Source organism: Setaria italica, chromosome VIII (assembly GCF_000263155.2).
Source record: "Setaria italica strain Yugu1 chromosome VIII, Setaria_italica_v2.0, whole genome shotgun sequence".
Lineage (NCBI taxonomy): Eukaryota > Viridiplantae > Streptophyta > Magnoliopsida > Poales > Poaceae > Setaria > Setaria italica.
In genome coordinates, this window is record NC_028457.1 from 2,454,404 (window position 1) to 2,522,000 (window position 67,597).

Genomic DNA, 67,597 nt, shown 5'->3' on the forward strand with positions numbered 1-67,597 from the left:
GCAGCTACCGGCGATGGATCGACTCGATCCAGCGCTTTGTTTTGTTTCTTTGCTGCCTGCTCGTATGGAAGCCATGGACAAATCTGGGGCCGGCCCCTGCAAGGTCGTCTCGTTTTCGGATGTTGCTGGATGGCCCAGATGTGTTTTTTCTTTTTGAATTTTGAACTTTTGAAATTGAACAACATTGAGGCCGGATCCATGCATTCATGATGGCGGCCGTGCACATGCATTTGACGACATTGCGATTTCACCGGTAGGACAAACCGACAAAGTACCAACGCCAGTGAATGGATGGATGGTTCCTAGATACGGGCATCGTTCTCAGAAAGGTCAATGTCGTTTTGAATTTTGGGATTTAAAGTTTAAACTAGAACGCCCACGTGCTGGAACAAAATCGCAAGACAGCACTTGTTCCGATCCCCGTGCACAGGGAGAGATCCTCCCATTGAAGACGCATGGGTCGATAACGTTTTCCATTTCACATTTTGCATTTGTGCCTTGCATTGCGCGACGAGGCAGGGCAGCTTAGATCACCGAGAATATTGTTAAGCCCTAATAATACTGGCCAGCTGTGCATCACGTTAGTTTGTTCAGGTTGACTCCGGCGGGGGGCAACTGCACGACTGTGAGAAGACTTTATTACAGTAGCCTGTGTGTTGTGTTTGAGTGAGTGCAGCAGCCTGCCTGCCTGCCTGGGCTGCGTTGCAGCATCGGATTTAGGGCGTTGGGCCTTCCAAGGGCGCGGCGGCTGACACCAAAATTATTGTGGATCACCAACTTGGAAAAAGCATCGGTTCCGGTGGCAGCATTAAAGGCCCTGGAGCCCAAACCGGAACTGAGTGCGCGCAATTCCAAGATTTCAAAACATTTGGGCTGGCTGCTGTGCACGGCCTACGACGACGACGGGCGGTCCGAGGAAACCCGTCACCAGTATGGGCCGACTTTACCGTGAGGCCCGTCATGCATGTTTCGGGGTGCTCGGCGGCCCAGGACGCAAACCTATCACCTATACTACATAAATAATAGCCCATCGAGGCCCAAACCTCCTCCACACGCCGGTCTAAGCCTCCCAGACAACAGGGGAAGGAACATGCACAGCAGTCAGCAGAGGAAGCCTAATCACTCAAAGCTCCACAACAGTTGGAGTAAAACAATTTGGATCAACCGGAAGTTTTTTTTTTTGCGAGGGAAAAGAGATCTTTATAGATTAACTAGTATCAGAGCTACAAGGATCAACTAATAAATGCTCAATACAACTAGGAATACCAGCAAGCCACACAGCCGAGCTACTAACACGCCTAGCATATTGTGCAAGTTCATGAGCTATCTTGTTCTGATCTCTCGTTCCCTTGGGCATCTTTACCTGACCAAGCTCCACCATCAACTCCCTGCAATCCTGAACAATCGCTGCCAGCCTAGATCGATCTGTTCCTGACTCTTTTAGTGCTCCAATGATCAACCGGAAGTTGAGGCCTTTCAATATGCAGGTCGCCTCACCATCGATTTTACCCCTCCCGTGGCAGTTTTGTGCTGCCTGAAACAGTCAAACATGCTTAAACTTTGGCCGCCGTACCCCACCAGTTTCTTATTTGATTGCTTTTATTAATTGATTGAAGCTGAATTGAACTTTTTTCTTCTTCTAAAAAGTGCTATACCTTATAAAATTTAATTTCGATTACTACACCCTCGCTATGTTTCGCGAAATTTTGCATTAGCAGCAACAGTTGCCAGAAAATGATGTCTTTGCCCGTGACCATGGTGCCACATCCGAAACGACACTCTTTCAACCTCAACGAAATAGCAGTTACAAACAAGTCAAAGAAAAAAAACCCACCAGACTGCAGGCTTGTAATACGATGACGTGGCGTGATAACGAAGCCATGCAGTACATGCCCCTAGTGACTAGGCATTGTGTAGTATGAAAGCACCCCCCTCACCAGCATCCGCCACACATGTGCGTCAGGCGGCAAAGACGGACGCCACATAGCATTTCATTTCAACTACGCCATCCATGTGTTCCGTAGAAGAGAAGAATTGCCATGTAAAATAATCAATTAGTAGTAGTAGAACGCTACTGCAGCTAATCTCATTGACTAGCATCATATATCAAAACCAGGTCCAGTTTTGAACACGTACAGATTCAGCAAGTCACACGCGCACACACATACGTGTACACAGTACAGCTACAGATCGGTAGACTCGACGAATAATCCTACCACTTCCACACCAATGGTCTATGATGGATGGATGGATGACCTTCGTGCAAAACCAAAGGCCATGCACAAACACAAGCAACCACATGTACAGCTAGCAGCCTCACTAGATTCTAACTGTAAAAATGTAAACTTTGGGAGCACTAGTGCAAAGACTAGAGTTACGTACTAAAAACTACGGTAGGAAATAAACCAAAAGCAGCATCAACTCAACTACATACTCAAAACAAACGACATGGTAGTCTGATTGATCTAGCACACCACTTTATTAATTACGATATGTGCTTAGCTTAATTTTTTTTGATTAACCAGTTAATTTGTACTTGCAGCTAGCTGCTGCCTGTGCTGCTGATCCTTTTCCTCGGAGATGAGATCCTGTCACCAGCTAGGTCCATTACAGCAGCAGCAGGATCTCAAGGGGGGCAGCATACAGGGAGGTCGACGCTGTGGTCACAGCCGGTACTGGTGGTACGCCGGCGGCGAGTGCTGGTGGGAAGGAGGAGGGGCCGCGGCGGCAGCGGCGGCGCCGGCGAGCTGCGTGCAGACCTCGGCGAAGGCGGTGAGGATGGCGGCGTGGTGGCGCGGCGCGTTGAGGGCGAGGAGGCGGCGGAGCATGCCGCGGAGGCCGTCCCAGTCGCACAGCCCCATCTCCACCACCATCTGCACCATGCTGTCGCGGAAGTCCGCGCGCGGGTCCGACGACTCCTTCTCCACCGCCACGCCCACGCCGTCCCCCTCCGGCCCCGCCGTCTTCTCGTACCTCTTCTTCTTCGTCTTAGCCGCCTTCAGCTGCCTCTTGCCCGCCGGCGCCGGCGCCGCCTTGGTCGCCTGCTGCTGCTTGGGGCGCGGAGACGGCGGCGCCTCCTGTTGTTGCTTGGCGGCGGCCGCGGCGTCTCCGTAGAGGACGTGCGAGGAGGGGTGGTGGTGGTAGTAGTAGTCGGAGGAGTTGGCCGACGAGTAGCCGGTGCTGCGCGTGGCGGCCGACGAGGACGAGAAGGAGGCCGCCGTCGATGTGGACGCGCACGACGAGTACTGCTCGCCGCCGGAGCCGCCCCTCCGCGCCGCCGCCTTGTTATTATTGTTACCTCCCAGCTGGCACGGCTTGAGGAAGGACGGCAGGCTGAGCAGCCTCGGCCGGCGCGGGCGGCACCCGCACCCGGCGTCCACCACCGGCACGTACCGGCGCCGCCCCACCGGGAACTGCCTCCCGCCGCCACCGCCTCCTCCGCGCGCCCTGGTTGACATCGCCGGCCGGCCGGTAAACGCTGGGAGCGGATGGTGTGTGTGCTCTAGCTGTGTAGCTGCTGTTGGGCCTGGTACTCTTGGAGTAGTTGCTTGCACGGTGTGTGTGTGTGCGTGGAGGTGGAGCTGCAACTTGAAATGTGGCTGCTGCCTGCCTTGCATGCAACTATGCAAGTGTGCGATGGCGATAAGGCAAGAGGGAGCGTCTGTGGTTTATATATATATATGTGTATACTTGATGATTTGACGAGGTGGCGGATTACCCCTGCTGCCCCAATGGATTGACTTTGACCGTCCTATCTGCTGGTCTTACTGTAGCCCTCTAGCAATTTCTTGCTCTTGGCAATGCATACGGAGTTGTAAAACCTAGAAAGGACAAGAATTAGCTTGCAGGTACGCTGCTAGTAGGATCGGTGCAGTTGTTTCAAGTCATGGGAAACAAATTACGGCTCGATCATTTCCCAACGATTGACGAACCTCCTTTTTAATTTACCTCGCAAGTGAGCCGGCTATTTCTTGTGGAATTCTTGTGTTCCCAACCAGTAGAACCCTGCGCTACTTGCAATGGAAGTTGGAACACAGAAAACATTACTCGAGTTACATATATAGTTTAAAAAAATGGTAAAGGTAATTTTTCGGGCCGCATCTATCAACTAGGAACGCATACAAATTTCATTTTGTTTAAAAAAAGGCACTAGCTGTCTCAAACTCCAAAAAAAAAAAGAAAGGAAAATTACTTGATACTGGACGTCATGTATGTATATTATCATTACCATCTCATGTTGAGGGATCACTTACTTCACATACACGTTCCCAATGAATCGCATGTATAGGAGTACAATCTCATATCGTGCAACCAATTATGCTTCGTGTCATCATCAGTTATCACATCGATCGATTAGCACATGGATGGCTAACCCATTTTATTTCTTATATTTTATGTATTTAGTGCGATACGGGGCGGTGGTCAGTGATCTTCGTAACGTATTTCCTTCGTCGAACATGTTTCACATGTATTACAAAATAGTATTCTCGTCAACGCTTGAGAAAACCTCTTTCGTATTCCCGTTTAAAATTTCCAAGGTGACACAACTAACGCGGTCGGCGATTAATTGCCACATCGGTGATGAATCGATAAGGCCGCGTATATAAACTAGTCGAAAGGGGAGCATGAACTAGACAGATCGGCTGTGATGGGGATCACATCAAGCGCGCGTACGTGGCTGTGATGGGGAACAGGGGCGCGGCAGCTAGCGACAGGGGCAATTAGCGACTTCTTCTCTGATGGCCGTCGAGGTCTACACGCTACGGCCCCGAAACCCGCAAGCCAAGGATCGGCTGGTACGCAAGGGAGTTTTATTTATTGCACTTACCGTGCGATAAACGTACGTACTCGCTGGATTTATGGTTCTTTTACCGTGAGGTCGATGATCATGAATGGTTTGTTACGATGTTTCTACGCAAAGTGAGGCAGTAGCTACGTACGTACCTCTGTGACGAGACGACAGACGAGAGAGAGATTAGGCCTGTTAATGGGTTGAAATCCGTCCTAACCCGCAATAAATTAACTCATTCACCCACCCCGTCCCGCTCCATAATAGAAGTGTAAACCCAATCCAATCCGCCCCACAAATTGATATAACCCGTGGATTTGGTACATGAACCTATAAGTTTATACAAACCTCGTGTTCATACCTTAAAAGTTTAGAGAAATTGTCTGAAATTTGTTGCAGATAAATTAATTTGACAGTCCACTACTTTGTGAGAAGTAATGCGGCTAGACTTATATCTGGGCCCCGCATCAAGAGTCAGACCCTAAAACTAAAACTCGTGTTCACACCTTATAATTTTAGAGAAATCCACCGAAATTTGTTACAATTGAATTAGTTTGATAGTTCGCTACTTTGTACAAAGTACTGTGGCTGAACTTATAAGTGGGCTCCGCGTCAAGAGTCCGACCCTAAAACTAAAACTTTGCATTCACACTTTAAAATTTTGGAGAAATTGATCGAAATTTGTTGCACTTGAATTGACAGCCCACTACCTTGTGCAAAGTAGTGCGGCTGGACTTATATGTGAGCCCCGCGTCAAGAGTCAGACCATAAAACTAAAACATCGCGTTCACACCTTAAAATTTTAGAGAAATTGACCGAAATTTATTGCAGTTGAATTAGTTTGCAGTCCGCTACTTTGTGCAAAGTAGTGCGGCTGGACTTATATCGTGGCCCCACGTCAAGAGCCGAACCCTAGAACTAAACCTCGCGTTCACACTTTAAAATTTTAGAAATTGATCAAAATTTGCTGGAGATGAATTAATTTGATAGTCCACTACCTTGTGCAAAGTATTGTGACTAAATCTACATATAGGCCCCACGTCAAGAGCCGAAATCTGAAAGTTAAACCTATGAGTTAAACCCATACAAACTCAAATAAAAAACCACTTCCAACCCGCTCCAACCCGTATTTGTGATATACCCAACCCGTCCCAACCCGTTAGATACTAAAATCCATTTTAATCCATTCAAAAATACATCCCGCATCACAACCCACCCCATAAAACCCATTTCATCCCGCCCCACTAGCGGCCCTAAGAGAGATCGACCGATCAGAGGAGGAGGGGCTCGGGAGATCAGAGGGCCATTATAATTAATTATATTTACTGCAAGTAGTTCGTTAAAAAAAATTCTACTATTAATGAGAATGAACCTCTCACCAAGAATAATGGATTAAGGCTAGCCTCAATGGATTTTCATAGAGAATTTCATAGGCATTAAATGATAATGGAACTCATCTACTCCCTCTCTTTCCATAACTTCCTTGTCATGCCACTGGTTTCGCTTATGTGTTATCTCATTTAATGAGAATGAAGCTCTCACCAAGAATGGACTAAGGCTAGTTTCAATGGATTTTCATAAAGAGTTTCATAAGCATTAAATTCTATACCACGTCAGCAAAAAAATTTGCTAACTTGATATATGGTCATTCTAAAGGACACATGAGATTTAAATTTCATCTTCATAACACCAACCAGACTTAGTTACCAACATGACTATTTTAGCAACAGTGCAATGAAATTGTGCATAAGACTGACCAGCTTCCAAGACTATGCAAGCTAGTTATTGACAGCTGAAAAACATAGTTTTGTTGTGTGCTCTTTTCTAATAGTTACGTTTCAAGTAAGTCAATTCATTACATTAAGCATTTGAACTTACAAGGAAAACACTTACTGCGTATGATTTGGAAAATATTCCGAACATATTTCATAAGTTTACGATACTGAGCTGAGGGGGGAAAGTCTTTGCAGCTCTCAACGAAAAATCTTCCCACGAAGTTTGGTTACCATACATGTTCTTTTTAATTATTTTTTTCTCCTGATTTACAAGATGACGTACAATCTTTTATTCTTTTTTCCTTTCGTCTTTATTGATAATGATATCCACTCCACTTGGTTAGTGGGAGGCTGCGAGCTTTCCTTTTCTTTGTAGCATTTTTATTTAATTTTTGTGATGGTAGCTCACTTCATGGTACAACTGGATACTGGATACTCTACTGACCAATCGTTTGTTGGCTTCTTTCATAAACAAAGGAGCGTGATTCGTCCACACATCACGACCTGGGTACACGTCTTCAGAAAAAAATGTTGCTGGATGCAGCATCTGGTAATTTTTCAACCACACGTCTACTATGTTGGATTTGCAGAGAAAATAATTTATTAGGTGTCTTTTGAGTGTGCCCACTATACATGGTTGTTATTTACTTCGGTCTTTATGCGTTCGACATGACATGACGGTTTGTTCATCTCAGCATGTATTATGTAGCCAATGATTAGTACATGCTAGACTTAAACCTAATTTGACGCTAGTACATAGGAGAGCTTTCCATTAACATGCATACTAATATAGATTGACAATACATGTAAACTGCAACAATAATGACATGATAGTTATCAGGCGATGCGCGCCTATACGAAAGATGTTAACCTCAAATAATAATGAAATATTATCTTACTATGCTCAGTTTGCGAGTTTATGTAGTGGAAGCAAAGCCCAAAATTAATGTACAAAGTTTAGTTATTATTTTTATATATAGGAAAATAATGATATTTTATATTTTTCATGCTAAATAAGTAGATATTTTTTTATAAAAGGTTATGGAACCCACTCAAATGTACGGTGGATCCCACCTAATAATATGCGGGTCCTATATAAACAATGTGTGAGTTCCATATGAAGCTAGGTCGGAACCCTATAAACTTGTATCCATGCATCTACCAGTCCACCGATCGAAAATCTTACACGGATCACCGGCCCGTCGAGATTGATGCCGCTGTGGATAGATATAGATCATGCCGTCAGCCGCACCTGGCGTACGTACCAGGTAGTGATAGGTAGGCCAGAGCAGGAGACACTACTGTGCACCACCAGCGAGAGATGCTGTACGCCCTGGTCCGTAGGCGTACGAACGCATACCGGCCGGGATAGGATCGGACCCGGACGGCGGCGGGCCCGGATCGGACTTCCACTCCAGCAGTCGAGAGCGGCAGAGCGCGGCGAGGAAGAAGGCCGGCCGGCCAGCTGGCGAGAGTTTAACCCCCCCGCATCGGGATCCGAGGTCGAATGCAATCCGGCCGGTCCCCTCCCCTCCATATCGGGGTCGGCGTCGCGATCATGATCGATCGCTGCTCGTCCTCCGATACTAGGCTCACCAGCTGCGCAGCTACGTAGTTTATCCAACGGAAAAACGTGGAAACATTTGCACGCAAGTCCGTTAGTTAGGATACTAGCTAGAGCTTGCAATATTTCTACGCTAAGATTTGTAATTGTGCCACAGTCTGAGGATCTGATCGAGCATAACTCCCAATAAGCTGTAGCTAGCTGTACATCTTACGGAGTTACGGTCACGGTGAGCAGCACACGCGTACGGCGTGACGCGCGTAGTCCAGGATCGTACGTGCACGGTGGCATAGAGCATCCACTGTGCAGTAGTATTCATGCGTCAGCAGCAGGGGCGAGGATTTGGACCAGTAGTCAAAGCGTGTCAGGCGGTGGGGCCGGCCCTGGGTGGCTGCTCTCTCCCCTGCTAGGCTGCTACGGTGGCAGTGGGGCAGTGGCTGCTGGGGCCTGCGGCATTCATCATCGGATTCAGATTCAGGCAGCAGCACAGGGTTTTGGCAGCGGCTCCATCCACCATCACTGTCACTGCAACAGCAGCACTCGCCGCCGCGGATGGATAGCTACGGTACGAGCTGGGCCAGGCTGCCAGGCATCGTCGTCCGGCACCGGCCCAGCCGCCCAGGCCCATCCATCCTCCCGTTCTCCCTCACGCGGTGAAACTCTTGTTTTCACCACAAACTCATCTAAGCAATGGAATCATGGTTGTGTTGTGAGCAGCTGATCCCTGTAGTTTTGCTCAGTGCATACGTACGAGTTTACGTTAACCTTGGTCGACTGTAATCATGGCGGTTTTGCTCGCTGATCCTCCTCCAATTTGGTAGCAAGCCCGTGCATCATTGCTGTCCGAGAACAAGATCACCGTACGGCAGCTCGCATCGACCGGCCGACCATCACATGTGCGCAGGGCGCTCGACCGACGGCCGGCGTCGTCGTTTATCCCGGCCGGCCGCCTGCATGCACGGACGCACGCAGCGCGCAACCCGCTGAACATTCTCCGTGAGAATTGCGCAACCAGGCGCGGCTTCTTGTAGCACGTTTTTTGTGCTCCGACACTCTCTCGTCACTGAGAGTCGATCAGGCCGGCAGCATCATTGGCCTTTCCGAACATAGATCTAAAAAGGTTGTCAATGAATGCGTTTTGATTATGCTCCGTTTGATTTTAATTTGATACTACTCAAAGTTTCAGCTTCCATTCGATGTATTTTAAATTCTATGGAAACGGATCAAAGCCTTTTTTTCCCGTCTACTGAACTTTTACGGAAGGAATATTGCTCGTTCGACGGGGACAGCTCTAGCGGTGGGGCAAGCGGGGCTCAAATTCTTTGTACCGCCACTCGAACAATGGAGCTCCCTTAGCTCCTTCTTGATTTTTCTAGAAAGAAGGAAGAAGGAGGTAAGGGATGGGAAGGAAGGAGAAGAAGAGAGAACTTCTCCTAACCTCACGGGCTGGATCCGCAGGATGTCCCCTGCTCTGCCCGGGCCAAAGCTTGGTGGCGGTAATAATAATGGATAAGCACGGCGAGATCAGATCTGCCCGCGCGTGACCGTGCGCCTGATGCGCCTGGAAAATAACCATGACGTTTCCCGATCAGAAAGCCCATGCATGCATGAGACACCCAGGTGACCCTGCCTGCATTTGCCAACGTTTCACCTAAAAACCAGGGCATGGGATAGATCTACCTATATTCGATGGGAGAGTGACAGCTCTATGCTGTGGGGGTCATTAGTTTTGTCTTTCTGTGACACGGTGCACGACGTCGTATAATACGATGCCATCGCCATCGCCATCGCCATCGCCAATTTGCCATGCAGCCGAGAACGGAAGATCAAGTGTTCCCCACGCACGCTTGTACTCTTACACTACAGACATTGTAAATTTCCCGCGACTGAAGTTATACGGCCGTTCGTCTGCGCCTGAAATCATAAGGTCTCCTTAGCAGCGCCATGAGTGATGATGGCTCAGGTGAGCCTGCATGCTAATGTTGCTGGAAAAAAAAAAGAGGAAGAAATCTACCACACAGAAATCAGCACGGAAATATACTAAGCAGAGGGACGTCAGTCGTCATTCAGATTCAGGGCTCGCAGTCGCAGAGCGAGCAGCAGGGCCAGCAGGGTGTAAAATTTGTCCGAAGATCCCGGGCCTGGTGCAACTTGGAAAGCATCTTCAGGCAGCCTCCGCATTTACCCCCTAGTACGGCACTGTTGCGTCGATCCTTTGCTGCTATACTCTTGAATGCCTTTGCAGATGGTATTGGTAACTCTCCATCGCCCCAACCACCACTGTGTGCAGCAATTTGATGCGTCGTCGAGCTGTGGATGTGAGCCTTGCATTGTTTTCCTGCCATCTTCGTTTACACTACAGAAGCACTGCTTGATATTATTTTCTGAATCCTGACAATCTTTCAGAATACAAAGCACTGTATTTTTTTTTTCTGAATCTAGTAGGCTAAGTCTAGTGTTTATGTGACCAGATATGTTGAATTCTGCACCAGTCATCATTGGGGGTAAAGAATTGTAGATTTCTGCGCCTGGCATCCTCGCTGCACCTATGGTCTATGGCTCATCTTCGTTCAGATCGATTCCTGGTGCAACGTTTGCAGTGCAGGAACATGGGTCGAATAAAAGTTCTTATTCAGCAAACAGACGATGACTTTGTACTAGCGCATCGGCCAGGTGACTTAGCGCACCGAATGCCACTTACTGAATGAGAATGAGAATTACTGCGCCGCTGCCTTAGTTTTACTGGAGCACACGGCCTATATACGCTTCGCTAAACTGATAAATGCTGAGCAGTTTACCATCCGTTTTAACTGACAAAGGCGTGACCTAGGAGCAGAAGTGATCAATATGTAGCAGGAGTAAGGAGAGGAAGTAAATGAAATCTCATTGGCGGGTGATCATTCATGGTGACTGAATGTGGCCTCTGACAGGTTTACCACTTGCTTGGGCAAGTGTAACTGGAGGCAGGCGGCAGGCCTGGATGACTGGATCATCCTGATTCCTGATGCACACAGGGCACACACAGCAGCAGGTAGATGCATGCCAGAAGACAGAAAAAGGCTTTGAATCTTTGATTGTTTCTGGCTCCACCTCAAAAATTAGCACCCAAGTGCATAGACAATGATTCCAACCTATGTAATTTTCAGCCCATGCTGGTTAGCTGGAATCGGCGGGATAGAGGTCGAATCTCCTCCCCCATAACCGAACCCGCACCGCCGGCCCCCCAGTGCGAGGATTTCAAACACGTAACGGCCCATGCCAGTTTCCAGTAGCGCGTTCTCTCTCACAAGTCACAACAGCAGCCGTCGGTAACAGTTACGGGATACAACATGCATCCAGAATCATTTACAGACTCTGCTAAATTATTCAGTATAAACCATGAAAGACACATCATATACCGAATGATCTAAACTAGTAACACTAACGGGATCCATACGCAGTCTCACGTGTACATAAATTGATTGGTGATCTAGTATGTTTGAGACCTCTGCGTTGCCCGCACTGACGCAAAATAATCCTTCTTGATGTCCTGGAGCTTCGCGACTACATCATTCATGGCCATCCTCTGCCCAATTGACTCGCTCGAACACGTAAGGCCCATCTCAAATACCGATGCGAGAATGCTGTTACTAGAGCTAGTCGACGAAGATCCATAGCACTGTCGGTCTGGTGATCAAAGCAAATGCGTCGGATTTCTTCATCTTGCCATAGCCTGGCATCTGCAATGTCTATGGGCCTTGCTGGAAACGCTTGAGAGATCCACCGTCTCAAGCTCAATCCTTCCACAAACATGAGATCCGTAGGCCTCTTCCCGGTAAAGACCTCGAGCAGCATGATTCCGAAGCTGAACACATCGCTCTTCCGTGACGCCTTTCCCATGAACGCAAATTCTGTCATAGAAAGCTTTGAATAACTTAAGGGTAATGTGATATGAGAAAGAAGGACCGCATATGTATTGCAAAAGAAAAAAGTGGCTCCAAAATGATGCGATCAACTATACCTGGCGCCATGTTTCCAATTGTCCCTGGCATACTTACTGAAATCATGGAAGTGTTGTCTCCTAAGAGTAACTTGGCGATGCCGAAGTCCGCCACATGAGCAGTCATCTCTTCATAGCAAATTGCTAGGTTTTAAGTCGCAGCGCAGGACAACCTCATGGTGGCCATGGTGCAGATACTCCATCGCCATCGACACGCCTAGCATGACGCCCAGCCTCGTGAGGAATCCCATGCAAGGCCTGCTTTCATTCTGCAGGTGTTCCTCCAGGCTACCGTTAGGCATATACTGTAGCACAAGTGCTCTGAAATCCATGTTGGAACAAGTGCTAAGTATTCTTATGAGGTTGTGATGCCTGGCCATCCGCAGCGCCTTACATTCAGCATCGAAACTTTGCATGGCCTGCTCGACTTGCATGCTGAACACTTTTATCGCGAAAATCTTACCATCATCTAGTTGGCCCTTGAAAACTTTACCAAAGCTTCCAACCCCAAGTAGATTTTCCTCGCTGAATGTATCCGTGGCACGGACGATTTCGTAGTAGGAAACTGGCCTATGGCTAATCATACCAGCCATATCAATAGAAGCTTTAACATCTGGCTTCTTTATTCTCTTTCTTCTCAATAGGTATAAGCAAATAGTGATGGCACAAAATGCTATTGTGACAGCAGCAAGTACAAACTTCAGGAAGTTTTGGCAAAAGGTTCGACGAGACTTGTGTGGACACGGTGAAAATCCTAGTTTTGGAGGACCTCCGCATAGCCGAACATTCCCCATCAAGGACTTCAAGGTCAGGTTTGAGAAAAAACCACCATTTGGTACCTGACCTTCTAGTTCATTAAAGGAGAGGTTCAGATTAGAAAGGCAGGTGAGGTTTATGAGGTAATTAGGTATAGGACCTGAAAGATTGTTCGAAGAAAGGTCCAATGTTTCTAAATTGTTCAAACTGCGAAATGAATCCAGGATTGAATCCTCCAAGGAGTTGTGCGAAAAATTCAAGTAGGTTAACATCTGAAGGTTCGCAAATGAATTCGGGAGACGACCAACCAATTGTTCAAACTGCGAAATAAAGATCAATCATATTTATTGTTGGCAAGTATCTGGAGCTGCCGACAGTTGCCAAGGCTGGCCAAAAAATCAAGGTTTCCTTCGAGATGATTGTACATAATAGAAAAATACCAAATTTAAAGGGACCTATGGTTTCCAAGTGTAGATGGTACTGGTCCAGTCAGCTGGTTTTTGAATAAATCCAGATACTCCAAATTAGATAGGTTTCCAATGAAGGCTGGAAAGGAACCTGTCACAGCTGACTAGACATAAGATGTAGATGGGTGAGTTGTCTCAAATTTCCCAGTTCCAACGGAATCTGTCCACTTAGGTTGCAGCTTCCGAGATCAAGATGTCGGAGCACGGTGAGGTTGCCGAATTCACTGGGGATGCGCCCAACAAGGTTGTTGTTGCCTAAAAGAAGAAAAGTGAGCTCTGATAGCTGAGCCAACCATGCCGGCACAACATCGACGAAGAGATTTATATATAACGAAAGTATTTGGAGGTGCTTGCATGAGGCCAGTCCCAATGGAATCTGACCCATGAATTTGTTCCTAGACAATCTTATCTCTTGCAACATTGGGAGCTTGAAGCTTTCGTTGCCGGGTAAAGGTCCGTACAGATTGTTCTCTCGAAGATTCATCCTCTCAAGGTTAGACATGTTGAAGATGGCAGGAGGTGCTGGGCCGGTGAGTTGATTATAGTTCAAGTTCAAATGTCGAAGCGTGGACAAGGAACCAATACTATGCGGTATGTGCCCAGAGAGACTATTGTTATTACACAACAAGAAGATCAATGAAGGCATGCTTGTGGATGAGAAGTTCGGTAGCTGGCCGCTGAGGTAATTTGCTTCCAGAGAGAGGTTTCTAAGATTCTGTAGGCTTAGCAGCTCATTTGGAATTGATCCACGCAGTTGGTTCAGACCTAGATCAAGAGTTTGGAGCCTCGTGAGATTACCTATAGCGGCTGGGATTGTACCTGACAAACTATTGTTCCGAAGATCAAGAGCTATAAGGCGAGGCAGTCTTCCAAGATCATTCGGGACGGAGCCTGCAAGGCCTGTGCCCGTAAGGTTAAGCACATGTAAGAAAGGTTACCAAGGAGCGGTGTGATCTCTCCTTGGAGAGGCACACCCGGCAGCTCGAGCTTGGTGACCCGCTGTGGCCATCGCCGGCTGCAGAACACGCCGGTCCAGTGGCAGAAGGACGTCTGGTTCGTCCAGTTGTTGGCAAGGAGGCGAAGGGGATCGGATAGCTGGGATTTGAAGGCCAGCAGCGCGGTGAGGTCGGTGTTTAGGGAGTTTACTGAATCAATAGCCAAAAAATATATTCTATGCACTAATTTGGCTTTCTCAGTTCTCACTGATTTTGTGCCCTTATTTGGCTTCTCAGTTCTCACTGATTAGTGATTAGTTGTAGGAACACTAATTTAGTCATGGTGTTTGATTTAGACCCTTTCCGATTTACAAAGTGTGGCATTGTAGCTTCATCCCTCTTCTTAATTACTTTAAAACTAGCAAGATTCTGGATTTGACCTTGTAAGCTCCAATGCTCCAGTTATGCTTCTCTGAAAAAACGGACAGAATGCAGCAAAACCATTGGGACCCTTGGCTGTATTATTCCAATTCATTAATTGTTTCTATACTGCAGGTACGGCAGGCACATCTATAAGCGAGAATCTTAATTGATTTTCCTTTGTGATGCATTGATCAACGCAAGAAAGCAGGAGGATAACTCTGGAACAATTTCCCCGTTGATTTCAAATAAACTCTGAACTGGTAGCTCATGTTCTTTGCTAAACTCTGAAATGTTTCATGCTCTCATAATTTTATCGATGAAAAAGTAAAGTCATTGCGTTTTGTTACAGATCCATGTAGCCGATGAGTTTTACCAGTTTTAGACCTTGGTTATGAAACTTTTCTTTTCAGACCACGAGTGCACTCATGCCTGATAGCCATGATATGAGTAGCCATTACAGCCTCATATTAGGATCAGCTCCCTATAATTTATTTTCATTCCTAACAATTCCAAGTGCATGTTTATATAGTATAATAATGCATGTGCTTCAGTATGTAATTTCAATTCCAAATACATGTTTATGTATAATTTCAGCTTATTTTCTCCTCATCTGTCTACCAGGTTTTGGTGGTGCCTTTAAAAAGAGAACATATAGCACGTCACTGAAGAATATCATCATAATCGGGTGCATAGATAATTCATGAAGTTCTGAAAGTCATTCTAGGTACTGAAATTCTTGCAATTACAATGTGCATAATTGTTGGCAAGTTGTGTTGTGGCAGTCCAGAGATACCTATGAATGATATTGTCCCGATTTGTTATTTAATACACGTGGCCAATTATAATATGTTGGGGGATCCTTCCCTTGGTAATGTTGCAAGGTTTATTTGAGATGACCAATTGTCAACTGAGATGATGTCGCTACGTGTCTTCGGATGTGATGCTAGCTCTGAGAGAGGCCTTGTTCTTAATGAATTATTGCTCTTTATTTGCAACTTTCATGTAATATATATTGTCATATGCATATACAACTAACAAATAATTTTGTTGGACGTGGCTGGGGTAGTGCAGCCCTTGCAGCCGCCGGCGGACTCGGCGCGGAGCAAGCGGAAGCGGCGGTGGCAGGAGCAGGCGAGCGGCTGATCGAGAACCAGGAGAGCCTCCATCGCAGGCGAGCGGCGCTCTCAGAACATCGCAGTTTGGAGAGCATATTTTCAAACAGCCTCTTGTTGGCAGGTACAGATATACAGCAAATAGACTCTATAATTGATTAGTTCGCTCGATCCGTTGCCTGCCAGTCTGCCTCAGGTCTCTTTGGTCCAACTGATAATGATCACCATAACACTGGTATGAGTGCGGGTGTTGTGCGTGTGCAAGTAAATCTGGAAGAAAACCCAGTAGAAAATGATGACAACGATGTCTTAGACAATGCTGATATGATGTACACTGTAGCATATCAAGATTTTGATTCTGATCTAAAATATTTTTGTTATGTTCTTCCTGATTCTTGCCGGAAGTTTACTCACTTTTTGTACTGCACAGATTTTATTTAGGGAGATCATGGCCGCCGGGTGCATTTTATTTTCTTTTTTACAACCTTTCAAACTCATAGAATCTCGCTTTCAAACTTATTGAAGGTGATGTTTATATGTTCCTTAGAGCAACTCCAAGAGACTGCTAATCTTATCCCCAATACCTTTTTTAGAAAAAAAAAAGAGAAAAAACGAACTCCAACAGTCCACCCAAAACTCCCCTAAAAAATTAGCGACGCGAAAAAACACCCCCTCACCCCGCATATTTTCGTAACGCGCGGCCTTCCCCGATCCCCCCGACCTCCGTTCCCGCACCCCCTTTGCGCGCTCCTCTCCCGGCAGCGCCCTCCTCTCCGGACGGCGCCCTCCTCTCCCAACAGCAGCGCTCCTCTCCCGATGGTGTCCCGGCGGTGGCCCACCTCTCCTGGCGGCCCTCCTCTCCCGGAGTATATGAATAAATAAGGTCTGAGACTCCGGCCGATGTTCCGCAGCAGGTCTGAGGCGCCGTCTCCCACGCACGCGCGCACGGCAACTCCACGCACGCACGCATGGTGTCGGCGGCCTATGCGCCTGGGTGCTGTCGACCAGAGCCACACCACATGCCATGCTATGGCCGTGCATCAAAAGGCTAGCAGCTGATAGATTAATTGATGCTTTTTTGCCCAGAGAACCAAGCGGAGCATAAATTGGACGCCTCAAGGTCTGATTGATTGAGCCGTGGATGCGGAATCATTGCATTGCATGCTATGGAAGGAAAATTGCAGGCAAGGTAGCGGCGGTGAGCTTGTAGGCAAGAAGAGGATTCGCGTCGACCTGGAGCTCGAAGTGGAGGAATTGCTATGCACAGTGGAGGAATTTCTGTGCACATCGATGGAGATGCTTCGGTGGACAAGAAGCAGAGGAAGAGAAAGGGGAAGATAGATGAACTTGTCCTCGATCGAGTCCAAGAACACAAGGTAGATCCGGAACTCGACGATGGCGAGGGGCTTCTGGTCATGGTGGTGGGGAAAAAAAAGCACGGATCCTGATGGGTCCAATACGATGACGTGGCATGTTTTGAATTATTGGGGGTAGTTTTTAGCGATCTGCTGTGGGCTGATACGTTTTTAGTGGAAAATTGTTTAGCATAGCCCCCCAATACCTCGTTTTGGGGGAGGATTTTTTAACATACTCTTGGAGTTGCTCTTAACTGAGTAGGCCAACGCAGGAGATTCCTTAAGATACGATAAAATCCATTACACATGAGATAATATTTACGTATAAACCTAACTTATATACATGTTTCGTATAAACCTAACTTATATACATGTTTCGTCTGCGCACAAAGCAAAAGGATATTGGAGACATTCCTCTCGATTTTATCTTAGCCGCATCACAAGCAAAAATATAAAAAAGATTTGATTGGCCTTGGATACCATGCATGGTATATCTAGCTTTGTTTAAATATTTTTTAATATTCATGCTTATTTTCACCCTATTACCATATATTGCAATATAAATATTTCCTAGTAAACATATAATTACTTAAAATAAACTCATGAAAAAAAATTAGGTTATATAGCTACTAATCGAGATTTTTTTTACTTGCCACCTCTCTCATTTGTTAAATGTTCTAATATAATCCTCAAATAGATATGTATTTACCTTTATTTGGTTGTGATAGAATTTAGTTAGCAATTACTCTATATACATTTTCAACCATATTTATATGTTCCTTTTCACTTTGCATCGGACATTTATACGTGTTTGACATCTTTGTAATTAAATATTTGGTTTGAGCTATGTGTTTAACAAAAAAATTAAAATCCCCATCACTTCGTCAATACATGTCTATACATGGCTTATATGGTGACATGCAAATCATGGATGTATACATTAATTAGTATTTTTTTTATATTAACAATGGTAGGAATAGATAATTTAGAATGTACTTTGTGATATTTTTTAATAAATTTTGATGCAGATTTAGAGATCACCTAATGTTATTTTAATGAATAATTTTGATGCAAATTCAAGCGGTTGCTTTATATTATTTTGTATAATTAAGAGGTTATAGTAGATTATTTTTTATAATGGTAAAGGTGGGTAATTTAAATATAAATTTATAGGTTACTTTAGATTATATTTAAATATAAATTTATAGGTTACTTTAGATTATATTTCCATAATGGAAGGGATGTGTAACTTCTTATAGAAAACATAAAATATCGAATGGCTATGAAGATTTGATCGATTCCTGGTGCAACATTTCCAGTGCAGGAACATGGGTCGAATCAAAGTTCTTATCATCGCACCTGTGCTAGGCACGGAGAAATAGTAATTCAGGAAAGAGATGACAACTTTGTAATACCAGTGCATCGGTCAAGTGACTTCGTTTGGCGGATTGAATGCCACTTACCGAATTAGAATTAAACTTACTGCGCACGCTAGTTTTACCGTGGCGCAGCACACTGGCTGACGGCCTACGCTTCGCTAAACTGATAAATGCTGACCAGTTTAGCAGGAGAAGGACTCACAAATTCATGGTCACTGAATGTGGCCTCTGACAGATGTATCACTTGCTTGGTCGAGTGTAGTTGGAGGCAGGCGGCAGGCCTGGATCATCCTGATTTCTGAAGATGCCAGAAGTCAGAAAAAGGCTTTGGCTCTTGTTTAGTCACTCACAACTTCCAACTTTGGCACTATGCAAAAAGAAGATTTCCCATCACATCAAACTTGCGGTACATGCATGGAGTACTAAATGTAGACGAAATTAAAAACTAATTGCACAGTTTTGTTGTACTTTGCGAGATGAATCTTTTGAGCCTAAGTAGTCAATGTTTGGACAATAATTCACAAATACAAACGAAATGTGCTACAATGCTGTAACAGTAATTTGGCACCTCCAAACTTTGGCAACTAAACAAGACCTTAATTGTTTTTGACTACTACTACTCAAAATTGGTATCAATCCACCATAGACAGAATGGGCAGGGATGATCCAGCCTATGTCAATTTTCAGCCCATGGTTGCTGGCTGGACTCTCGGCGGCTTTTGCCCAGCCTACAAACACAGGCCCACCAAAAGCCGACAGTGAGGAGGAGCCCATGTCGTCCACTTGCAAGATTTCAAACACGTAGCAGCCCATGGCCACTTGCCACGAGAGGAAAAGAAGGCGAGGAAAAAGCGGATGCCTACTCTACTCCAGTCTTAAAATTCTGGTTGAGGAACTTGAAGCCAAAGATATCCGGATCACTGACTGCTTCGTGACAGTACCTACCAATTGCTGCTGATGCCAACGGGTTCCCGTGACCCTCACGACCCGAAGAAAGGAAGTAAACTGTCTCCAGCTGCTAAATGTCCCAACAGGCAACAGCCATGGGAGACTACACGAGGTCCGCCTCCCGCCAGGTCGCTGCCCCCGCTGGGACAGACAAGGTCCGCCGTCCGTGCCCGTGACATCTGCCAAAGTCAAAAAGGGAGGTCCGGAGGCGATCCTATCCCAAATCCGAGCAGAGTTTTCTCCGGTTTCCTTTCCGCGCGGCTGCCACTGTCCGTTCTCACTGCTTTCGATCGGCGTCCGGCCCCGACCCTGGCCCACCCGACGGCGACAGCTGCAGTTGACGACGTCGCCGTGCGCACGACGCGACGTGCCTGCCCTGCCTCATGTTCCGGTGAGGAGGTCGGAGCGCCGAAGCGCACACACGCAGACAGCCTTGAGCCAACCGAAGCTGTGCCCGCGCTGGACGACGCGCCGCGCCTTCTCCGCGAGCTCAGCCACCGGTGTCGCCCACGCCCAGGCCCAGTGTCACAGAATCGCAGGCTCGCATCTGCAGATCTGCTCCGCCCTCCCCTGTCTTTCCCGGCCGGGCGCCGTCGGACACCACCCCACCAGGCCACCAAACCCAACGCCGGCGGGCATGTGCACCGCTCCGCTCCCCCATCACGCGCACGAATACAGGCGACGCGCTACGGACACCGCGGCCAATGATTGGGCATTCTTTGCGCTTCCCCCGCGCATGTGCGCCAGGGGGGGACACAACAATGCAACAGTTAATCAGGGTAGGTGCGCCACCAGACGCCGCAGCTACGCGCCGTCCATCTTTGACCGCCGCAGCCTCGCCGCCGGCGACGTGTGTGCCACCGTCGTTGAGCAGGCTGCAGGCATTCAGGGGGAACGATTCGCGAAGGAGAATGTCTCTATCTGACAACCGCGAACGTGTAAAGAGAGGACTAGAGAAAGCTGTGGGGGAGAAAACAGAGTGGAGTGCATGGCATAACCAAGCAACCGAATGTGGACATGTATGTATGGAGCATGTTGGGATGATCAAAAGAAAGCTGCTTTTCTTTCTTTTTCCACCTTGTGTTAGTTTCCTTCCTGTACAAGATCATTTCATTTGCCAATTTTTCATTATCATGAGTTCATGATTCCTGGTATCATCTGTTTCTCCTGTGTTTAATCCCTACTGAAATATTTACAAAAAGAAAAGCAAAAACTCGAGAAGTCAATTCTGTTCTAAATACACCAAAAAAGGAGCGAAGAAAGTAACAGCGAACTATGGAGGGGGAAAAAAGAGCTGAGAAAAAGAGAAACAAATGTGACCCAAAACTGTCCGGTTCTCGCCGGCGGACAAGACGTCACCGCCCGAAGAGCGCCCCGACGAAGCCGAGGCACCCCTCGAGGAGGCGGCAGAGCGGGCCGCGCCTCCGCCGCAGCCTGGCCTTCTCCTCCCGCGCAGCCGGCGTCAGCTGGAGGTACGCGTACGCCGCGTGCTTCACCAGCGGGTGCCGGATCATGTGCACGTCCCCGCAGCTGCCCGTGGCCTCGTCGGGGGAGCTCGCCGCCTGCTGCTTCGCGTACTCGGGCGACGACATGATGTCCCGCAGGCTCGTGTACGACCCCCGCGGACCGCCGCCGCCGGCGCCGCCGTTGACGCCGTGGCCGTTCGGTATCTCGATCTCCGGAGGCGCCCACCGGCGACGCATACCGGTGACGCGCTTCACGGGGCGCCAGTGCCGGAACTCGAAGTCGCCGCCGCCGCCGCTGGTGCCGAGCGGCGACCGGAGCCTCTGCCGCTGCCGCAGCGGCGACTCCACCACCGCCGTCACCATGGATGGCGCGATCGCCAGGACGAGATGGATGAATCGGATTGAGCAGCTCAACGGAGCCGGGGGAGCTCGTCGAGGTGGAGGGGAGAAGACTTCTGATTGGGGGAGAGAGAAAGAGTCCACCACGAACTTAAACGTGCAGTTTGAAACATGGCGAAATGTTCGCGGGGTGGGCCCACAAGGCAGTTGGAGGCATTTTTTAGAGAGAGAGAAAAAAACAGAGAGAAATCCGGGGAAACAGGAATGGAATTTTCCGACGCGCCGCTCGACGTGAGCGGCGATGCTGGGTGGTGGGACCCACAATAATTGTTGGGTGCCACGTCAGCACGGCCACGGCTAGTTGTGTTTCTCCTCTGGTTGTTTTTTGCCTCTTCCTTTTTTACAATCCTTGGTTGATCAAGTAAAATGGATTTTTTTTGGAAGGGGTAAAAGGGATTCCAAATAAATAAAAGGAGTTTGTCATTCTAAATATTGGAGCATTTGGAGATGTATTGCTGCAACCATAAAAACTGAGTTGCAAAACAAATTTACCTACCCTCTAATATTATTTGTGGCGTACGTCAGAGGGTCAACACTATTGCTGATGATGCTATTTCAGAAAACTTTCTGTAAATGTCCATCGAAAGCACGGTGACTTCTTAGAGGAATGTACAATATTGATTTGCTAACAATGGCGTTAGCTGTACTTGTAAAACCCACGTCATATCTCCTGATTTGATCAGCTTAACTTTGAGCAAGCCGGCGTCATATATAAACGACGTTGGTCAGCTTAATTTTGAGCAAGCCGGCGTCATATATAAACGAACGGAGGTAGTGTGTTTTAGTTAGAAAAATATTTGTGGACAATATCCACAAAAGCAATATAGACATTTTCTTTTTTTTAGGGTCAACGGGGGAGCAGCCCCACTTGAATTTCATTTCCGGGACCTGTTGGAGGCCAAAACCTTGTACATCTTTTGCAGTTCAGAAATAGAAATAAAATGGGTGCAGCAGTTTCTACCTATGTTGTTTACATTGAAGAAAACACAGTACCCAGGATTCAGCAACTACTTGGTCTGTCGGTGGGAACCTATGACTCCAGAAGCGTGAAAACAGTCATAATGCTTCGCGGGATTGTTGTCGGACGAGGAATAGTCCATAGAGTTTGGACGGCAGAGCCTGAAGTGTCGATGCCTCGGATCTGAGATGCAAAAGGGCAGCGGAAGATGATATGGTTGCACTCTTCTATTACTTGGTCGCACATGACGGGTCGTCAAAAACATGTTTCTTCACTAGGTTGGCACGGCACTGGATGCGCTCTTGGACCAGCAGCCAGGCGAAGAATTGGATGCGGGGTGGAGAACGCTTACCCTAGACGAATTTGGCGAAAGCACAGAGAGGGGCGCTGGTGGACGACATAAGCTTGTTGTAGACTGCTTCGGAGCGCAGCACATCCCTTTTATCAGCTAGAGGGGAACTGCGATGGTCTGCCCCCTCTCTGAGCGAAACTTGTGCAAGCAGGCTGCTAACCTTCTCCAATTCTGTGATTTGTGATGGCCGCGCGTGAGATCCGGGGAATGAGGTGCTGGTCAATCCCCTCTTGAACTACCTGGGCCACTGAGACATCCACATTGGTGGCGTGCGTGTGGAGCAGAGTGAATAGCTTGCATAGCCTGCTAGAAGAGAGTCACCGATCCATCCAGAAGCTTGTTGATTTCCCATCAAAGACTTCGCAGACGGTGATGGCGTGGTAAATCGGTAACAGTTCCTCCAGGTCTTGCTAGTGGGCGCCCACAATGTTGCCGTGCAGGGTCACTAGGTTGATTTGGCTTCTGACCTAGGCTGCCCACACCGAGTCCCCTGGATGGTTGAGCCGATGAAGAAGCTAGAGGAGGCTTTTGTTTTGGGTTGCCAGGTCCTTAGATCCCTAGGCCGACCTGATCTTTTGATTGGCATGCAAGTTCCCACGCGATGAGGCATTGAGCACCACTGACAGTTTCGTTGCCAGACCACAGGAAGCTCCAACTCGACGGTTAAGAGCATCCAGCGTCCCTTGCGGCAGTAGGAGGATGGACATCGCGTAGGTCAACTGGCTGTCCATGATACTGTTCACTAGCACCGTGCGCCCCATTTGATTGAGTCCATCATGTAGGTCAACTGGCTGTCCATGATGCTGTTCACTAGCACCGTGCACCCCATTCGATTGAGCAGAGAGGCGCGCCATCCGCTGAGGTACTTGTCTGACTTGACGATCAGTGGGGTGAATGCGGAGAGGCGGAGCTTCTCGCTGCGGGAGCCCCCAAATACGTTTGGGGGAAGCCGCCTATTTGGCACCCAAGGATTTCTTGTAGTGCCGTCACCGTTGCGCTTGGCTGTGCATCGGCACCATGGTGCTTTTGTTGTAGTTGATATGGAGCCCTGCGGTTGCAGAGAAGCGATCCAGCACTTCCTTCAATGCTCGTAGCCCTGCCTGGCGAATAGTCCTTCTCTATCCTTGAGTTAACTGAAAAGGAAAAGGAAATGGTTAATTGTTTAGTTCGTAATGAAAAGAAAATGGTTAATTGTTTAGTTCGTAATGCGACGGTGACTTGGCGAAGAGTCCTTCTCTATCCTTGAGTTGTCCTTGATCGAGTAAAATATTTTTTTTTAAAAAAAAAACTAAACGGAGATATGTGTTTCGATCCATTCTTCAATGTCAATTGCAATTGTTTAATATTGAGACCATCGGGGTGTAAGTAAAATAGCCAGCGTTATCGAACACTCAAAACACAAAAAGTTTTTTTTTGTCAATTGTAATATAATTTTCTGCATTCTATACTGGAGGATAAGCAACAATTGTTGATGTACTTATGAAACTTCCCGTAAAACTTCATTGAGTCTAATACAATGTTGCTGAGCTGTTTGGTGTGTCAACTGTACTTGCAAAAACCACAAAACATTTCCTCTTCTGAAGTATCATAATGGTGGAAAATGGCGCTGGTCGGTATTCACGCAAGCGGCATATATTTTCCTCAAAAGAAAGCGATGCCCACATGGACAAGAAAAAAAAAAGAAAGAAAGATCAGAACTGTTGGCTGCACGGACACAGTACTCCCTCTATGAAGACAATGAATGGCTACATTGTACAACAAGGCAACAAGCAACTTCAAACGGCTTCCGTAGGATCAAACACAAATGATTTAATTTGTTTGCAGTTGGTGATGACTAACCATGTGGTTCAGGGTTTTCGGAAAAAAAAACCATGTGATTCGGGAAAAAAACACAATACTACACATGTATCCAACTCGGCATTTTTTTTTTTGGAAACTTTGATACACTGCCACTTCATGTGGATAGATGAAGTATGCATAATCAATCATTTAAGGCTATTGCCAAATTTGATGCTGGAGACAAGCCAAACTAGCTTATAGTTGCACATAAGATTTCAAAATATCGGAGTAGTGGACAATGTATGTGGTCGATATATGTTAACAGGCTACACATTTTTCCCTTGGAAGAAAGCGATAGCCATGACCACGATGTAGCAGTAGCACTTAACTAAATGCACTCCCGTTTGGAGGCTTAATTGAGAAGCCAAACTTGGTGTGCTTATCTTTCAGAATTGGTATTTATTAATGGATCTTAAGGATGAAAGGCAAGTGATTTATTAGCTTGTTATTCGTACTATGTGGACCAGCTTTGATTGGTGATATTTGCACCAAACCAAAGGTTCTCCTTTTTTTTAGATCAGTGTCTTGGATGATCAGGTGCATGGAAATATTAAATAAAATAATTGCAGCTTACTCCAATCTTTACGTATGCGGTTTGAGGGAGGCTGCACATGAGGATGAGTGTTAGAGTATAAGTGAATTGACCACTTCTCTCCATCAGCTTAAGTTGAACTGATTGGTGCGTACAATCAGTTCACGTACTTACAACAGTGGATACACACGTCGGCATCGTTATATTGGTCGGCCATTCGGGGGGAATTCAGACGGTTTCTTCGTAAAAAAGCGACCAACATTTTTGCAGTAGAAGCGGATCTTTCCAAAAGAAAGAGCTGCCCGCACTGACATCTTTTGAATATGCGGCGAGAGCGGGAGGCACCGATATGGGAGGGAAGCCTTGTCTGTAGCTAGCACAAGCGGGCAAGGAGACGACAAACCCTATCTTTTCCTTGCTCTCTATCCACGGCCTGGCCTCCACCTCATTGTGAAGATGAGCAGAGGCGGCAGCTGAGACGACGGACACAACAGTCAGAGGCCACAGTTACAGTCACGGTCACTCGGTGACTCACTTGGATAGCAGTGAAGAGTCACAGTCTCACAACGTTGAGACAGCGCGTGAAGGATAGGAGGTCACGGAGCAAGCGACGAAGCTGGAGCCTGGAGACACTGCGCCGCCATGGCCGTCGTCATCGGCTCCGGGAGCCCCAGTCGCCGGTCGGGAGAGGTGGGCCGTGGCAGGCTCGTGCGCATGGGCCTGACGGGTAGGCCGTTCTGTCTGCCCAGCAATTCCCTCTCAAAAGTATCGTGTGCCGGCCCACCTGTAGCCCATGGTCGTTGCTACCCCGTTTCCACTGGACCGTTGCCAGTGGGCCCGGGAAGTTCTCTGATAAATACTCCCGGGCCCACTGGCAAACTCTGAATGAAAAGAAATTGAGAATGTCCTAGTCAATGGATAAGATTTCAAACTCTGAAGAGTTTTTGTGATAATTTGGTGCAGTAGCTTACGTAGTTGACGAAATTTACTGGAAAAATAAATCTATCCAGACCACAGGTCATTTTTAACCAGAAAAGGGAGAAAACTGTACAAAGGAATTGAAATTCAGCTAGTTTAGCTCCTTGACATCTCCGAAACGAGTAACGAACAAAAGACACCATCTTGACGCGGATCCAGGGGCAAAACTGGAAAACGCAACAACCTGAGTCCTGAGCGCTGAGGTCCTCGTCCTCTCCCCCCACCAATCAACCGCCACCGCAATTGGTTGCGCCGCCTCACCATCACCGGCGACCTCACCGGAGTCACCGCTGCTGGGCGAGCCGGAGCTACCCGAGCCTCATCCCATTGAGTCCTATCCCGTCGAGAGCCCCGTCCCTTCCCTCCTCTTCCTCATCGTCCGGGCTTCGATCGATTTCTTCTGTTGCCGGTAGGTAACCCGAGCTTTGCTTGCACGGATTGTCCTATGATTTCGATTCGTTCCTGGGAATCTTTTGGTTTCTATTTGCTAGTTCGATTCGTGAGCAATCGAACCCGAATATTCCTTTCTCTCCATGCGGTTAGCTGTGGGTTCGCTGGCTGCTAATCCCAAATCCAACCATCCATGATTGGGTTAGGTTCTTCTTCAGCGCGCAAGAATCAATCTTGGAGGTGTATGCTCCCATGAAATCCAATAGGAGCAGCGGCGGTGTGTGCCCCGCGAAATCTGACAAGAACATCAGCGGCGTATGCCCTGTCACCGGGAAGAATCACGGTGCTGAGGAGCAGGGCAGCACGGGCAATGCTGAAGGGAAGAGCTCCGATCCCCGATTGGTGCCGGCGAAGTGCCCGTTCGGCTACGACTCCGGCACTTTTAAGTTGGGTCCGCTCAGCTGCATGATCTGCCAGGCACTGCTCCACGAATGCAGCAGATGCAAGCCCTGCTCCCATAAGTTCTGCAAGTGCGTCTTGTGCTTTTCATCCATATAATTAAACACATATTGTATTCCTTTCCTTATCTGAAACTAGTCTTTCACTGGATTTCGTTGCAGGGCTTGTGTATCGCGTTTTAAGGACTGCCCGTTGTGTGGTGCTGATATAGAGGGCATTGAACCTGATTCTGAACTTCAGGCCCTTGTCAATCGCTTCATTGATGGACATGCCCGAATCAAAAGATCACATGCCTCAGGGGATGTGGAAGTATTGGGTGGCAAGAACAAGGTCATTTATGAGGATGTTTCAATGGAGAGAGGAGCCTTTCTGGTGCAGCAAGCTATGAGGGTCAGTGATTAAATTAATTGCATTTACATCTTAATATGAGCTCTTAACCTGCCAAATTCTAGTAGCTAATTATTCTTCGGTCTGTACTCTGTACTACTGTCTTTTGATGATTGTGATGTTTCAACATGCATGTAACTTCTACATTTCCAGGCCTTCCGTGCTCAGAACATTGGAAGTGCAAAGTCAAGGCTTAGTATGTGTGCAGAAGACATCAGGGAGGAGTTGAAATCTTCAGAAGATAATCTAGACCTGCGTTCTCAGCTTGGAGCTGTTTTAGGAATGCTTGGGGATTGCTGGTATAGCCCAGTCTCGACTATGTTACTCCTAAATTCCCACTTTGGCAAACTAAGCATACTACTGGCAGGAACCCAGCGAAATATGAATGCATTGTTTGTTCAACCCAGTAAATCTTTACCAATTGTTAGCTTTATGTGTATATAAATGTGCGATTATATTTTCGGATATCGAACACTCTAAAAGAGGCAACTTTGACTACTAAATTTCTTGGAAAATATGTTCGGACAAATTGTGAAATATTGTACAGTGAAAGTATTTTGGTCACTGAACCAAGTGCCCCCTGTCACTTGGTTAATCTAAATATATTTGCTCATGTTACCACTAAGTTTGTGCACCATGTCCAAAAGGATATAATTTGTATACAATAAATAATGTTCTGGAATTTGGAGGTCCAGTGCTTTCACTCCCAAGAGTAAAGGCCCATTCTAGTCCTGCAGGCTCATTCCAGTCTTAGACAGTAATGAGACACTGCAAGGTTTGTTAACTTTCCACTGATTTTGGGCAAAAATCTAGTTTAGATAACAGTCCTTATGAACGTACTGGAATGTGAACTTTCTTTTTTCTGAGGTCCATCATTATAAGGCAGCATCCGCAAATCAACAGGAGCTTTCCTGTGGCATTAATATTGATACTATAAATGTATCAAGCTAGGTTCTCGCAAATAAATACTCCCTCCGTTCTTAAATATATGACGTTTGGGACAAGCAAATTAGTTCATTTTTGAACTAACTAGCTTGTCCTAAACATCATATATTTAAGGATGGAGGTAGTAATAGCTTGTGGAATTAATACTGATACTGTAGTAAAGAAATGAACAGTCTCATAAGGCTTTTGTTGTTCCCTCCAGGCTTTCACTAAATGCTGCATCTTTCACTAGGCTTTCACTAAATACTGCATCTTTCACTAAATACTGATACTGTCTGCTTTTGGATATTTTTTCTTATCAATCTGTTATAACAGTCAACCACAAATTCATCTGAATGGGGTTGTACTTGTTTTAGTATGTTTATTACACATCCACCCTCTTTATAACTGTTTTCCAATTGTTTCTTTTACTTAGTTTGTTGATCGCTGAACTCACTGCACACTGTATCCTTACAACTGTACCATGTTTTCAGTCGGACCTTGGGAGATTCTCCTTCAGCAATCACTTACTATGAAGAAAGTGCTGAGTTCCTCTCGAAATTGCCCGTAAAGGACCTTGAGGTTGTATTCATTTTTACTATGAGCGTGATAGCATGGAAAATTCATTTTGTTAATTTTGGTTATACATCCATCTACAGTTGGTGCATACTCTCTCAGTTTCACTAAATAAAATTGGCGACCTTCGGTACTATGATGGGAACCTGCAATCTGCACGAAGTTATTATGCCCGTTCATTGGATGTTCGCAGAAATTCAGTGAAAGAGCACTCAGCAGTGGCCTCCCAGGTAATTTCTATGCTATCAGTTATGATTAAGCATAAATTTATAAAGATAATTATTTCTTGATCTTAAACAGAAATGGAAGGAACATTATGCATACTTCCCTTTTGTCCCTTCTCGTGGGAAAAGGTATAACTGGGGTTTTAAAATCTTCTGGGAAAAATAAAAATACAGTGCCAGCCATTTCTTGGTGAAACTGTTTTTTGTTTTAGTGTTTGGTACAGCTTCATTAAAAGCTGCTGCAGAAGCCGGTGAATAAGTTGTACCAAACGGCCCCTTCATTTGTTTTTAAAATCAGTGATTGGTACCCCACATATTAGTGCTTGTATGGTATAACTGGGGTATACATGAGGCAATTATGTGGCCTAACTGCTTATTACACGGTAAAAGGTAGGGGCATCCATAGATTATGTGGCCTAGTCATCCCTCATTCCCTTTTGTGCTTGACCTTTTGGTGTTGAACACTTGAACTACACTAAGTGGAGGCAGAGGCAGCTCTTGTCATATTGGGCAAGTACACCCTCTTGTCAGAATGGCATGATGGTCCACACCATGTGCACCAGCATGGATAACCTCTTAAAAGATGATATGAAGAGATGGGGTTGCATCTTCGTACCATGTTCCATGCATCTGTCCAAGGTGATTATATTGATAATTGACTATTACCATCACCTGAACCCTGGCAAATGCTTTGCTCCATGTTGAGGAGCATTTACATATGGAAGTCTGGAACCTGGCAACCTCATGAGTCATGAACACCAATGTTTCAACTGAAACCAGCTGCTAAAAGTGGGCCAAAGTGCCATCCAGGGTTGTTAGGAGATGTCAATAGTGGGTGATTGACATAATAATTGAGCAAGCGAAATTCCACTTGAAGGTGGAGTGCCCGGTTCTTGTTATTATCTTGGAGGAGATTCTTGATGTTGATTGGTCTTTGGCTATTGCGCTTTCTGCATCACGATATCAAGGATTTCAGATGAGATGGAGCTGTACAACCAGTTGAGGGTGACATAGTCAAGTTGCTACCAATGGCTAATGGGTGTGATCAGGATGAGAAATATGCACTGATCTCTAGTTAATTTGTACTATGCTACAAAATAATTGATCGCAAAGAGAAACGGAATAATGATCTGGAAACGTGGGAAAGATAGACTTCTATCTGTACTTCTAAGAGAGTGCAAGCTTCTGTTAGATTACCGCAAACTTTTGTATTTTCTTTAACATATTCTCTTGAGCATATAACTTTTAAATCATTTAAATTCAAGTTGATGAAAGATATGCTTCACTGCAGACATGTTATGAAACTCAGCCTTCCTAGGATCCAAACGTGTCTCCTTATTGTACAAACTGCTGCCCTAGAATGACTATAGTAGATTCCTTTGTGTGCTTGCTTTTGGTATTTTATAGAATGCACACTGCTCTTGTCCAAATTGACCTTTTGGAGTTTTGTTTGAGCAGTCAAGCTTGATTTAGTCCGCTTGGTTTCAATTGTTTCTCTTTGAGCTAAGCTGTTCCATAGAACAGATAGATGATTCATACTGTGGTTTACTTAAGATGCACATGCGATCATTTGATAATTTGACAACTGTTGGATATAGGTAATTGATTTAGCAACTTCTCTTGCAAAAGTTGCGGATGTTGATAGAAACCTTGGGAATGAAAGCACTGCAGTCAAGGGTTTCAAAGAAGCAATTGAATGCCTTGAGAAACTGAAGCTTGGTTCTGAGCAAGCTAGTCTTGAGCAAAGGGTAACTATTTTTTTTATCCCCCATCATGTGTCCTCTCATCCTTGCGCTCTCCCTATGTGTTGCTGTGAGCTAAGCTTGATTCTGTATTTTGCAGCGCCTCTCTGTTTTAGACTTCCTACACAACCAATTAGCAGATAAGTAATGTACAGTGGCATCCTAAAATCATACCCATAAGAAACATATTCAGCATGATGGTGTTGAAGAACTTCAGTATTCATGTATGCATACAGAAGGAATTTCTCTATGGTAATTAGAGGGTATACTTGAAGGCTGGCGACCCAGAATAAGAGCTCTGGCTTGTAAATATATCTTCCATGTGCTGAACATGGAGAGAACTCTTGATGGCTGCCCATATGCGCTGCTGTCCAACCCTCTAGTTTGTTTCCGCAGTTGGGCACTAACCTGAAATGGTGCGGTGCTGAAGATTAAACTTCTCAGAAGTTCCTTGTTCCTAACTCATGTGTGAATGTAATCCCTTTGTATATTGACAATAAGATGAGGGAATACTAATGCATGACCGTTGACCGTTGTGCTTCTTTAGATTCTCCCATATCAAGCTGTTTGCATGTTAGTGGATCAGGAATCTACAAGTTGAGAAACGATCGATGTCTTATAACATTAGTACATTTGGAACAAATGGGTATTTGACCAAAGTCTTGCTTTGCAAAGATCTACAGCTAATGCAAATTTCATTTGTGCGGAACATAAATGGTCTTGTCACTTGCAAGGATATGCTTACAATTTGTTTTTTTTTGTCAGCGGTCAGTGACTTGACTAGTTACCAGCATATCCATTAGATATGCTGCAGGTTCTATTGAACCTGTTGGAACTGAATGATTTTCGTGCTTACTGATGCATCTGTATATCTTCATCTTTTGGGCTTTTGATTCTTCAAAAAAAAAAAACTTTTGAGCTTTTGGTCTGATCAGATAAATCGAAGTGGACAGTAGGAACTGTATTACCAAATGGTGAATAATTTTACTACTGTACTATATATATAACATAAAAAGGGTGTGCCTAAAACAAGCAACATACTTTTTCTTCACAGAAAAAAGAAAAGAAAAGAAAACAAGCAGCAATGCACAGTTTGATTCGGGCTGTTTTCTTTTCCAGTTTGATCAGGAAAATGCCACATTAGTGCTTTCCATGACTATATTCCTCCACTTTATGAAAAGATGGATATATCACACCTAATTAAAGCCTTCCATTCATCATGAAAGGGGAAAACAACTAAAAGAGACAGCCTTTTCTCCTCTAAACCTGCCATGGCCGATCAATGCGCCCAAAACTTGTCATGAGGATATACACACACCATATATAAATGTGACTCCGATTTCTTTAGCTAGTAGTATATATCTTCCTCCCTTTTTTTCTGCTTTTCTGATGCTTTTCCCACATCTCTCCTCTTTTCCTCTTTCTCCTCCAGGCACTTCTTTTGTAGCGTTTGCTTGGCGTTTTTTAATTGCTTTGTGTTCTAATCATGAACACCGTCTTTTGTGTAGCTTTTGGACCAAATATAGGGCGAAGAGACAGGCCAAGGCGGCTTTTGACTGCAAATGCTTCAGGACCAGCAATTTTGACCAAAAGATTTTACCGCCATGGTGGCCATATGCATCTGTTGAAAACTTGAAATGTTTCTCTCCTTAATTCATTTTTTTCATGGATAACTTTTCGTCTCATTGAACATGTTTTAAAATAAAAAAAAAGAAGAACCATTATATTGAATCAAACCGGTGACTAATTATTTCAATTTGGCATGTACATATATATGAAACGATAGCTGAATGAACTGAGAAAATAGAGAGAGGGAGGGAGAGGGAGAGGGGGAGAGAGAGAGATTGATGCATCGGGTAGAGATGGATCGATATGATGACAGCCTACTACTTTGGATCCAGAGTACGTAGCGATCGAGAGAGCAGACAAAGATCGATGGATCACGTACGCAGTTCCCGATGCATCCTGCATCTCGTGGCCGTGCCATGACCCATGCATGACCAGGGGGCCGGAGATCAAGCTAGAGCTAGCTAATATAAACCGCATACATACGTGCATATGAATGTCACTGGTTCGATATCAACAGTTGCATGCGTACTACAAGTGGACCTCCAAAAATACGCGCATGCAGGCGTGCATGATGCACAGCGTAGATCGATGCTGATGAGGTCCACACGACACAAGAGTATGCGCATAGATCAAATGAAACAAGCTGCATGCCACACATATCAATATGCTTCTGATGATGGAGTAAGGGCTAAACCCATAGGGTAATAGATTCTTGGCACACGCCATTGTAAATTTCCTTATACCTTATCTACCATCGATGTGTCTGACATGTGGGCCGTATACTGGTGGTAAATAAGGAATTTTATGGATTGCGTAGTTACCTATCATAAAATCTAAAAAAACACAAAATCGCTTTTTGAACCATTGGATTAAAATCTAAAAAGAACCAAATCCATGGGCGCCTCTCCTTATAAATCTGCACGGTTCTCCATTCCGTACCTCCAATGCAGTATTGCTGCCACTAACTACCCTTTCCCCACCTCGCATCGTTACGTCGCTACCTATTTGGCCTCCCTTCGCCCCCATAGATCTTCCCCACCATCGACTAAAAGGCTTCTTACCCATCTCTGACGAGAAAGCCGTGCCCTACCACCCCTCCTCTGTTTTCGCGATTTCCGCCATCAAATCTGTGGCTGAAGACCACCACAACCCATATATCTTTGACAGCTTGTTTGTCTTTTATCCTCGCCACCATCACCGCCGCCACCCCTTGTGTCATCCGCTTCTTTGACAAGGCCACCTCTACCCCTGGCGTTCCCAAAGCTCCGAACATTCCACCTTGAATCCTTACCAGAGAAGATGACAACTTCGCTGGAGAAGCTTTTCAATTGGTAAGCAAAATCTCTACACATATCTCGCGGCTAGAAATCCAATTGATATTCCCTAGATAGATGAATTTCAAAGTCTATAATGTATTGTGGCTGAATTTCTCCAAATCATCAACAAGCAACTTGCTATGTAAGAGATCAAGAAAACACTTTTTTTTTCTCACTCCATATATAGAAAGTGCCTCCTATGCTCTAGTTTTTTCGAGATATATTTTTTAATGTATGTGTCCATATGCTCATCCTGGTCTGTCATAGAGTCTCAATATTTATTTACATCCAATGGTGTCGACCATACAGGAGATTAGTTTCAATTATATCAATGGAGTAGGGTTTACTATATTGTAAATTCTTATAAAGGATATATAGAATGTACTCTACATCCTTCTAAGTAATAAGCTATAGTCCTAAAAAATGGAAATGCAAATGCCCCAAAATGTGCTTGTAAAAAGAACCTTTGCTATGTGCATACACATGGAAATGATGTTTTCTTTATACATGTGGCGCCACATCATCTTTTCCATGTATATCTAGTTCCTGAGGTTGAGTGCAAGGGAGGGAGAGGAATATGAGTGCGTGTGCATGGCTTTTCCCTCCACATGCACTGCACGCTTCACAAACACAAGCGCGAGACACACCACCAGCCAGCTAGTTTGTCTTGCCTTTCTTGGGCCCTAACCTACACAAAAGCAAGAGAACATCACCAAATAAAACTAGGTCACCCAACTCACATAATTCTTATATATAAGTTTTTATATATGGGTCGCCAATATGCCACCGATATCTCAATGACATGTGGGCCAGGGATCGGATCCGCACTTTAGCCTTGTGTAGTAGTGACGTGCTCCATATCATAGAACATGCTCTTTCTCAGTTTCATCCTGTTGGTTTTTCTTATAGAAGAGATGTAACTGGAGTAGTATAATATGCAGGTGTGTGTAACCAAGAGACACCTTCACTGATCCACTTGACTACTAAAAGGGGTCGTCAGAGGTCGCAAGAGGATCCAGCCTTGCCACTGCCAGGCACTTGTGTTGCGCCCGCACGTTGCTTGCAAATTGCAGAGGAGATCTCGGCAAGCAAGCGCAGGATGCGCGCCGGCGGCTGCGCGGTGCAGCAGGCGCTGGCCGCGGAGGCGGCGGCGGTGGTGAGACAGGCCGTGGCCCTGGCCGGGCGGCGCGGCCACGCGCAGGTGACCCCGCTGCACGTCGCCAGCGCCATGCTCTCGGCGGCGGGGCTCCTCCGCGCCGCCTGCCTCCGCTCCCATTCCCACCCGCTCCAGTGCAAGGCCCTCGAGCTCTGCTTCAACGTCGCGCTCAACCGCCTCCCCACCGCCGGCCCCGCCACCGCCGTCATGTTCCACCACCGCCACCACCAGGGTGGGCACCACCACTCGCCCGTGCTGTCCAACGCGCTCGTCGCCGCGTTCAAGCGCGCGCAGGCTCACCAGCGCCGGGGCACCGTGGAGGGCGGCCAGCCGCCGCCGCAGCCGCAGCCGGCGCTCGCCGCCGGCTCCAAGGTTGAGATCGAGCAGCTCATCATCTCCATCCTCGACGACCCCAGCGTCAGCCGCGTCATGCGCGAGGCCGGCTTCTCCAGCTCCCAGGTCAAGGCCAACGTCGAGAAGGCCGTCTCGTCGCCGGAACGTCACCCGAACACGACGACCAGCCACGCGGCGACGGGCTCTCCGCCAGGTTCCGGCCACGCGAGGCGCCCCAACGCCGACGACGACGCCATGCGCGTGCTCGACTGCATGGCGAGCGGGAGCAAGCGGTGCGTGGTCGTCGTCGGCGAGAGCGCGGCCACCGCGGAGGTGGTGGTGAAGGCGGTGATGGACAGGGTGAGCAAAGGCGAGCTGCAGCAGCGGCACGAGCGGCTCAAGAACCTCCAGTTCGTGCCCCTCCCGGCGGCGTCGTTCCAGAGGATGACGAGGGAGGAGGTGGAGGCCATGGCCGGCGACCTCCGTGCGCTCGTGCGGCAGGGCTGCGCCGCCGGGAAGGGAGTCGTTCTCGTCCTCGAGGACCTCGCGTACGCCGCTGAGGCGTGGGCCGCCGCGTCGGAGCGGAGAAGGTGTGGCGGCCGTGAGCCTGGCCAGTGCTACTGCCCCGTCGAGCACGCCGTCATGGAAGTGAGCAGCTTGGTGTCCGCCGCCGGCGGTGGCAGTGGCAGAGGCCTCGACAGGTTCTGGCTTCTAGGGTCCGGGAACAGCCATGCTTACATGAAGTGCAGGGCAGGACAGCCATCTCTCGAGGCCGTCTGGGAGCTACACCCAGTCGTCGTGCCAGACGGCAGCCTCGCGCTGAGCCTCAGCTGTGACAGGTGATTAAAATCAATTGATACTAATTGTCACCTGCTAGTTTGATCATCATGATATAAAATTGCATCAGGTTGTCGAATGCAGCTATTTGTTTACTTTTTTAGAAAATAGATTTGTCTCCTACCTCTGCAACCGCACACAATCAAGTTCTTACAGCAAATTCAGCTTAAAAGCTTGTCACTAAATGAAAATAAAAGTAGCTATTTGTTTACTAGATGATTAACGTGTGTCAATGCTGGATTTGTTTATCTTTTTTGTTCTTCCAGTGATGCTGAACAACTGGCAAGTCAAGAAAGATCAAGGAGGCCATGGCCCTTTGTTAACAATGGCGCTGCAGCCGGTGAGAGCGAGCCAACTTCCTCCTGTGCCGCGACGATGACAACGCCTAGCGTACCGCCATGGCTTCACCGCTACCAAGAACCAGATATGAACAGACTAGGCAACCGCAGCACCAGTTTGCAGGTACATTTGCGAGCTGAAGAAAGTTTAGTTTGAGGGGGCCAATCCAACAAAAAACATGTTTAAGCAACTTATTAGTAGGAGGGGGCTATGTTAGTATCTAATTGGAATTTAGGTAGCAAAATCAAGCATTTTAGAGTGTTTGCCATCTTTGTTTTGATAATTTGATTAGTGTGTTTATAAAGTTTAGAAATTTAGAACTTAACAACTTCGTTTCTAAAAATGAAATACCAGCTTTCTTCTGTGCAGCTGCCAGATTGGAACCCCAACTATGGATTAGCAGCACACCACACCTCGGAGCTCACACTGAGCTTTTCCTCACCGGCTACTAACTCTCCAGACACTTCTTCCATTTCTGGCTTTGCCCCAAGCTTCATCAATGCGAACCTGATGATGAGCTCCAAGCCATGGCAATTCAAGCTGATGCAACCTTGGCCAAACCATCAACATGATGATCCATTGGCCAAGTCGTATGACCATCAACCATTGCATGCAAACCCTAGTCCAGAATCTTACTCAGTGTCCAACTCATCAGTAAGTGGCTCAGCGGAGTCGCCAAAATTCATGGAGCTCACCGCTGAGAATCTAAAAATCCTTTGCAACACGCTCGAGAATCGGGTCCCACGTCACAAGGATGTGGTTGCAGACATTGCCAGTGTTGTGCTCCAATGTCGCTCCGGAATGACAAGGAGGATGAGATGGTGCCAAGAGAAGCCAAGTGCAGTGACATGGTTGATCTTCCAAGGAGGGGACAATGATGGCAAGGAAGTAGTGTCTCAGGAGCTTGCAAGGCTTGTCTTTGGATCCTACAGCAAGTTCACCTCCATCTCACTACCCGAGTTCACCCAGGTTCACACTGATTCCAGCTCTAGCCTGCTCACCCTGAAGAGGCAAAGATCACCGGACACTGGGCATGGCTACCAAAGATTGTATGAAGCGATACTTGAAAACCCTCATCGGGTGATAATGATTGATGGTATCGAGAAACTGGATTATGACTCAGAAATCAGTATAAGAAATGCGATCGCAAATGGAAGAATTAAGGGTTGCAATGGTGATGAGATCAGTTTGGAGGATGCCATTGTAGTACTGAGTTGTGAAGCACTCGATTCAAGGTCTAATGCTTCCTCCCCTCGGCTCAAGCAAAGGGTCATTGATAATGGCGGCAAGGAAGAAAATGGCATGAACATAGAGAATGGGATGGAGTCATCTGGTTTTACCTTGGATTTGAATGCATGTGCTGAGGATGGAGAAGAGGACGGAGTGAGTGTTTCTGATAATATGAGGATCCTCAATATTGTGGATGGTGTGTTCTTCTTCCAATTAGCAGAGGATTTGTGACATTATCTTTCCTTCACTTTATCAAAAAATTAGACTAGAGATCTTAGTTAATTACTTATTTTTCTTTGTATTTTTTCCTTTTCCCCTAGTTTTCTAGCTAATGCTGACTTTAATGGCCTTTTGTAATATATATGTTAATTCTGTGACGAAGCGCCAGACTTATGTGTAGAATTCAGGAGCTAGTTAAGAAATAAAGGAAAAATATGGTTGTCAATGGAAATTACCTTAATTTTATTTTATTTCTGTCAAATTTATTATGTATTACTATTACTAGACCAGCATGTTGGGATTAATTGACTACAATAATGTAGCAATAAGAACACTTAATCATGTAGTAGAGACATTGATTTAGTTGTTAGGTCACTAGTGCGTGGGACACTGATGCCTTGTATATAGACAGAGAGAATAGTTTAATGTTGATGTGGTTTGTGGAAACATGCATTGCAATCACCAGCCACAAATGCTGCAATGTGCTGCTCCCCACAAGGTGGAACGAAACAGATCTTTATATTAGTGTTGCCATGGCATTATTACTACATTCTTATTACTGAAGCTACTAGCTGCCTTTTCAGAGAGAACAGAACCCAAAACACCTTTATTTCAGATAACCATGTAGGATGGAATTGAAGTGCTTACCACGACATCACCCATTTTGACTATTATTCTACCATAGTACATAAATCATTAGAACTTGGGAACAAACTACTAGAACTTAGGTTGGAACTTGGAAACAAACTACTCCCAAGGTAATAACTTGTCCCTGTTAGTAGAGTTACCACTACATCAAACTGGATTTACCTTGGCGGCTAGCAATTATCTTGGCCGGCAAGGCAATTCCGGATTCTGGTAATTTACAACATCTAAAGACCAAAGAGCTAGATCATCCTGACAGAGCGTGGCCAGTGACTTGAGAGTTTGCTTCATCTTCATGTCTGAATATTTTTGGCATTTGTACACTTCCATATGTTAACGTTCCAGAGGATACAAATCAGCACAGTGCTTCTTATTTTCTTGTTTGCTTCTTGGAGAGGGTTCACGTTGATCATGGAGTAGTCACAAAGTTTCTTAATGCTGACAACTGATTGAAGAGAGTTTGAATCAAATTTAATTAATGACGGACCAAAAATCAGAAACCCTTGGACATCCAAGAGGTGATAAATAAAGCAATCTTCAGTTTGCGAGAAAAATGGGTTTGTACGTGCAAACGGTTTTATATTACAGTAGTTGAGGTGGCAGTTTTGCTAGTGTTCAAAACTACAAAAGAGATAAATTAATGATTCGAGAGTTAGTGAGAAGCTACATAAGCTAACCGTGGCCCGTAAAGAGAGACGGAGTTCTGGGCATGAGATAGAGCACCCAACAAACCACCACATGCTTGTCTCTATGTACGTTGACGCAAAAGTTACAGCCATAAAACTTACGGTGAACAAAACAATTCAAACAGTATAGTACTAATTATGTTATCAATATGAATAAAGACTTTGGGGTTGTAGAAAGGAGAAGACACTTTAGAAGGCAAGAGGAGCAATCTTTACTACGCGTATGATCAAAAGGCATATGCTTTTAGTGTATGGTGATGCCATTTGAGAAAAAGAGAGGAGCTCCTTTCTGAGCTTTAGATTTCCAAATCCACATTCCCATCTTAAAGTAGTGGGTGTGAAAAGCTAGCTTAACATGAGGGATAAAGAAAGGTTTACTAGCTAGAGCTAGAGAGATAAGCCGCATCCTTTGGTCATTAGACCCTAAAGCATGCTGCTTTAGAATCTTGGAAAGATAACATATCTCCTGCTAGCAACCCTCAGCGTCTCACTAAAATAGACGGAACAAGTGTAAGTTGGGAATTTGTCGTGTACGACTTTTCTTTGATAAAAAATGACGACACATCTGTTGAAACCTGAGAGAGAGATATTGTGGTGCACAACTGCATGTGTATGCATATGTTGTCTCTCTAATCTTTATCACTACATGCTGATCTCTATTCTTTTCACAAGCATTTGTACACTTAAATTACATCGTACGTGTATGTATCCCATAATGCTCATGTGATTTTTATCTCCCTCCCCGTCTCACTCCTTTCGTCTTAAAAGGGGAGAAGTGCCATACTACTTTCTTCTCAAAAGCATAACTTACTAATTATGTGTATGCCATGCTTCTGCAGATATCTTTAATTTGCACCCTACATACTTTCTAAACAGTACAGTGATGTACAATAATTTAGTGTTATGCATAATTACTATTTAGCTAGCATGAAAACAATTCTTGTAAAAAAAAAGAAACACAGAGAACAATAAGAAAATGGTATCTATATCATGTGTACAGGTGTACGTACTAGGGTTTGTCCAGGGGCAAAAGGGATGTATGCGTGATGCGCGTCTGGTCCAAAAAGGTAACCACGCATGCATGTCATCCTCCGTCTACCATACGTACGCTGTCACAGCTGATAGGACCTTTTAGATCGATGGCAATATGTTTGGGTCCTGGGATATGCGGCATGCATGGCCTAGAACTTCGTGGGCACGTACAGTGGCAAATCCAAAGTTTGCCATACCGCCGTATCTTGTGGTATTGGTACCACATGCTGCCAAGAAAACGGCATGGGCCAGTGCTACCATGCTGGGATGAGATGCCGGTGGTGATGAGCGATTGACAACACAGTGTGCGTGTGACGTGTCTCTTGGCAGGTGTGGTTGCAGGTGACAGGTGGAGACGAGGTACATGCAGCGACGAGTGAAGAACGGGGATAGGATGCCATGCCGACGAACCGTGGGATGGTGAAGGGTGGATCAAGGCTCGCGTTCGAGAGACAGGCGATCGTGCGGTGTACGTCTACTGTACCTGGCTACACGGCGAGAGGACGTCAAGGGAGGTTTTCGGATTACACCACAAAATCTGGGGTTCGCTGGTTGAGCCATAAAGCCATGCATCGTACCGGGACGCTCGTGCGGCGAGCGTTGGCCGAAGATGGAAATTCCGGCGATCGCGATACGATTTCGGATGGTCGTGCGGTGACATCGCGAGGATCACATCACGGAGATGGAGGAATCGCGAACATCGCCGAATTTGTCATGGAGGACGTAACTGGAATTTACGCACCTACGTTAAATTTATTTAGCGTAGGGGGTTATGTGTAAATAGGCCGTGCCACCCTAAGGATATAAATACGTGGCACCTAGGGTTGAGAGAGTTTGAGCTCTTTTTGCTACAGGCGGCGCTACAGTACTCGGCGTTACAGTAGCTCGCGATTACTGTTCATCGCGGTTACTGTTCACGCGCGGTACTGTTCATCGTCGCAGGTACTGTTCATCTCTCTCTAGTCTAGCCTAGGGTTTCAATCTAAGTGAGGGATTTTTATTGATCTCTCCAATTAAGAGAGGGAGGATGTTTGGGCGGAGGCTAGATGCACTTTTGTAAGCACATTGCTTGTCTCAATTTTTCATATTAGTGAATTAATCTATGTGCTTGTGCGTCATGTTGTGCTGAGGTTAAGATTGATTTGATCCATCTAAAATCATGCTAGGGCATCTTATTAGAGCTTAATCTATTCTCGTCATTGTCTGATACAGTCTGCTTGTTCCTTTAATATCTCAAGATCCGAAAGTCCAATTGACATGATTCCAGTTGGGTTAGTTGCATAATTTTGTATGGATTTTTCTGTCAAATTTTTAGGTTGATCGGTTTTACGGATTTTCGTCCATATTTTTTTTATTAAGGAAACAGTATTCTGTCCAGATTTGAAAAACGTGATTTAATTAGGTTTTGAGAGGAAGGGGAAGTGTTAAACTTTATTTTTTGAACTTGCGCCCATTCACCCCCCCTCTGGTCGCCGTTTCGGTCCTTCATGGGACTTGCTCTTAGAGAGGAGGATTGCACGTACCTGCTCTGGAATAATCGGGGCCAACTCTATAATTTTAAGGTCCTTGCCAAGCAAAAAGCCAAGCAAAAAGATAAAGGTCCGTTGAACTATTTTTTAATATTAAAATTAAAGTATATAGTGCGAATAATAAAATTTACTTTGCAATATATGTATAGCTCATAAACATAACAATAGTGTAAAAAAAACTAAAAACAATAACCATTATGACTACCTCAAAAAAAAATAAATGCTTTAGTGCTTGATAAAAAAACCGTCTTCGAGCATCTCTTGATGCAAAATCTTCAAGAACAGTATCAACATTAATGTCGTCCAAAACATCCTTCTCAATGCTGCACATAGCCAAGCCATTCAATATTTCTTGTAACATAGTTAATCTCAAACAAATTTTAGTAGTTTCAATTTGCAGAAACTTCTTTCGACTGATGCTACTGTCACTGGAATAGTTAAGAGAATCCGATATGCAATGGAGATATTCGGGTAGCAATCTGCAGCTTTAACAAACTGAAGAATCTCAGGTGCTGACATCAATTCTTCTGATAAAGATACTTGGAACACTTTTAATTCAGAGAAAAAAATCATCCAACTCAACATCAAACTATCAAACTTCTTGTCATGAGAAAAAGATTTTTCAAAAGTAGTGTAGCACTTTCGTAGATCATTATCATCCAAGAACTTCAGATTTTCTAAGTTGAATAAGAAACCAAATATTTTTTCAAATTTCTTTAGATGTTCAAATCGACTAGTCAATGAAGCAATTGCAGCATCAACAATAACTAGGAAGTACCTAACTTTGAACTCATCTATAGCTAAAAGTTGTAATTCTTCAGTTTCATCATTTTGTTCATCAAAATGCTTCTTTCATTTACCTTAACGTTTTGTAGGAAATTTTGGCTCTATGTCCATACTAGATGCAATGGATTTTGCAGTCTCAATACTAGCATTGAAGCCTTCTTCTCTGTGCTTCTAGAAATATGAGATGACCCCTTCAATTTGTTTGAGAGTAGCATCTAAGCACACAGTCTTAGATTGTAACTTTTTGCTCATCATGTTGATAGTAGATAAAATATCATCCCAGATAACCATACCAACTATAAATTCAAATTTCTCAAGTGCAGTTACCAATGATTGAGCATCACTTACTGTTTTTGGGTCATCAGTAGATGTTCTTTCCACTTCCTTCAATGCTGATATTATTTGTGGGGCTTGATACCTGATAGGTTGCACACTGTTTATTCGACTCTCCCAACGAGTATCAGACAAGGGTTTGACAGTAAATGTCTTAACATTATCAGTTAAAATTTTTCACCTTTTAGTAGAGCATGCAAACAAACAATATATCCTTTGTATAACACGGAAGAATGAAATAGTTATCTTGCAAGATTTTGCCATATCACAAAGAGTGAGATTCAGACTTTGACATGCACATGGCATATTTAATGCTCTTGGATTAATTTCAAGCAAATGTGTCTGCACACCTTGATGTTTTCCCTTCATATTGAAACCATTGTCATAACCTTGACCTCTCACATCATCAATGTTCAAATCAAGAGACCGAAGTGCATCCAACAAAACATTAAAAAGCCCCAATCCGAAGGTGTCATCAACCTGTAAGAACTCCAAGAAAAATTCCTCTACTCTTGGAATGGTACTTGACATATTAACACAACGCACAATTAATGTCATTTGTTCTTCATGGCTCACATCTGGGGTACAATCCAAGATAACAGAGAAATACTTGGCATCTTTAGCATCTTTGATAATCTTTAAGATCTGATTTTTCACAGCATCAACAAGAATAGTAATTAACTCATTTTGAATATTATGGCCAAGATAATGATGATGAATTTCATTACTTTGAATGCGCCTAATATGCCTAATATGTTCTTGCATTATTGGATCAAATTCAGCAATCATTTGAAATTTTAACCCTAGCACAATCGGTATAAGCATAGCGCATACAAAAAAACAAATAAGAAAAAAATTGGAAATACTAATCAATCGGTGTGTTGCTTACTGTGACGAGCGAATCGGATCGATGTCCTTGCCATTGCCGGTCGCCGCCTTGCCGGGTGAGGAGCCAATCGGATCAGCGCGGGCATCTCCTCTCCTCAGCTAGAGCACGTCGATGGGCAGGCAGGGTCACGGCGGCAGGAACGATCAAACGAAACGTCGCCTGCGGCCTGTCCTCTGCTCGAAGGATTAGGTTACATAGAACAGGACCGGAAGGGAGAGTTACCTACGGCATGGGCTGCTTTGTGATGGGCCTTCAAATGCTTACTATGCCAAATAGAAAATTATATGTACTAATTACCTATATGGTCTTGAGTCCCCAGGTCTATGGGCTCCCGGCGGTCGCACTGCTTGCCCCCTCCCCCGCAACCCCCCGCCTCGAGAGCCGGGCCTGGGAATAATGTACAGTTCTTGAATTTTTCTCTGCCTTAAGGTATACCCCTAAGCATTTCATTCGATCTGCACTCTGAACTAAAATTAGGTTGCTATAAACGTCGTAGATTTAAAAACTGAGAGAGTATAGAAGTGGGGCCGGCGAACGCACTATCACTAGCTAGCTAGATCAGTTCCATGTTTTGTTTTCCTTGTTATACTGTCTGCCAATAATACTTATGCGACGAAATTTCGTATATACAGTTAGTTATTAATAAATAATAAGCTGCACTAGAATGAAAAGGGTCCCTCTCCATGATTCCGTTTGAAAAAGGATGTGTCCTAGTTATGCTTGTTTGATCAATCGATCAACTCTCTTTAGGGTAGGCACCTCTTTTCTTTGGAGAATTTTAACTTTTCTATATATGGTTACATAGCAGATCAGCTAGCCTCATAGTCCTCAACAAGCTGGCTAGCAGCTCCTGGGGTTTTGTTTAAAATTAAAGGCCTTCTAATAAATTAGCTCCTAAATGTGTCTTATCCTTTCGCCAGCCTAATTAAGGTAGCAGTGGCTGTCATGTGTTGTCACGACGATGGCCTCGAGTTTTGTCCAATCCAACGATAAAGTGAGACGTCACAAAAGTGCCGGTCAGCATCTTTAACGTGCCACGAATTGGGAAAAAAGGGGCGCACATTTGTGCTTCCGTGGTACAAAGATGACAATATTATAGAGCGACTTGACGGATGTATTGTTCCCCAGCCTCCAGCTTTAACAAATACCACTAAGATATCGAGTTTCATAATTCTGCCGCTGAACAGTTATGCAATTATGTCAATTGACAAGATTTATCATCAATGTTCTCTCTATACAGATGTTAGTGACATGCATATCACGATCAATTTTACAAACAGATGTATACGCCGAGATTAATCCAGCATGTGTGACCTTAGAAACAGAGGTTGATTTTTCTTTTTGACATGGACGCAACCTGAAATACAAATTTATGTGCCATTGGTTTATATAAAAAAGTTAAGGCCAAATAAAATAAACCAAGTTATTGTATAAAGATATCTTTTTCATACGAGTCTTTACAAAAATACTATAATATAAGTGCAGATCCCAATCATTTCCAACCTTTTGAAATGAAGGACTATTCACACTGGTGGAGAACTCACCTATTATCCCGGTTGGTAGGGTGCAAAGATCTCGGAAATGCATCCGGGATAAACCAACCGGGACAAAGGGGGGGTCTTTTATCCCGGGTCACTCAACCGGGACAAAAGACCCCCTTTTATCCCGGTTGGTAATACCAACCGGGATAAAAGGGTTCACCCACGGCCGGCGCTTCCAAAAAAAAAAAAATTCCCGAGCTCCCAGGAGGCCCCCCCACACGCGCTCACAAGTCACACGATTTTTCACGCGAAATATGCGCGTGCGCGGTTCGTGGAATTCGAACCCACAACCTCCAGCCTCGCGCGTAGCTTCCTTGCCATCCCACCTACACACCACATCTGACTATGTAGGGGATACTATCCTTTTGTATTAACTCGTGGGGACCCTTTTATCCCGGTTGGAAACACCAACCGGGATAAATGACCCCCTTTTATCCCGGTTGGTATTACCAACCGGGATAAAAGGCTCTTGACCCTTTTATCTCGGTTGATGTTACCAACCGGGATAAAAGGGGGGGTCTTTTATCCCGGTTGGTGTTTCAAACCGGGATAAAAGGCCTCTCAGAGTCTTTTTTTCCCACTAGCCTTTGCAACCGGGATAAAAGGTCCCGGTTGGTGAGCCCCCCACCAGTGACCGAGTTTTAGTCCCGGTTGGTGAACCTTTTGTCCCGGGCCAACTTTAAACCGGGACAAAAGGGGGTGGATGGAAAGTCATTTCTCTACTAGTGTCATCTTCAGTAGCTAACATATGATACATTCTAGCTAGGTTCATGTGTTAAAGTCACATTGACATTTGTTGTTACCTGTAAGTAGTAAACGGCCAGTTCCTGAGCTTATTACAATGCTGAGTTCTGACAGCAGTCACATCAAAGTGACTGCAGAAGGGCCTAACTTGCACCTACATACTCAGAATATTTTACGGTTAGGATCAGGACAATTTGGAGATAATGGTTGCTGTATCAACTTTCATGACACTTTGCCTTTCCCCCATACCTTTCCAAAGTGCTGCCAACTTTTTACAAACTCAAGACAAGTGCTTTTGCAAAGATAGGCCACCTTTCGCCTGCTAACCTTAGCAGGAAACTTCAAACATGCACACATCATGCAAGCGGCAGTATAAAAATTTTCTTATCCTATCTGTAACTACTATTCTATAGGATTCATTGGTGCTTCTTAAAGCATTTCAGTGTGATCATATATCACTCGGTAGGATGGAAACCAACACCATGAGAGCCTGTGGGGTTCCCAAGTAGCAAGCTATACAAATTCGTGTTTGTTATTCTCTAGTTGTTCCATTCGCCAATTTAAAGGCCACATCTTTCATTTAGCAATAGGTTTATATAATAAAATCCTGTGGCCACCGAGAATATGTGTGTATAATTCCAATAATTGTGTTAGTGCCTATGGATGTTGAATAAGTCATTTGGTATTTTAACAAGTGGGTTATATATTACACCTTCTACATTGTTTCTCTTCGCAGAATGTTGTAATGCTAGATAACTAAGCAAGTGATCCGTCTTTTAAGATGGCTTTAAAATAGCTATTTTAATTTAAATTACTTTTTTTTTGTATATTGGATCTTGATCCACCAGTAGTACCCTATTCAAGTTTTTATTTATTTTTTGTGATTTTAACCTAAATAACTACACATGAATCCTACCACTCTACCAGCATCTAGATAATTAAAAAGCATTTTTTGTAAACCTAGACACAAAAAAGGAACCTTGGTGAAGCTCACATAATAAAGATAAAAAAATGGTTTCAAATTTAAGGAAAAATAATAGACATTGACAAATCATTAATTTGAAACCATAATGGTTTAATAAGAACTAGTGATGACTTGGCAATCTCGAGGATTTATTTGTCAGCTCAGGCTTTTGGAGGTGCTCATAGGAGTGGGGTTGCGTGCGTGTGTTTATAGGGGGAGTATGCATACATGTATGTGAGCGTCTGCGTTTGTACTATGTGATTCGAAAAAAAGAAGAAGGGAAAGTCATCTTAAAAGACTAGGAAATCATTATTATTAAGAAAAATACGAAAGTATACCAGGGTTGCAAAGATCCAATTTCTTAAAAGCCTTAAGCGATTACAATAATAATCCGTGACGAGAACCATTACCTATCAAAACTACTTGGTCGTGGTTCATCCTTTTTTGTGGGCACTAGATCTTGCTGGTAACCTGGACAACAGTTCATCATTTGTGGCCACTGGGGAAGTGGCTAGTCCTAAGGCCAACCACAATGTATTTGGACCAACTAGTCCAAATAGGTGGGATCAATGTCAGGTGGACTTTAGTTATGGAAGCTGCACACTGGTTAAGGTCTAGATGGGGTCCATATGAAAGGAGAGAGAAGAGAGAGTACTAATACTTTATTCCATAAGGAAACCTGTCGGTGCGAAATCTGGCCGACAAGTGAATATTTGTAGTTTTATCATGCCTTATATCGGATATGGCCTAGCACACAATGACACATGATGTATACTGGTTCGGGCAACGTGCCCTAAGTTCAGTCAAGGTCAGTCAATTGACTTTATTCTTGAGCCCAGGTGCTCAAAGTTTGCAGTGGGGTACAAACAAGAGGAGTATGAGAGGGGGGTGCCTGAGTCCTGGCCTTGTTCTCATCTCAGTGGAAGAGAGTGGCAGGAGCTCAGACGTGCGCTAAGTGTGTAAGAGTGCGTTTGAGAACGTTCGTCTGAATGTCTTCGTGTGTGTGTGTCCGAGAGTGGGGGTCCGTCCCCTTTTACAGTAAAAAGGAATGGCCTTATAGGTCAGAGAGGATAAGAGAGTGAGTGTTCAGGCGCTGCATAGTCTTGTCAGGGCCCACCTCGTCTGGTGCGGTATGGCCTCCGTCCTTGGTCTCTGTTCTCCTCGTTAGGCCACTCCATCGTAGCAAATAGGTTTACGGCGTCACTGTGCAAGGCGTACGCAGGGCGTGGTGTGGTACGATTCTGTGTACGGTCGGCTAACCCGGGCACTTCCTCGTTATCCGTCCCACTTGCTCCCTGGACCTACAGCGGGCTGGTGTCCCCTGTCGGTTGTCCCAATCGATCCCGACCGAGTCGGTCGGGGGGAGCGGTACGTGCGGTACGGTGCATCCCCAGTCAAGGGGTCGTGGTCGAGAGGACTTAGTCGGGAGAACCCAGCCGAGGTCGGGCTGCGGCCCCACCCCTGACCGGTTGTGCCGACTAGGCTTCCTGGTCGGAGAAGACAGCAGTGGTCGGATCGAGGCCTCGGCCTGGCCACGTGTAACCGGGCCGGCCCAGGTGTACGTTGTAGCTGTGCCCTTCGTTGGGCCAGGTGTCGCAAGAAGGCAGTTACGTTGGGCACCCTGGGTCCACGGACCCGTCAACAGCCCATAAGCATATGGGTAGCTCAAGCTATGGACGGGTATACGAACCACTTGCACAATGCTTATGGACTGATGGTAGAATTGTTTATTCGCTGTGGACTGCTTTTGGGCAATATTGTGATCGCCATAGATACTTATATATACCTGACGCACAGCAGCTCAGCCCGTTGCCCTAAAAACACAGTTCAGCCATTGAAGATTTTTTTTTATATGATGCTTAAAAAAGCTCTGCAAATGATGGCGTCATATACTCATATGTTCTCTTCGTGCACCTCAGTGCCTCACTGTCGCAAACACATTATCCAAATAAAAATCTTCACAACAGTATAAAACAGTTCCAGGTCCCAAGCTAATGGGCCCACGAATACGGACACAAGCCCTTTGCCCAAGGTTTGGAGTGGGTGTGAAATAAGGCCCAAGAGAACTTCAGTGGTCCATCGGAGAGCAAAGAAGCAGAGTGGAATCAGTTCAAAGGGAAAATCCCGCGCAATGACCTGATGCCACTTCAAACGTAGAACAAATTGCCAGCTCTGTTTGAGAAGTAACTTAACGCGGTCATGTTTAAACATGGGGGGAGAAGGAAAACTTTTGTAAGCTTTCTCATACCATTCACGTAAACTCTCGTATCAAAATAAAACGATTTGTTCGTTCAAAAGGAGTATTGGTCATTTCCCTAACAAACATGTCCACCCGCTAGTGTTTAATTTCCTATATGCCTATTTGTTACAACTCGCATTTGCTAGGTTATGGTTGCACAGTTCCAAGCTTAAACAGATCACCAGATTTGCAATATTATATTACAGTCTTGCCCTCAAATCCCAACAATCTAGCAATATGAAGCTGAAGCAAACGTGCCTTACCACTTCCAGGGAATTGCTATACAAAAGCCAGGCACAAACGGGAGGAAATCGAACAAGCAAACCCAGAATTAGCAGCCCTGACAATCATAATGCATCATCTATCAACAAAAATGCGCCTCCAGTTTAACAGATCACAGAAGACGCAGAATTTTCGATCAACGTAGCATCGCTGAAGTTTCAGACAAAATATGGTGAGGCCAGTGAGACCAAAAACCATGTTGGTTCATCATCACTGCATTGCATTCCCTCTGATACCGATGCTCTGTTCTACCAACCACGTGTCTGCGCACTCCCACCATGGCCACCTCCATTCTGACTACCACCTCTTGCCCACGACCCAACTGGGCGCCACGCCGCCTGCTGCCTCTGGAATGTGCCACCATACTGCCCTCTTCCTGCACAAGCTCTTCCGCCCGGCTGGAAAGTGTACGCACCGGCACCGCTGCTGTCCTGCCTGCCACCATGGCTTTGCGCTGTGTCAGCCCCATGGAAACCTCTCCTGTAGTTGCTGCCACACTGCCGATGTCTCAGCGACGGTGGCATTCCCTCTTCCGCGTCCAAAGTTGCTGGCCATTGGCTGCGCCTCTGCTGTGGCAGTGATGGTTACAGGCGGTCGGGAACCCGGGTAGGTGTGCCACAGCGGACTCTTTGAAATGTCAGCTTCAGTTAAAGTCTGCAGAACGCATGAGTTATTTCAGAGATGACGGCGATTATGATGGCAAATGCCTCAACACTTATGAAATGAGCAGCTCAAGAAACGTGCGAGGCTACCTTTTCAGTTTTTTCGACATGTTCAAGTAGTCTTGGAATGATCTTCACTGGCTCTGGGTTGAAGAACATGAATGATCTGAAACATACACAAGATCATGAAGCAAAAATAATTTCTAATTCTTAAGAACGTACCACCTGAATGTGATAGGTTCAAGAGAAAACATACACGGTCTGGTCATTCGTAATGTCCTCTAGATCTCCTATGGGCGAACGGAAGAATCCACAGTTCATACCATTGTCATCAACAGGAGATAACCATCCTCCAAGTTCACTACGAGGAGTGAAAATTTAGCATCATTTTGACAATATTGCTTAGTACTAAAAAAAAGGCTTCAGAATGCATCAATGTAGCATCAGTACAGATGTGATAATGTGATATACCTTGTAGATGGATTTATTGGAAGCTTTTTCGATGAACATTCAGATATTTGCAGAGGTCGTGCATTGTTAGCCAGGGTATTTGAGTTCTTCATGAAGATCTTATCTTGTCGAACAGTGTTCCTGCTCATCTCATGCACCTAAAACATAGACAAGGTAAAACACCTTCGTGCAAGACCATTTGAATAGAATATATAGGCAATAAATTTTTTACTGCAAGTTCGTTCTCCACCGTCTTGGTAGCTGAAATCAGCAGCTTTTCATCAATGAATGGCAACTTTGCAATGCCCTGAAACAATTTATTTCAGAGAAATGAAGAAAGCTCTTTAATTACTTTTTTGTAACTATTTGCGGGGGCTACATGTAGTGATCGAAAGGTGAGGGCTATCTACACTAGTGCCCAGCCAATGTGCCTAAAAATCTGAGTAACCTAGTTTGAGATTATCAATTCACATATATCAAATAATGACTTACTTGCCACAAGAACCGTTTCCCATGGGTATCGATCTGCAGATCTGGTTGGAAAAATAAATTCCCATATACTTCAGTAACACACTATTCAGATTATATGATGATTCTAGAGTAATAAACATACCTGATGGATAGAATTTTTGTATTGGAGACTCCTCATTTTCCATTAGTTTTCTGTAACACTTCGGTAGTGCACAAGAGCTACAAAAGAAAATAAACTCAGAAAATTTCAATGAAAATGTTGCAATGATGAATGTGCATTATAAAACAAAGAATGGTTAATGTGCCTTTCTTGTGGAAGGACTGCCATGAGCTGATCGAATGGTCTTAGGGGCTTGTCCATGGTGAAAGATATCTTGAACTGAGAGAGTCCTTTGAGATCAGATGCAAAAGGAGCATAATAGAAAGGGTAGTACCTGCAGAACAGAAACAGACATGTTGTGCCTAATGGTATAGCATGGAAATATTTGCTAGCACATATCCATAAGCATTAACAGTCATACATGGATATCCATGTGGCACTATTTATCATGACTAGCAATTATTTCAACTATTCATCATCAGATTTTAAAACAATGAAAGCATACTAGTACAATGTATAAAACAAAGTTCAGAATGTGCTCATCCTACCAGCTCCATGATGGCACATCTGCAAAATAGCACTGCAGCACCCAACAAAGCCCTTCAAGATACTTTTGAACCTAAATTAAGCAATTGACAAAGAAAGTTAAAACAATATGTTGTTTTCCCTTCAGCGCACCCAGTCATGAAAATTTTATTTGCACAGATAAACAAGAAAAATCATAACCATGTCGTTCTTCAGTTTCCCAACTTCGTTATATCTTTCGACATCAAACTTTTCCCTGTAGAATCGAGATTTCCACCCTGCTTTACCCAGTCTTATCTGCAATAAGATATGTCAAAAATTGGCAGATACAAAATATCTGTTGAAATAGGCGTTGGTGCATTACTAACCTTGTCATGTTTACAGGCTCCACTTTTTATAAGGTCTTGCTTATTACGAAGAGTATCCTTTAAGCTTCGCCTCAGCTCTAAGGTATTTGCAGTTATCTAAGCAGCAGAAGAGCATCAAATTTGACAGAAAAAACAAAATAATACGTACAACTTCTACGAAACAAGGTAGGAAATTAATAAGGTATTTCAAGTTCTAAAAAAGTAGAGAAAATAGGTTATGTCTTCCCTACATCTGAGTTGTCGGCGCTGCAGGTGGAAATGCCACATTGCGTTGAGAAAGACTTGACTGTCAAGTCTGGACCATCAGGATTTCCTTCCTGAGTAGAAGAAAGGTTGAGATTAAAAAAATGAGCGTATCTATAATCGGAGCAATTTTTTTAGATGTATCGAGCCCTCACCATACTGTCAAAGTTTCTTTCATTACATTCCTTCTCTGCAGCTTGATGCAGTATATTGCGCTGCAGCCTCTGCATGTAATCACCAAGTCCCAATTGTCACTAGTGTACACTTCAACCAGGATTATAAGTTTTATCACATACCTCTCGCAGATCATATCTTTTGAGGAAAATTTTCTCTTCACACAAAGACAGTTCATGAAAATACTTTTCTAACCTCGAGATTTTAAGATACGCAGCATGTTTGTCTTTCAACTATTTTCAGTAGCAACAAAAAGTACATCAAAACATAATTCAATAACTAATTATAAATGAAATTAAGAGTTTGATTCTGCAGGTACCTTTTCCGTGTTCACAATATAGCCCCCCATTTTGTTGAACGTTTGTTTGTACACTTCCATTAACAGATCAACTGCGCACTGTCACATTGAAGATAAATCAGAGGCAATTCAATTTTTTGCAGTGTCGAACATGTGAAAGAATGTGCCAAAAATACTGCTTCCTGTTAAGCTATCATAATGTGATAAGAAATGCATACCTCATGTGTCTCAACTGAAGGAATATGCGGAATGAAATCATTTCCTGTCAGGAAACAAATAAATATGAAATCATCTATAAGCCTCTCAATATCCGTTTTGACAACTGGGTTTGGTATCTTCAGGTCAAGCTCCAGGTACTCCCTCAGAACCCATATGTTCAGAAACTGAAAGAAGATGGTGTTATAAAAAATTTAACATGGAAAGGCCATATTACTATATCTGATGAACAAACCTGATACGGTTTCTTGAGAGACTTGCCCCTAGGAGTAGTTTCTGTTGCTTGGGGGAACCCTCCTCTACATTTTCTTGTTTCTTCAGTTTTGAACAATTCTTTAGCTAGAGGGATACAGTTTTCTGGCTGATTTTGACGTAGCACATCCTGCTCAAGTTAACAAAATATTCTGAATCCAATAATTACGAAAAAAAATTGGAACTGCATTTGTCAACTAGGAGAATAGAATAACAGACCTCACGTAAAATTGAAAAGTGAAGTTCATGAGATGCCAAAGAAAGCATTATTAGGTCTGCATCCTGCAATATTCAGAGTAAATGTGAAATAGAAGTAATAACAAAAAATATTTAGAAGTTCAGCGCAGCAGAAAAAAAGTTCAAATATTTTGTTCAACCTACCAGTCCATACAAGCAGTGCCATGTATTTGGATCATAGTTCTCCCTGCTGCGTTGTGCCCGGATGAAAGACATTATCTTGTGCTCACCTTCTCCAGGTACATTTGAATCAGATAATAGTACCTTCAGAAGAGACATGTGAAGCTTATAAAAGAATGATCAAGCTGACCAAATTCAGTTACCTCACTAAAATTCATGCTCAAATAGGCCCTCATAAATACCATCAGTGCTAAAAAAATGTCGTTTAGGACTCCTGCCAGTCAAGCTTCCTTTCTTAAGTTTGACCACCAGCATATGAAGAATTACATAGATGTACTATGTAAGACGAATGTAGCTAGATTGATCATGAGAAGTATTTCTATCATATTTACTTATCTTTATTTAAAATGTCATGTTTTCATAGAAACAGTTATTCAGAGTATAACCTTTCGTGAACCATATACTACCTTAGAGCTTGAAAACAGAGGGAACCATTATTAAAGTCGATTGGTAACCATTATTTGAAAACAGAGGGTGTATTTTACACTATGAAACAAAGATCTTGACATGGTCAAGGCTAAGTATAAGGAGCCACCAGATATTTGATTTTCCGCATTACTGCCAATGAGAAACTAATTAAAATCAAGTGCCCTATCTATCAAACCTTGATGCCTTTCCATGCTGGGTCATTATTCAACCGGGCACGGATGTAGTACTCGAGCGCCTTGGAGAGCTTCTCCATGAACTCGGTCCCTGGTGTAATGACATTTGGATCTGAAACCTCATGCGTCTCGCGCGGTTGCACCTCCTTCCCTTCTGCTCTGAACCTATCTCTCAGAAGTTTCTCCTCCATTTCCTGCAAAATTAAATCATGAACAGTCGAACATGCACACGGTTTCTACGACTTCATTCTTGCCGAGCAAATACATGGAGAGGATCGTGAAGGATTTACCGCATCTTTAGCGTCCTTGGCAGCCTTGAAGCGCCTGGACCTCTGCTGGTTCATCTTGGCGCGGGGAGCAACGCCATCTGCAGTTCAAATAAGACACGCGTGCATCTAAAATGTCACTGATCAAAATTGTAAAGAAAAAATCAATTGGGGAGGAACATTGGGGAAAAACTAGCCCACAGACGCGAGAGAATGGTGGCGGTTGTAAGATTATTGCATCGATCAAACGCCATGGACGAGGGAGAAGAAAAAGGAATACACGGTTGGAACGTGGAGTAGTATACACACGCACCTACTGCCAAGTAGAGCAGGTTGGTAGGCCTGACGATGCGGAAGAGGCGATCCATGTACTGGAACATGGCCTGGAACACCTCGTCGAACGTCGTCGGCGGGCACACCTGCACCGTCCATGACATTATTTACCAGCTCATCAAGAGATTCAGTTGAATAACTCGATCAATCAGCACGATGACGGGTGCGTGCATTCTAGTGCGCGCTCATGGATTGGATCGAAATGTGTGTGTCGCATACGGCGTATATACCTGGTCCTCCGGGTGGAAGCAGGGGTGGATGATGCCGTTCATGTCCAGGTACAGGTTGTGGTAGACGCCATTGGGCCCGGCTTCCCCCGCCGCCGACGACTCGTCGTCGTCCTTCGCGGGGACGACGATGTTGGGGTACTCGCCCACGAGCCACTTGTAGAAGGAAGGCACCCCCATGGCGTTCTGCAGCTAGCTCGAGCTCCCGCCGGGAACGAAAAGGCACCGCGGCACCGCGCGCGCGCTCGGTGGTTTGGTCTTTGGTGGTCACCGATCTAATCGCTCTTGTGCTGCGTTGCGTTTGCAAGTGACTCCTACTATGGTGCTACCAGTACTAGTTTGGTGTTGAGAAGACGGAGCGGCTGGGTCGGGATAGGTGCATGGGGAGATGGAACGGCCGTCCGGCCGGGGGCGGCCATGACATGAGTACATGACATGCCATGGCAATGGCAAGGCGCCGCCCGATGCGTCCACGTGTGCCGACATGCACGGCCCGCCGTCGCCGACGCCTCGCACGGCCAACGAGGCTACCTGAGCTAGCAGCAGGAGTAGCTTGCTTGCTCCGTTGCTCGAGGGAGTGCACGGGGAAGACAAGTGCAAAATGATGGAGGCTCAAGATTGTCCGGGATACTACTCCAACGGAGTAGGTACTGTACTAGAGATTATCGTCTCGCAGAGTATAGGAGCAGACCAGTGACAGATATAGCAGGATACGAGTGGCTAAAACTTTAGCAGTGTAAAATCGATGTTCGGATGGAGAACTAAACATGAGCTAATTATAAAACTAATTGCAGAACTCTGTGCTAATACGCGAGACGAATCTATTAAGCATAATTAATCCATCATTAGCAAATGGTTACTGTAGCACCACATTCTCAAATCATGAACTAATTAGGTTTAATAGATTCGTCTTGCGAATTACACTCCATCTGTGCAACTAGTTTTATAATTAGCCTATGTTTAATACTTTTAATTAGCATCCAAACATCCGATGTGACGGGTGTTAAACTTTAACATCCTGGAGCCAAACAGGTCCCATAGAGAGTTTGCTGGTACGATCACCACTCACAGGATCACCACTCACAGCATGTATAATGATTTAGACAGTTTACTGGTACGATCACCACTCACAGCATGTATAATGATTTAGACAGCTGCTGATAACAGAATATGCCACTGCACATGGCAACATAGACAAACGGTACAATTACCTATTTATTAAACTATCTGTAAATTAATTAATTCATATATGTAATCATAAATCATGATGATCCAAAGTAATTTGATCCTTGTAGATCATTTTGTGGCTTGTTTGAGGCACTGTATTTGTTATACAATATAATACCACTAGAAAGGCTGCCTATTTTATTTTCACGTTCTTTTTCCCAGCTAAAGGGCCTTCCTGTGAAAGAAATATTTGGAAAGGGCTGTATTGTAATAATGCAAGTGAAAAAATCAATCCCACGAGAAGCCGTGAGCCCGTGACTCTTGACAGGCGGGTTCTTCCGTAGTTCTCTCTCAGATGGCGCAGCGTTTTCTCTCATCTCTCGATCTCTCTCTTTCGTCTCTCTCCTGCGGATGGCGCAGCACCGCGGGGAGGGACATGGCGCGAGCCGGCCGCCAGCGCAGTGGGAGAGGAGTACAGCGCGAGCGCTCCAGCCGAGGAGCAGCCTGGATCTGGGCAGGGAGGAGGAAGACGCAACGGCCGGCGGGTAGCGCGGCGTGGCCGGCCGGCGACGGGCGGGGAAGCAGCTGGTTAGTATCCTCGCGCACCAGTGCAGCCGCCCTCCAGCTGCTGCGCGGCCATGGCCTGTTGCTCCCCCCTCCGCAGCGGATCACCCGAGGCCGTCGTTGGCTGGGGGCAATCCGTACCACGGTCGTCGACCCGTCGGTTGGTTCTTGGAACACGAGCCGCGGCCATCATCTCGTGAGACGCGTTCTCTCTCCGCAATAAATCGTGCACACGTAGGATGCAGAAGCTGGCGTGGCAACATAAAGACAACGGTCGTCGGTGGGTTATACGTATCCTCGTTAGATTGACTAATAACATTTATTATTTGGTTCCACGTGTCAGATTTATTTAATCCTTCCCCTCTTTCCCGTCCCTCCCGAAGTCCATCGGGTCGGGGACGTGGTTGGTCGTCGACACTTATTGACACATCTGGTTTATCTTCAATAATAATATAAATTTAATATTTAAATTTTTGATCACATCTAATAAATCGGTTATTTTCACATGTGCAATATATTTTGGAGGATATTGAGTTTTTAAAGGAAATTGAACCTAAAGGTACATTTTTGGATAAACCTCGAAGCAAGCAATAAACCAGTTAAAAATGAAGGTCAATAGGCCCAGAAAGAACTTAGGCCAATTAACCTAGAGGAGCCCCTCGTGCTCATCTTTAGCAAGCAATCCTCCCAAGTAACTTAGGGGCTAAAAATTTAAAGATATGGCAAGAACCACTTCGGAATCAAAGATGAATAAAAAAGGATCAAGTAAAGATTTGGAAAGTCAATGAAGATCAACCTCTCCCTAAAGCTATCGACGTGTCAAGCCCACATGCAAGTGAAAATAAGACTTTAGAGCACCTGAGAAGACATAGGGACGAAGCTGACCGTGAGCGGGCAAAAGGAAGGCCCAAACCGATCGGTCTGGTGGATTCCTTCACCCTCTCGCCTTCCAATTTTTACCACGGCCTCCTGGACTATAAATACCTCCCAAAAATTATCGAGGAGCATAATTGAAGTCGGAGGAGCATAATTGAAGTCGACGTAGGTGGCGTGAAGCAGCAGAGAAGCATAAGGAGCTTGAGGGATACCACTTCGGAGAGCCCAGGGCCGTGCAGTTGTCAAGGGTTAACGTAGGCGAAGCTCTGCTGGCATGATCACCTTGCGAGGAAGATCACGTTGAAGTTCTGAAGCTAGGAGTCATCAAGATCATGGTAGGATCCCGGTGGTGATCTTGTGATGTACAATCATTCATGGTGAAGTAATGGATCTATTCATGTTCTTAGTGATCTAAGTATCTCCTTCTATGGTTTCATGCTCTATTAGGTTTGCTTACTTTTCAATCTATGAATCGATGATACATTGCTTAGAATGTTCTTGTGGTCGTGGTGACCGAATTTGCATGCCTGATCTACTGATGAGTATGACAAGTTCTTATGATCATGCCTTAATCTACCTACGCTGATAGAGAGGATCGTGACGGGGTCTTTCTTATGTAAGGTGGGGGTTTTCGGAAGTCAGATCGGAGGTGTAGATTTAAATAACTTTTTACTAAGATCGATCTATGTTGCTTTGCTATCTATGCTCGAAATTACAACATGCATAGTCTAGGTTGCTCTAGATTGGTTACATCTACTCTATCTGTTATCTGTCTGTACATGCCTAGTAGATTAGATCTGAATCTCTCATAAACAACAAAGTTCATACTAACAATGCTAGTTGAAATAGATCTTGATCTATAAGTTCCACGATTGATAAACCTTAGGGGAGTACTCTAAGGGAAGAGCTATGATGATTCGTGTGCTTACAGTTCACAATTGGCGTGCTAACAACCGTCAACATGCGTTTGCCTCCACCCGATCCATCCTGCGGAGCTCGGCTTCGCCGCTGTCCGCGGCTCCACCCATGTGGCCGTCATGCACCCCGCCTCCGTCTGCTCCGACCCGCGGAGCTCGGCCTCGCCACCAACCGTGGAGCTCCGCTTGCCGCCATCCATGGGCAAACGATCTGGATGTGCCACCTGCGGCGAGCTCCCCATGCTTGCGTTCGTGCGGCCGTGCCACCATGCGCTCGCCAGCGGCAGCGAGCTTCCCCACCCGCGCCAAACGGGCTCGCCACCCGTGGGCACACCGCCGGCGGTGAGCTCCCCTGCCTGTGCCTGACGGCCTCACCACCCGCATGCTCATCAGTGGTGACGAGCTCCCCTCGCTGCCTCCCGCCTGTGCCTGACAGCCTCACCACCCGCACGCTCGCCGGTGCGACGAGCTCCCTGCCCACGCTCATGTGGCCGCGGCAACCTCCCGCGCCCGTCGACCCCTCACGTTGCCAGCACGCACGCCGTTAGCTGAACCCGGCCCTTCAGTCTTGCCCCATCTCCACCGAGCTGGTGGCCAACAGTTCAAGAGGGTGCATGAGAGAAGGATGACGAGACGCACATGGTGGGTCCTGCTCGTGTGTGGAAAGACGCGTAGCGGCTCTCGCCAGGTGCAGCGACGTGCGCTTATCTCTCCTGCATTTTCTTTCCTACGTGGAGCCCTTATAGAGAGCTTAACAGCCCCGTTGCGGGTGCCCTAAGGCCAATCTCAATGCATGAAATGAGCAATAGTTCTGGTTGGGAAACCTCATAGATCTCGGTTTTCCCAACAGTGACTAATTAATCGGGACTAAATATCCCCATCTTTAGTCCTAGGTCTTACCTTCCTCAAGTCACGTGATTTTTCATGCGAAATATGCGCGTGCGCGGTGCATGGAATTCGAACCGATGACCTCAAACCTCACACGTAGCTTCCTTACCATCTCACATACACAACACATCTGACTGAGTAGGGTATGCAATCTTTTTTAGTAACTCGTGGAGGACCCTTTAGTCCCATTTGATAACACCAACCGGGACTAAAGGGACGAAAGCCCTCGGAGGCTTTAGTCCGAGTTTATAACACCAACCAACCGGGACTACAGATGTCTCCACGGACTATGAAATTTAGACCTGAGACTAAATCCTCTTTAGTCCCGAGTTCAAAAACATTGAGATTTTTGTTGAGGATGGAAGATCGTTTTTCGACTAGCGATAGTTTCATTGCACTGTTACCCAGACTTCCATACCATCTTTTCATTGAAATGAAACTAACACTCTTAATGAATAGTTTCATTGCACAATTTCATAGAGAGCCTGCAACATTTAATTTTTGCGTGGAGATGAAATACAATATTCTCAGTGCAAGTTTCATTGGGTTTTATAGGTCTTGGTAACTGTGCCATGTGGGTTTCATGGGATGAAACTCTCCTCTCCCCTCTCTTCATAATTAGGTTGCCAAATCAGCAAAACTGTTAATGTAACATTATGATTTAATGCTCCTGAAACTATCGGTGACGCGAGAGAAATATCGACACGTACAGTGGAATATCATCCGTACGTCGGACTGGACGGGGTTCTTCACTTGGCCATGTTTTGACGCATTTGATACGACTAGCTGCAAATATCGATTGTGGCCACTGCCATGTCTTGTCGAACTGATCCTCGCTGCCTGCTTCAATTTCTTTTTCGAAGTCTCATTTCTAGCGAGATTTCTGTTTGGCTATTTCTTTTCGAAAGCGAACCGATGGTTTTGGAACTTCTCTTTTTCGCGGCAGCGGTGAGGGACAAACATGCTTCTCAAACAGTATTCCGTTTGCCTTGAAAAACACTTCTATATATGGTATCATACCTTAGCTTAACTCACATTTTTTGCATAGAGCATGTTTGGTTTGTTCTCCAATTCACTTTTTGAAAATTTTGTCATGACCAAAATGATAGCTACACCAAATCGTTGGCAAAAATACATTTTAATTGTAACCTTACCAAATTATTACCAACTCCTTAGTATGACATGTGAGGTACATGAATTATTTTTATTTTTAATACCATTTTTTTCAAAATTACAAAATGGTACGCTAGAATTCAAGATTTTCAAAAATGTACCATAATCGTCTACTGGTTAGACGAAATATTGATTTTGTCTGACCAATGGCCGAAATCAAGTAATTTGGTCCGCTGGTTCGACAAAATCCATATTTCGTCTAGCCCGTAGATGAAAATAGATAGGCCGGACGAAGATGCTCTGCGGCTCAGCATATGAAATCAATGGATTTCGCCGGCTTGCTAGACGAACAAAATCTCAACCCTATCCGTTCGACTCGTCCTCTCCCTGCCGACACGCACTCTCTCTCCCTCTCTCCGCATCCTCTCCTCTCTCTCGGTCCGGCGGCGGCTGGCAGGCTTGGGTGTGGTGCAGCCGGCGGCGGGCGCGCGCCGGGCAGGGGCGAGCGCGCGAGGGCCATGGGCGCTGACCGGTATGTAATTTTTTAAAAAATAGATGTAGGGATTAGGATATTATTTTAGGATACGAATTATACCTATTATTTAGGAATTTTTGGAGGATTATAGATAGGAAATGTAGGTAATATTTAGGAATTATACTTATTGGATTCGACACTGATGGCTATGTGCTTCAGCACGTTTGCTTTTCGAGTACCGAATCTCTCTGTAGCCTTTCAGTATGATGGGACTACACCACCTACCTATATCTGCACGTCTAGCACAGCCTACCCAACGCTCTACACCCTGCCATGCTGCTTCTACCACAAGGCTCTTCATATACCGCCTCTCTCCTCCACTTTCACCAACACCACCACCACTCAACGAAGCACCACAAACAATGGCCGCACCAGCAGGGAGAGATCGAGGAGGCCGAGGGAGGGGCTCCTCTCGCTACCATCACATGGCCAAGTTCATTTGGCCCAATGGAGTATGATCCTCCATTGGATCAGGTCCCTTTGGAGGAACGCCAGCTCCTTCCGCCACAACTTCTTAGGCAACGATGCATGGCCACAATGTCACCACAAGAAGCCCTGCGTCGTGTAGATGTACGATGACTGGGGCGATTGGTCGACGCTTCTTCAGATGCCCTATAGGATTGCTGAGTAATACTGTCCCTCTCAACTATTCGCATTGCATGGGCTAACACAACCTTGTATGCAATCCTACCTTGATGAATGGAACTGCCGCTTCACCAAGTGGGTCGACCCTCCCATTTAGGAGCACACCAAAGAGTACATCTACTACCTGAAATACAAGATCTTCGATCTCTAGCAAAGGGTGGAGACCCTTGAAGCTGACGCAAAAGCAAATGCTTGGGTCATTAGCATCGAAGGTGACCCTATTTGTCCAAATCCGTGGTGCAACTGACCATACCACCGCAACAAGGATCGTCCTCCATCTCCACCATCCTCTGGTGGAGCTGGATTCTACGAGGTTGGCCCCTCGCAGTTCTCCCAGAGCCAGCACTACTAGATACTGTTGCTTTGGTTTTTTAAATCCCGCTCTCTAAATTCCTTAAGGCATGTTAGGTTTAGAAACTACACATGTTTAGATTAACACATAGCCGTACATGCCATTGCAACTTGTGGTAGATTGTTTCGTCTAACCTGTAGGCGATTGAGGGTACATTTTTGAAAATTCCAAGTTCTGGTGTACCATTTTGTAATTTTGAAAAAATGGTATTAAAAATAAAAAAATTATGAGGTACGTATGTCATTTATATCAAAATACATTAAAGTGAGAGCTTGTTTTATATGTTTAATTGCAAGGAACATATGTGAAATCATATTATAAATTAGATTAACCATTTGAGAGCTATTAGCTTATTTTGAGTGTTATGAATTAAATAATTTCATACTTCATGTAACTATTGAGGAGCTGACACCTCAGCTTGCATCACTCAATTAGAAGCTTGGAGAAGATTGGTAGTGTCATGGTGCTTCTAATCTTGTTGGTTCCGGTCTTAATCACCTCCAAATCATCGCCTTCTGTGAAGAGAGGCCCTCCAATCGTCCCTGTTTGTTGACATGGTTGCTTCCAACACTTGTTATTTGAACAAACAAATCTCCAAGAACCACTAGTTTCAAAAATAATTGACACAGCGGCATACCTCGCTTATCATCATTTGTATTGTCTTCATCACTGTAGATTCAATAGCAGATGATGGGCCACTAATAGAGTTAGCACCTACTGCTAAAGAGCTAAGCTTGATGTTGTTATCATCTTATCGGAGTGAATTGAGACTTGATGAAGTCCATGTTCGATCATCTAGCATCTAGTATTTATTTGCTTTCAAAGATGCAAACAAGAAAAATAGGGTATATGCAATAAAAAGAACTAGGGTTAGCCCAAAAAAAATAGATAGATCAATCTAGGGTTCGAGCTGCCGATCCCCAGCAATGGCGCTAGAAAATCTTGTTGACGGTAGTTACCACGCCAAGTTGTGAACCACAAACACACGGATTATTGTAGCTGTTCCCTTAGAGTATTCCATCCAAGGTTTATCAATCCGTCGATCGGCAGCGAACTAATTAGGATTTTCTATCTAGCTTAACGGATCTAATCCTAACATGAATCATTGATTGCATATGAAGGGTAACTTTGATGTAAAGATGAATATCATGAGTAAAAGTAGATCTCATCCACATAAATATATATGATAACACCACCAAGGGTTGCAAGAGCCTTTCATCTTCTAGTTGCAGTTCTAGCTAATAAGCAAGTACAACATGCATCTCATCCAAAGCAATCTTTAAATTACTACATCTGATTAACCTCCTAAAACCCCCTACCCTACATGGAAGCAGACCCCGTCACAATCCCCCTATCGGTGGAGGCAGTTTAAGGGCACGATCACAAGGTAAACATGTCTAGCTATCAAGAAGGATAAGCACACTAGATCTAATCACCATTATTACATAAAGCATGCTATATAGTCTAACCATGATTTAGACTAAGGAACAAACATATTCATGATAGGTAAAAGAGCATAAAAGGAGGCATTGAGTCGCTAACAGATCGGATGACATGAAGAACATTGCTCAAAAGATAGATGTATTTAGATCATCACCTCCGAGTACATATCAATGATCTACTCCTTCTCCTGAACTCCACCATAGCACAACCACGCAAGGAGGCCATGGCGGCTAGGTCTGGCCTAAGCCATCTCCTAGACAACTTCAAAGACTTGCAGCGCCCTCAGCTCCCTTTGGTGTGTCCCCTTGGTTTCGTCGAGTTCTAGTGGATGGATCTTGTGTGCCGATAAAAATTGGGCATATTTATAGTCTGGAGAGCGCGTGGTAAAAAAGGGAAGCTGAACGGGCGAGGGAAAGGCCTAGGCCGATCGGTCGGGCCCTTCCTTTTATCCCCTCATGCCCAACTTTGTCACCAAGTCTTCTCTGATGTTCTGGAGCCTTATTTTCACTTGCATGTGGGCCTAGCACGTCGATAGCTTTGGGATGAGATTGATCTTTGATAACTTTTCAAATCTCCACTTGATCCTCTTTGATCCCAAAGTCATCTTGCCATATCTTCATAAACTTAGCCCTAAGTAATCTTGGAGGAGTGCTTGCCAGAAATGAGCATGATCGGGGCCCTAAGGACCCTAGGCTGATCAGCCTAGGCTCCATAGGCTGATCGGCCCAGGCCGTTTTTGGACCTGTTGGCCTTCATCTTCCTCTGTGTTGTTTCTTGTCAAGGGTCTTGTCCAATTATGCTCCAATATAGTCCAATTTCTTGCGAAAACAGAATGTCCTCCAAAATACAATGCATATGCAAAAATGGGGTTATTTCAAGTGCCAACTGGCGGGTTAGTATAAGAATATGTTAAAAACACCACTTAAATGGTACTAAAAATATGTAAATAACGAGCGTCATCAGGTAGCAAACCAAGTAGTGGCCAAAAGATTGGCTTGCCAAAACTTTGGCAGCAAACCAATCAGGCTCTAAGCTTGTCACCTATGTATGAACACAATCACCATCAAGATCGAGCTAAGTGCTTAAATCGGAAAATAGTGCAACTGTGACGAAAGTGCTGTAAGTGTCAGTCTAAGTGTAGTCGGTCTCGAAATGAAGTTCACTTTACCATGACATATGAAATGCCTTTCAGACCTAGTAAAGGGTCAAAATGTTGAACTGTTGCATATGCATCACGTGTAGAGGTCAATCTCACCAAAGGGACATACGAGCTTCACGCCACTCAGGAAGAAGGGCCCCCGGTGGAACTACATCACTTGGAGGCCGAACCTGCGCAAGACCAAGCTCCTGAAGACTCACTAACTCCCTCTGAGATCGAAGGCAAGCCCCGGAGCATGTCCTCACTTTCTAAACTTATGCACTATGTGTTGCTTATGTTTGTGCATTTAAGTTTATAGGAGTTGCTTGAAACCCTAGTTGCATGACCCTAGGTACCTATGTGCTGAATACTAGTATGTTAGGACGAGTAGATGCAATGCTAAATAGGATTCGGTAATAGTTGAGTGATTTCCTATCACTCGCGAGTTATAGGAGTTGCTTGCCTGCTCTTTCTGCAACCATAAGGATGATGGACAGGGCTGGGCTATATGTTCTGGATTGGTGGATTGGCCCGTCTGTCTAGTGATAAATGTGCTAAGTCAAAATGTGTCGGCGTTCGTGGTCAAGTGTTTGAAAGTACTAATCTCATACCTAGTATGAGATAGGGAAGCCTAGTACCTGATTGAACCGGGACGTGGACATACTCCCCGCTCTCTCTGGAATGGAGTTTCCCCTGGTGCACCATGTGGGTACAAGTGCAGTCACCGTACGACGACATTCCGGAACCGTGGGGCCTTGTATCCAAGGGAAGTGGGCCCTGGCCACATGCTTGGGAATTGATCGGGACAACTGACATGTGTGGACCTGTTGTGGTACGCAATGTCGTGGGATTAGGTTCACCTTGCAAGGTTAAGAAACTCGATTCGAATCGTCTGCCTCTCACAATTTGAGACTGCTTGATCACTATTCCGCACTGAGTAACAAGTGGAACAGAGAATGATTATTTAATGATGATGATGCTTGGAATAAAAAGTTTGCTCAACTTGCTTGCTTAGAACATGTTGCTTATCTAGGATAAATAATCTACTAGAATCTGCTACTAAAACTTGAAAGTAAGGACCTATTTAGATGCTTTTGGCAAAACAAACCCCTCAGCCAAAAAGCCTTGCATGTTTAGAAGTTGGTGGAGTAGTTACCACCCGACGGGTAAGTCTTGCTGAGTATTAGTTGCTCAGCCTTGCTTGTGGCTCACTTTTCAGGTGTTACTGTTTTCAATGAAGTGGCTGCTAGTCTTACTTGGCCTACTCAGCTCCCTCCGGGCTGGTCGGTTGAGTGGAATCCCTCCTCGGACGGCGAGGATAATGGTTATTGATATCATGGTTGGCTTCGCTGTGATATGTTGTACCAACGTTTAGCTTCCACTTGCATTTTTTTATCTTCCGCTGTTGAAAACTTTGCAAAATTGGTTGAATTTTGAACTCTGATGTAATAAATTGTTGCACTATCTTAATCTGGATGGATTGTTGTAATTTCTAGGGATAACACTCACCTTTGTGTGAGCCCGCTTTGTGATCGATCCGAGTTAAGTGGTTTATGGGGTGAAACCCGACGGACTGCCGAGTTAGCTTGATTAAAGTGTATGTTCGCGTGTTAGGCGACTTAAGTACACTTTAGCCAGGTTAATCTGGGTGGTTCCGCTACAATTCTCCTACCTAAATAACCAAACTTCGTCCAAAAGTTTAAGGTAAATGGAGCTCCGACTAGCTAATGCACACCTTGGAGATGTAGATCTATCTAGAGGTATATGGAACTCCATTTTAGTCTAAAACCTATGCAATAAGTTTCAAAAAGATAAGGAAATAGCATCAACTTACCTCCTATAATTTCCGACTCCAAGGAAACAAAGTTGAAAACCTTCCCCCACCTTTTTTGCTTTTTTCGATTTTTGGGCAGCACCTCCCCCAAGCAGTGACTGTGCTGTCGGGAGGAGGAAGAAGCCCAGCTGGCTGTTTTATTGCCCATTTCCAGGGGTGGATCGTCCCGTAGCGCGCCCCTACCTTGCAAATGTGGCTATTTCCAGGGGCGGGTAATGCCGTCACCTGCCCCTGGAAAGATCATTTCCTGGGACAGGTGATGCCATCACCCATCCCTGGAAATTGCCCCCATTTGCAGGGGCGGGTGACGTCATCACCTATCCCTGCAAATTGTTCTCCAGGATTGGGCCACATGCTACAGTACCACCCTCGTTTGTAGGTGCGGGTGGCAATTTTATCCGCCCTTATAAAAAAAGAGGTGTCCCTACAAATCATTTTTTATAGTGATGGTAACCATTTTCTACAAATGCAAGTTCTTTCGGATTTAACCTTTAGATTAAAAAATACGATAATATGCAATAAGTAGGGTAGAGGTATACACAACTTTGAACATAATACGTGTTTTATCGATGTATCTAAAAGCTTTCCACGTCAACAAATAAATAGTTTGTGTATGTTTTCCACCCCTAATGATCGATGCTCATCTAATCTTAAGGAAATCCGACCAAAGAACTCTTTTATTGACGACCAAAATTGGTACAAGTCTGCCGAAACTGGAGATGGTGCTGGAGTTGAGGGTAAAACTCGGAGCCCAAGAAACTAAGAGGAACAATAGCTGAAGTTGCTCTTAATACTACGAAAAAGTGAAAAGAAACAAACATATTATCCTGTCAAGCAACGAGTAGAGAAAATGAGGCAGTGAAGCTCGAAACAAAACCACATATGCCTTATTCAATCACTTGAAATCAAACTTGGCCCATTAAATCCTTTTTGGCCTGCTACCGGCCCAACAATGTTTAATAATTTGTTTGCAGTGCTTAATGATTTGATCGACTCGTAAACTATATTACTCAGGGAAGGTCTTATTTGTTCGCTATGTTCAACTTCAATTGTTTATCCGACATAATTAATTGATTTATTGTTCACACTATATTATTATTTTATTCATCTTGTTTAATTATTTGTTCGCAGAAAATAATCGTTT

General features: G+C 45.0%; 4 protein-coding genes and 2 pseudogenes across 5 annotated transcripts; 2 read left to right on the plus strand and 4 right to left on the minus strand.

Annotated features, from left to right (window-relative positions):
* Positions 1 to 2,034: 2,034 nt before the first annotated feature.
* On the minus strand, positions 2,035 to 3,653 carry LOC101763072 (transcription repressor OFP8). The gene has a single exon (XM_004978659.2). It carries the CDS (start codon positions 3,615 to 3,617, stop codon positions 2,664 to 2,666), a length of 954 nt encoding a protein of 317 aa, XP_004978716.1. The 5' UTR covers positions 3,618 to 3,653; the 3' UTR covers positions 2,035 to 2,663.
* A 7,376-nt stretch (positions 3,654 to 11,029) lies between these two features.
* On the minus strand, positions 11,030 to 15,854 carry LOC101755237 (annotated as a pseudogene).
* A 4,669-nt stretch (positions 15,855 to 20,523) lies between these two features.
* Positions 20,524 to 21,439, minus strand: LOC101763880. Its single transcript, XM_004978661.3, has one exon. It carries the CDS (start codon positions 21,309 to 21,311, stop codon positions 20,838 to 20,840), a length of 474 nt encoding a protein of 157 aa, XP_004978718.1. The 5' UTR covers positions 21,312 to 21,439; the 3' UTR covers positions 20,524 to 20,837.
* Positions 21,440 to 26,153: 4,714 nt separating this feature from the next.
* Positions 26,154 to 31,335, plus strand: LOC101764282 (protein NCA1). The gene is made up of 8 exons (XM_004978662.3): positions 26,154 to 26,415; positions 26,603 to 26,926; positions 27,017 to 27,245; positions 27,396 to 27,541; positions 28,661 to 28,748; positions 28,826 to 28,972; positions 30,565 to 30,714; positions 30,809 to 31,335. The coding sequence occupies exons 2-8, from the start codon at positions 26,649 to 26,651 to the stop codon at positions 30,854 to 30,856; spliced, it is 1,086 nt and encodes a 361-aa protein (XP_004978719.1). The 5' UTR covers positions 26,154 to 26,415; positions 26,603 to 26,648; the 3' UTR covers positions 30,857 to 31,335.
* A 3,152-nt stretch (positions 31,336 to 34,487) lies between these two features.
* On the plus strand, positions 34,488 to 37,953 carry LOC101764686 (protein SMAX1-LIKE 3). 2 transcript variants are annotated; one of them, XM_004978663.3, is made up of 3 exons: positions 34,488 to 35,921; positions 36,186 to 36,381; positions 36,613 to 37,953. In XM_004978663.3, exons 1-3 carry the CDS (start codon positions 34,693 to 34,695, stop codon positions 37,717 to 37,719), a joined length of 2,532 nt encoding a protein of 843 aa, XP_004978720.1. In that variant the 5' UTR covers positions 34,488 to 34,692; the 3' UTR covers positions 37,720 to 37,953. The 2 variants fall into 2 exon arrangements, with proteins under 2 accessions (XP_004978720.1, XP_004978721.1); XM_004978664.3 differs by having other exon boundaries at positions 34,491 to 35,921; positions 36,628 to 37,953.
* Positions 37,954 to 49,836: 11,883 nt separating this feature from the next.
* On the minus strand, positions 49,837 to 55,161 carry LOC101755646 (annotated as a pseudogene).
* Positions 55,162 to 67,597: the final 12,436 nt, after the last annotated feature.

What these genes read in the sequence shown, in the direction of transcription:
- LOC101763072 (XM_004978659.2), bottom strand. Translation starts at nt 3,617, where the DNA reads ATGCAAGGCAGGCAGCAGCCACATTTCAAGTTGCAGCTCCACCTCCAC.
- LOC101764686 (XM_004978663.3), top strand. Translation starts at nt 34,693, where the DNA reads ATGCGCGCCGGCGGCTGCGCGGTGCAGCAGGCGCTGGCCGCGGAGGCG. An exon ending in CTGAGCCTCAGCTGTGACAG is followed by an intron (nt 35,922 to 36,185) that starts GTGATTAAAATC and finishes TTGTTCTTCCAG; the next exon opens with TGATGCTGAACAACTGGCAA. An exon ending in ACCGCAGCACCAGTTTGCAG is followed by an intron (nt 36,382 to 36,612) that starts GTACATTTGCGA and finishes ATGAAATACCAG; the next exon opens with CTTTCTTCTGTGCAGCTGCC.
- LOC101764282 (XM_004978662.3), top strand. Translation starts at nt 26,649, where the DNA reads ATGAAATCCAATAGGAGCAGCGGCGGTGTGTGCCCCGCGAAATCTGAC. An exon ending in TGGTGCAGCAAGCTATGAGG is followed by an intron (nt 27,246 to 27,395) that starts GTCAGTGATTAA and finishes CTACATTTCCAG; the next exon opens with GCCTTCCGTGCTCAGAACAT. An exon ending in GGAATGCTTGGGGATTGCTG is followed by an intron (nt 27,542 to 28,660) that starts GTATAGCCCAGT and finishes CCATGTTTTCAG; the next exon opens with TCGGACCTTGGGAGATTCTC.
- LOC101763880 (XM_004978661.3), bottom strand. Translation starts at nt 21,311, where the DNA reads ATGGTGACGGCGGTGGTGGAGTCGCCGCTGCGGCAGCGGCAGAGGCTC.